The following is a 72089-nucleotide window of genomic DNA, read 5'->3' on the forward strand; positions in this document are numbered from 1 at the left end:
GGGTCTAGCTAAAAAATTATTGGTCGAACGGCTAGAAAAATTTGCATGAACATTTGTCATGATGCAATAATTGAAATTAATGCAACACTTTGTTTGAAGTAACTTGAATTTTTGCACACTTTTTGTTACAAGACATTGATTTTTTTGTCATGTCCTTTTTTCGTAACGTTACTAACCAGCCCTTTAAGTTGCTATAGCAATTCTAATATTTCTTGGATTGTGTTCATTCTTTTCTGTATCATAAACCTGGGAAGGATGAACATGTTTTTGACATAATTTTGACTTAAAATGAATAAATGGTAATTTAGTGGTAAAAACAAATATCTAAATTTGTTCAAATGTAACGTTACTAACCGCGGAATTGCCCTAATGCATTTTTCTTGAAAGTAACCTTTGTAATCTCTATGGAGGACTTGGCTGGTACGATTTACCGCCGACGATTATGATCTCATAATATATCAATGTGGCACTTTCACATGATAAGGATCCTACATGTACCATCTGCGATCTTACAGTGCATTCATCTCCACTTCAAAATACATCTTGAATGGAATGGAAAGCATATTTTCTTCACTCAGCTTTTACCAGAGGTCACATCACAGGTGAAAGCTTTGAAGAGCAATCAGTCCTCTGACTACTCCAAAGAGTCATATATCCTCCAATTTTGTAGTCACGTGGAATGCAAAAGCTCTGGTAACCTGTCAGCCTCTGATTGGAATGTAGAGCTCAAGCCTCATAAGGTCATCTGTGACGAGTATTCTCCTGCCACACCCTTGCCCCTGTATGATTCTTTCCACTGCAAGGCACTTTCACATGTTGGACCACCATGCAAGCAGGCCCAGCCCAGGTTCACTGATAGATCCCTACAAAGGAACATAAAGATAATGCATTTCATTACACAATCAGGCCACGTTTAACAACCTTAACCGAATAATAGTATCACAATTGTTTTTGTTTTTCCACAGAGGTGATTGTGGACAGCTCAATTGATTGATACACTGTGCAATACTGGGTGCCTTCCAGCCATTCCAAACATTAGGAAGATTAGAAAGTGAATCTGATAGGGGTTTCTTTTTTCTATTATTATTATTTTTTGGGGGGGAGGGGGGTTGTGTGTGGGGGGTTTTCTGTTTGTTTGTTCCCTACTAGGGCTTTATCCTTTTATGAGATGAATGACATTACAATCTAATTATGGGATTTCTTTTTATGGAAAAAAATAGAGACCCGGATGTCTTATGCTCACCTGAGCACCACTCTTTTGCCTTCATGGAACTCCACCTGAGCAAACAATTTCAAAACTCTTGCTGGCCCCTTGGGTATTAAACACCGCCCTAAGTCTACACAAACTATAATTTCCTCCCCATTGATGTGTCCTACCATGTGTGGTCAGAGTTAATCCACTTGGTTCAAGAAGAAGACAAATACGCCAAAAAATATGAAAATTTGCTAAATATGGGATGTTTGGGCCCGTCCCAGGAAACGCATGGGGCACCATCACCATTTGCACAAAAAATGATCCCCTTCCCCCTTCAATGATTCCTTTCAAGTTTGGTCGAAATCCAGCCAACAGTGTTCAAGAAGAAATTGAAAATGTGAAAATGTTCATGTACGACATGCAAAATGCACTTGACGGTAAATGATCACAACTTTAGCTCACCTGGGCTGAATTGCTCAAAATGTACTGGCCTTTTCCTCCTCATAGTGTCATAAGTGTAGGTATTCCTAACCAGTTTAATAAGATTTGCATGTATCATTATTTGAGGTGACAACTTACAGGATGAGCTACACCAACTTTTGAACATGGTCCCACTTCTTGAGCAGATTTGAACTTCTTTCATATTGCCATGACTGCACATACTATGGCAGCAGGCATCAAATAACCTATCAGCTGTAAACATCTACTCGGTTGCTATGGGAACTGCAAAGCATTCTCAGAGAGGATTCAAGACCACAGAACCTGCTCTTGGTCACAGGGTTGACTGGTTCCTCATTCAACCTCATTCTCTCATGGACTTCAGACAATAACTTCCAAAAACAACAAATCTTCACCTCAGTCAATCAATTACGTAACATAGTGGTGACTTTGACAATGACCCTCCCCAAAAGGCAGCAAAGCAACAATAGAGGATCTATTCATATGACATACTAACCACAAGGCTGTACGGGGATTTTTTGGTGTCACTCTCCTCAACAACGCCCCCCTCCAGGCCATCGTCAGGTCCAACGGGCGTGGTGTCGGTGAAGACCTCCTGGACAACACGGAAGCGAATCTGCTCGTTGACGTCCACGAACATGTCGTGGGTTCCCTCCTCAGACTCGTACTGCCAGACCCACAACTGCTCAGTGTCGTCACTGAAAATGATCCTCGTTAAGGGAAAAAATTAGAGACAAGCACAGCAAGCATTTTGGTGTGCAGCCACTATATATCATTACAATGATAAATGCAGCAACACTTCAGAGAGTCATACTTCTAATACTAGTAGCAAGAAAGATACAAAACAATGCATATAATAAATTTATAGCTAATGATTACAAGAACAATTCCCATGATCATGATAAAATTATCATTTTCATTATTCTCATCTTATTTGACATTATTGCTCTTCCTACAGTAATAGTCATCATAATGCAGACCTCCCGACCTCTCTGACTAGAAAATAGAAATGATTCGGCTCAAAAGTATGAAAGAAAATGCCATTCTCATAGGAGTGTGTAGTAGAATTATCAAGAAAAATAGGAAACTCCTATTGAAACACAAGCTGGAAATGGTCGCAATTTAGATTCTTCAGAATGGTTGGGAATTCTGATAATGATAAAATATGCATTATTCATAAAACCCACATCCCACAAGTGAACAAATGTAACCTTTCAATTTGCACATAATAATGTAGGATGACATAAAGAAAGACAAATATGGCTAATTATGAGATTTAAAGAATACTGATAAGAATGAAAAAAAAAAAAAAATCAGTAGTTTTTATCAAATACCAGAAAATGATTAATCTGTCCCCGGCCTCCTTAGACCTTACAAGGTCTGGGCACTTGTTCTAGATGTGGAAAACTTTCAGGCCCTGCCCCTTGGTCCCAATAAGGCTATCTGTGCTACATCCTGTATTTCATCAATTTTGTACATCGATTCCCCTGATAATGACTTAACGGCATGTTTTGGTCAAAATCTGACCACAGGCTATACTAATTACAGAAGAAGTTACAAACATGAACAACTCATGGAAAATGTTTGCCACATAAAAAACAACAACAATTGCAACTACAGTATGACTCACATGAGGCAATGGCTTAGGAAAGATAAAATATGTTACAAATCATAACTTTTCTGTTCATAACTGTCGGGACTAAGTTCAACGTTGTTGTTCTTATTGTTATCAGGCTCCTCTTCTCAGTTTTCTCACTGGTGTCTATTCTAATACCATGATTTTTTTTTCTTTTCTACACATGGACAACAAAGAAAGTACAAAACATCCTTATGGCATACCATGTCATAAGTACAAAAAAAAAGATCAAATTCACACAAACACACAGACATGGATTCACACAATTCTTAACAAATAATGAAGGGATTCAAAGATACTAATAAGTATACAAACAAATGACCCAAACTACTGTAATGAAATAAGCAACTAAAAGATTAAAAGTAGAGGTACAAATGTACTGTACACATATAAGGATACAACTTGCAAGGTTGCTGCAAGGCTTCTGGTGGAATCACAATATCATCAAAGAAGCCCAAGGACACTGCATGGGGGAAAAAGACGTATAACCATCATATGGCAACCTTTTTAAAAACATTACAGGTATAATGTCATTACTTTCTTTTATTTGGATATGGGTATTTAGATAGCCACTGCACAAGTGTTTTTATTGTAACACATTCATATACCATACTTACGTACATGTAATCATGGCCACTTATTGAATATAATTATAGTTTATATTTTTAGAGTACCTTTTTTATGGGGTACAAATTCAGATTCGAAACTTCACTTCTATCACTTTATCCCTTTCAACATTATAAATAATGACTCACATTAAACAATTTCATGGATGTCTTACACCAATTATGGACAAATTTTCTGGCTTGACTTTAGTATCTATTGTCACATAATGACACATTAAGCCCCAGTGAGGGTTACATATGATACAAAAGTACACAAGCACCGACTATAGGATTCTAGACATGAATGATAAATACAATGCCATTTTTTTCAAGCAGAGCAGCTTGGAGGCATCGCTCTTTACTTGAGACTCTGAAATCACTCAAATGAAATGAATTTTTGTGATTTAAAGTCCACATCTTTTTTTTTTTTTCCTATTTCAGAGGCTGGATTCTCTACTTGAACCTTATTCCAACATCAGAATTCCTTTGTTTGCTGTATATTCAACAACAAAAAAAAAAAATACCATAATGATATTATGGAGTGTCTCCCCTAACTATCTCTTTCTTGTTGAAGGTATCTATAAGCAAACTTTTTCTTTTTTTCACTTACCATGGACTCCATCACGACTGCAGCTCCTGATCCGGCCAACAAGGATCTCATCCATGAATGGGCGGAAGACAACAAATCTGAAGTGGACCTTGGTGTGTGAGGCCCCATCTCCCGGAAAGATGTGCGAGTCGTCCAGCTTGATGATGTCATGGAGTGCAATACACAAGCCAACATTTGGCACCACCTTCAACGAAAGATGAAACATTTTGTGTCTGGGATAGTGCATGTTGAAGCCAGTGGCAACAGGACATATCAAAACATATCAAAATTGTAAAGCAGAGCTGTCTTATTCTGCTGTACTGATAGCACATGTCATACATGCTTCAACATCATATGTCAAGTATGTTTTTGACTCTGATTTAAAGAGATTTGGATCTGAGCAACACCTTATTTGTACTGGTAATAATATATTCCACAGTTGAGGAGCTGCCAACACTCGGTGCTTGAATGTTGCATTTACTCTTCTGGTGGGATCTGCCATTGATATCATAACATTTGGGCTTCACTGATTACAAGCAGGTGACTGCAACTTATCAGTATAGCTGGGAAATAAAATCAAAAGTAGGAAAATGTAGTTTGTAGTATACATTGTATAAGTACCAGTACTCTTGTATTTGCTGCATTTTAATTCTTCAATTCCATTTATCAATTTTTTCCTTGTAAATCTTATGTCTATATTTTATCTTTCACAGGGAGGGAAATTTTACTTAAACTTAAAGATACTTCTCATGGATGTCAACATCTAGGCAGATACACTTGTACGATGAATGGATGAGTGATTTTCAATGCAGGAATTTTGCCGAGACAAAACAGAAAACTCAAGCCCAAGACAGAAAAAAAAAGGGGGGGGGGGGTTAAGAGCCTTGACTTTTCCAGAAGATTCACAGTTTTGAAAGCAAACAGAAGGGTCACAGATTGCAGCTCTCTGTAATTCAATAACTAAGACATTGAACTTGAAGTAACCTTGTTTGCCAGCTTTTTGTTGAGCTCTTCGGTTATTGCATCCATTGGTTTGACATTAAACAGCCATGGTTCAATGCGAACTGTGTCCACCATTTCTGCCAGAACAAACATTGTTTGTGGTCTTGAGATGTCCTGCTATGTATCACCAATAACACTGCAGCTGGGTCCTCTTCAAGTGACCTGCAGAGGAAGAATATATTTATTAAATATATTTTTCCTTAACTGTCTTTCTGACTTAACCTAAAGGACAAGTTCACCTTCATAGACATGTGGGTTGAGTGAATGCAGTAATATTAGTAGAACACATCAGTGAGAGTTTGAAGAAAATCGGACAATCCGTTCAAAAGTTATGAAGTTTTTAAGTTTCTGCTCAGTCACGGCTGGATGAGATATCTTGTGATGTCACATGTGTACGACATAAAGAAAGTATGAAGAAAATTCAACATATTTTCATTTTTCTCGCATAACAAAAGCACACTTGAATTCTCTCTTTCAGAAAGCAAGAGGTATATTACCTTTAACATACGTCAGTAACAAGTCAAAGAAATGTGCACTTTATTCAAAATGTAAAGTTTTGTGAAATTCTCTTTTTAATTTCCTTATATCATTGTACGCATGTGACATCACACACTGTAGTAGTCTTCTCATCCAGCAGTCATTGCACAGATACTTCAAAAATTCATATCTTTTGAACGGATAGTCGGGTTTTCCTCAAACTTTCACTGATGTGTTCTACTAAAAAATGTTGTTGCACTCACTCAATCCATGTGTATATAAAGGGGGACTTGTCCTTTAATTCAACTTTCTATATAACAACAAAAGGTACAACAAATGCAAAGCATAGGGCCTACAGTTAATAAATCATATTGTTAACAATATTTGTAAGAAAAACAAATCATAAAGTTTAATACAAAATGCATGATCTAATGAATAGAAACCATGCATAATTTATAATGGTGACAAAAAGTATATTATGATATACATGTACAAAAAGATCCATTTTTAAGTTACGTACTTCACAGCATGAATTTAACACAGTTCTAAGCAATATGTTTTGATATTTGATCTCCTGCAAAATGCCTGCATCTGTTGTAATGGATTTTTTCCTCTGTCATTGTGAAGGTCTCAAGACAATATTCTGAAAATGAGGTTTTCTCCTTGTTTTTGTTGAAATTGTGTAGAACCATGAATTTGCACACTTGTGAATCCTATCCCAAGGCTATTTGAAAGCACTCATGTTTTTTCTTCTTTGGCAGAATGCTGTCAAGAAAAGCTGAGTTTACGTCACATTCAAGAGAGGTATGCAAGAAAGAGATTATGCTTAGACGCAAAGTGTCCTTCTATCAACCTGTCGAATATGAGCTGATTTTTCTATAACACGCATTTCCCATTGAAACCTGCCTGAGTATACTCGGGACAAGTCTTCAACAGGCCAAAGGAAATGGGTCCACGTAGGGGTAGAGGAATTGAATCGTTTGGTTTGTCTCTATTGGCCTGATGAGGTGAACAAGTTGTTTGACTGGTTCACCTTCTAATTTGCATGAGGTGGTTGTTAGGCACTGCTATATAGTTCATCAATGACGATTTTAAAAGCTTTAGGTCTGTCATGTTGATCCAGAATGATGATAACACAGGTTTCTCTGGAGTAGATTTTTTTTTTGTTGTTGTTGTTTTGTTTCTTTGTGTGTGTGTGTGTGTGTGTGTGTGTGTGACAAGGGGCAGGTGGCAGAATTGCATTAGAATGATTCAACATCAGATGAGGTCCTCCTTTAGTATGGAGGTACCGTACAAAACACAACTGGCATGCTGTAAGATATGACAGACTACATGTAGATTCTAATGGTGCTGAAAGAAGCCATGGGTCTGGACGGAGGCCGGAGGAAAGGATTTATTGTACATCTTGCTCCTTCCCAGGAGATATTGTCAATGCACTTGCTCCATGATAGTGGGGTGGCAAACTCAACGGCAAAATCATGAAATCGACCCAACCGCAGTGCTCGTGCACCCGTGCGTTAGCAAGCAAGTTTAGGTTAGGGTTAGGGTTAGGTTTAGGTTAGGGTTGTATTTATGTTTAAATTGGCCGTAAATTAGTCGAGGGACATTAGGAAGTCCTTCCGAGAAAAACATGTTGAAGAAGAACAGAAAAAAATGGGAGAAAGGGAGGAGGAAAGATGCTATGCTGTGGAAATCGGCTCCGCTGCTGTATCAATCTCGCATGAACGCCGTTTGGTTGGGCCGCATTCACGAGTACTGTGGAAGAAAGCCCCACCGCCGTGCTTATCTACCGATGAATGCCACACAGTGGGGCTGAATTCATGAGTATGAACTATAGATCTAAACAGGTGAGCCGCCGTAGTAAAACAGTATTAGCACGGACACGCAGTGGTGGGGCCTATTCATATTTCACGAGTATGCTAACTCAACACCAAACAAAATGGTTAACTTGGCTGACTGCACCGATACTACTAACCACAACAGCGACCCCAACCCGACTGGTTAGACCTAGATTTCTAACAGTACAGCTGCGCCCCGCGCCGTGCAGAGACATGCATGTACCAAGGCAAGGGCATAGGCTAACTACACGCAGCCGCTGTCGCCAAGCGACAGTGGCTGCACCTCTATCCCTTCGCAGACGTTGTCATTTTTCAGTGTGGTTGTGCGACTCCTTCATGAATATCTTTATTAATCGTGGAAAACTAAAATACAAGGAATTATCGTAATCTATGATAATCTGTATGCGATTTCTTGTTTAATTACGTCAAAAACTCACCGAAATCTGTGGCTGAAATCAGATCTGTAAACGTCCTTATTGCTTCACTCCTCATCTGCGTGTTATAATTTGAATGGCATGCATTCACTCTCATGAGTCATATACTACAACGTACAACGTAGGTAGAGGCGCCCTCTAGCTCTCCGACTACCTACGTTGTACGTTGTAGTATACGAGAGTGAATGCCATTCAAATAAAACGCAGATGAGGAGTGAAGCAATAAGGACGTTTACAGACCTGATTTCAGCCACAGATTTCGGTGAGTTTTTGACGTAATTAAACAAAAAATCGCATACCGATTATTGAATGATTATCATAGATTACGATAATTCCTTGTATTTTAGTTTTCCACGATTAATAAAGATATTCATGAAGGAGTCGCACAACCACACTGAAAAATGACAACGTCTGCGAAGGAATAGAGGTGCAGGCGCTGTCTCTACAGCGGCTGCGTGTAGCTAGGGCATAGGCTAATGAATGTAAAATGTACAACTGTCGGTGAAACAGATTTTTGCAGTTTGATGAAAGTAAACAGAGGGTGTCGGATTTTTTCTGTGTGAAAGCTGATACATCATAGGCCTACATAATGTTTTCAGTTTCACTCCTAGCCCGCGCCCCCATGATCTGATGATAGCACATATTAACTCGATGACTTACACGAAGATTCACGTATGGGACTACGTTACGAAGCTCCGGTGGTCGGGTCTGATCGATTTTGCCATTGGCATTGCATGGTTCGAAGCTCCCAACCAGATACGATTCATACTGAATGTCAGACAAATAAAAGAAACAGGGGAACACGGTGGAAAATATGAGCACAGTCGAGTTTACACTTACAACTTCACCACGATTTACACATGTTGCGGTTTGTTTCCAGATCTGCTGAGCACTATTCGGAACCACGACCACCTTCACAGGACTGGTCCACAGGATGTACAGACGAGCAATGATCCAGAACGGTTTAACGCACGTGTGTTTATGGCCGTGGGGATAATAATATGGACGAGGAAGATCCACTGATCGAGATCAGTGGGAAGATCGCAGGATGCGGGAGGATAATGGCGCGTCAATCTGCTCAATATTCCAATAAACTGATTTCATCGCCGATAAAACGTTGTTCAGGGTCTTATCCAAAACTAGTTTTCACTTGGGCTAAATTTTCATATTGACACTTATATGTCATGTTATATTATCTATGAAAGCTGATAATCTGCAGTTTTCAGAAAAGTACAGGTCTTACAAGGGCGGATCCAGGTTTTTTTTTTTTTTTTTTTTTTTTTTTTTTAAAGGGGGAGGGGGAGTCCAAAGGGTGAGAAATATCATTCTGGCAAGCACAAGCGCCTGGGTTGGGGGGGGGGGGGGATATGCTAAGCGCCCTATATGGGGCATGCTCCCCCAAGAAAATTTTAAAATTTAGATGCTTTTTGGTGGCATTTGGTGGTACTTAAAAGTATTTTAAGATCATGAATTTTATACAATTTCTAAAGGAAAAACCAAACATATTTTACAATAGATATAAAGATTAAGATGTAAAGAAAAAGAATACTAGTATTTTAAAAATTAGGCTAGTGTGCCATCTAATGTTCCTTTTTTTTTTTTTTTTTGCTATTAGGTAGGGCCGTAGCGGTAGAGGGTGTAATCAATAAACACAGGGTCTCTAATGAAGTCATGTCTCTAATGATAGATGGAGAGTCCAGGGGCGGATCTAGCTTTTTCCAAAGGGAGGGTTTCTGGGACTGGGTATTGCGAGGGAGCGTAGCGACCGAGCCCGAGCGAGCGAACGGGGGGGGGGGGGGGGCATGGGAGGCCGGGGTATCCCCCCTCCCGTATCCGGGCAATTACCCCCGGAGGGCAATTACCCCCCGGCCAAATACTGGTTAGTGGTAAGGTTAGAGTAAAGATTAGGGTTAGGGATAGGTTTAGGGTTAGGAGTCTGGAATAGGGTTAGGGTTAGGTTCAGGATTAGGATTAGGATTAGGGCCAGGGAAAGGGTGCGGGGTAATTGCCCAGGGGGTAATTGCCCTACACCCCCCCCCCCCCCACTGTAAGGAGATTTTTCCTTTTTAGGAGTGACAGCTTGCAATTTTAAGCATACTGCATGCCCTATTTTTTCTTTCTTTTTTTGGCCCAAATAATGGTGGGGGCTGCAGCTGCAGCCCTCCACCAAATGCATTGGAACACTTCTGTTGTTTTTTGTTTGTTTGTTTTTTGTGTGTGTGGTTTTTTTTTTTTTTTTTTTTTTTTTTTAGGGGGATCTCGACGGGGGCACATTATTTTTTATGTGATGGTGGGTGTAAGATCCTCGGCGAGGGAGCGAAGCGACCGAGCCGGGGGGGGGGGGGGGACGTGTGGGACGGGGATACCCCCTCCCACGGTAGGGGCTTTTTGTAAAAACAAAGTACAAAAGTTGCGTCTATAGAGCATTTAAAAGTAAATTTCTAGTGAATTAAACAGTGGGAAAACCAATGCGAAGGCGAAGGAGTATGATTATAACATACGGGGTACGGTATTGTGATGGTGTGAGAAGATCGGCGAGGGAGCAAAGCGACCGAGCGGGGAAGGGTGTCGGATCGGAGGGGGGATACCCCTCCCACTGTATAGGGACTTTTTGTAAAAACAGAGTATAAAAGTCGCGTTTATAGAGCATTTTAAATCAAATTTCTAGGAAATTAAACATAGTAAAAATCACTGCGAAGGGCTATGATTATAACATATGGGGGTACGGGTCTAGGGCAATTAGCCCTGGGCAATTACCCCGGACCCTTCCTCTGGCCCTAATCCTAATCCTGATCCTAAACCTAAACCTAAACCTAACCCTAACCCTAACCCTAACCCAAACTCCTAACCCAAACTCCTAACCCTAAACCTAACCCTAACCCTAATCTTTACTCTAACCTTATACCACTAACCAGTATTTAGCCCAAGGGCCTCTGGGGGTTGCCCGGATACGCGGGGGTACATTGACGGTGTGAGATCCTCGGCCTCTTTCTTGCCATTAATTTCGAAGCCAACTCGTGTTACAAATCACTCCGCAACCCTCCTTGATAATATTTTTTCTAATACTGTGCAGATTTTAAATTCTGCTATAATTTTATCTGATATAACTGATCATTTCCCTATTATAACATGTTTTGATCTTAAACATTTGGTTAATAGGTTTCAGTTTTCTTCATTTAGACGTAGAGCTTCACCGGAAAATTTGGCTAGTCTTGGTGCTTGCGTAGATAGGGCTGACTGGTCCAGTGTTTATGATAATGATGATGTAAATGCATCATTTGAAAATTTTTCAGGGATTATGAATAAATATTTAGATGAATATATTCCTAAATTAAAAGATAAGTCAGTTAATTATAAAACGTCTCCTAAACTTCCATGGATTTCAAAATCTGTTCTTCGTGCAATAAATAGGAAAAATAGGTTATACTATAAATTCAAAATGAAAAAAACTGAGAAGTCAAAAAATAAATACACTTCGTATAAAAACATTTTAACGAAGATTATACGGTTGGAAAAGAGGAAATATTATATGATTCAGTTAGAAAAATATAAACATGATATAAAGAATACATGGAAGGTATTGAAGCAGGCTATGAATATATCAAAAAAGAAATTAAATATTACAAAGTTAAAACATGATAATAAAATTGTTGAAGATCCTAATGATATAGTTAATATTTTTAACTCTTATTTTTCAATAATTGTGGAAAATCTGGCAGAAAAAGTACCACAGTCAAATACGCATTTTTCTACATTCTTAGGTGAACCTAATTCTAGTTCTATTTTTTTTTGTTCCAACAACCAAATATGAAATAATAGATATTGTTACTGCAATGAATAATAAGCGAAGTGCTAGTTATGATGATATAAGTAATTTTATTTTAAAGGGAATTATATCATCAATTGCTGACCCACTTTCACATATTTTCAATAAATCTATACTAAGTGGTGTTTTTCCTGAATTTATGAAAATAGCTAAGGTTTTTCCTTTATTTAAAAAAGGAGATGAATTTGATGTACGTAATTATAGACCCATTTCATTGCTTTCATCCTTATCTAAAATTTTGGAAAAATTGGTGTTTGTAAGAACAATTAATTTTCTTAATTTTCATAATGTTTTTACAAATTCTCAATTTGGGTTTCGTCAGAAACACAGTACCATTCATGCCCTTTTGAAGTTTATTGACGACGCCGCGCATACTATTGATAATCATTCTCATCTTATTGGTATCTTCCTGGACTTCTCCAAGGCCTTCGATACGATAAATCATGAAATTTTATTATATAAATTGTCTCATTATGGAATACGGGGGAAGGCCTTGGAGTGGTTCAGGAGTTACCTACAAAATCGAAAACAATATGTATCTCTGAACGGGAATGACTCAAATCTAGAATTTATTAAATGTGGCGTCCCACAGGGTAGCTTATTAGGACCTTTACTTTTTATCATTTATATTAATGACTTTTGTAGATCATCTGATATACTCTCATTTATACTTTTTGCTGATGATTCCAACGTTTTCTTTTCTCACCGAAATCCAGATACTCTCGTACGCATTGTTAATTCCGAATTGAAAAAAGTTACTCAGTGGATAAGAGCTAATAAATTATCACTTAATCTCCAGAAAACTAAGTATATGCTTTTTAGCAATTCCGTATATAGAAGATTTGCGCACAAATATCATTTTTGATGACACTCTGCTAGAACGTGTATCTCATATAAAATTCCTTGGTATCACAGTGGACGATAAACTTTCATGGAGACCGCACATTATTAACATTAGTACCATAATTTCTCGTAATATTGGTATCATAAATAGACTCAAGTCTCATATTCCAATGTCCTCTTTGTTGACCTTGTATTTTTCTCTAATTTTACCGTATCTTAATTACGGACTCCTAGCATGGGGTAGTGCCCATCAAACTTTGCTAGATAAATTACTGTTACTGTAGAAAAAGGCACTTCGTATTATTTGTGGCGTCCCACCACGTTCCCATTCAGAGCCACTGTTTAATAAATATAAGATTTTGAAAATTAAAGATTTGTATTTTTTACAGCTTGGTCAGTTTATGTTTAATTACAATGCAAATGCACTTCCCAGTATTTTCAAGTCAATGTTTCCACGGAACCAGTTTTTTCATAATTATCCCACTAGGCAATCTAATGAGTTTCATTTGCCCCTCCTGAGAACTTTATTAGCCCAGAGTACATTTATATACACCGGTCCTAGATTTTGGAATTCATTAAGCTGTGAAATAAAAAATTCCCCTTCTTTGCATTCTTTTAAGCGCAAGTTGAAATCATTTCTCTTAAATCCTCTCTGATATATTCTTTATTAGTTAGATCTCATCAACCTCAGGGTTCATCATCCATCCACCAATCTTTCGATCACTGGCTTCATTATTGCGTAATAGATTACGTGTTTTATTATGTAATAGCCATCAAATCCTTGCACAGCTGCGTCCAGTACCAGCCCTCTGAAGCACATTTTCAATCACCCCCTGTTCCATTTCCCTAGTTCAGCGTGTAGGCATTCTCTCTTTTTTCTCTTCTTTTCTCTCTCTCCATTCTTTCCGTCTTTTTTGTCAAGTCGTGTCGTGTCTTTTGTATTTCTCCTGTCTTGTTCTGTTCTGTCGTAGTGTGATAAGTATTTGTAAATAAGTAATTCATAAGTTTGTTCATTTTTTGAGTCGTTCACAACATACAAGCTTGCTTTTTAGTGGACCTCTCAGTTCTTTCTTTTTTTTCTCAACTGAAGCATAACTTTGTACTTTTTTCCAGTATGTGTTCTTTCGTTTATCTGTATCATTTATCTTTTGCAAAGTCGAATGTTTATATTTATGATGTAATTCCAAATTTATTATGTGTTATGTTTTGTTGGAAAAAAGAAGAATGAAAAATAAATGAATTGAATTGAATTGAATTGACAATTATTTCACTTTCGTTACTTTACCAACCATTGTAATGTATCCTTATGTACTGCATGTAAGTTTTCAACTATTGTTTTCTTTGTATAAATTTGCATGCATCATTTTTGTCACAGAAGAAAGTGAGATTTATGTTTATATACTATTTCATAGTGAAAAAAAAAACAACGAAATACATTTGAACTGAAGTGAACTGAACTGAAGGGAGCGAAGCGACCGAGCGGGGGAGACGGTGTGGGAGGAGATACCCCATCCAATGGTAGGGACTTTTTGTAAAAACAGAGTATCAAAGTTGCGTTTATAGAGCATTTTAAATCAAATTTCTTGGGAATTAAGCATAGACAAAGAAAAATACTTAGAAAGGACTATGATCATAACTTATGAAAACTATTTATTATACAAGTACGGGTAGAGCAAGCCACAGTCTTTCACTTTGCCATTCGTCTGAAATGTCTTCATAAAAAGCTTAGACATGATCACAATGTTCGAGCAATACAAATTATTCTTATATTACTAAAAAGCATAGAGTAAGGACAAATGTGAGGTTTACTAAAGATATATTTCAAGGGGCACACTCAATGGCGCGAGGCTACCATCTATAATTTACTCATAAGTTATTATGATTTTCGCCCCGTTAGGGACGAACTAAGATTTACACTTGCTTTCTCCTGCCTATTTGTCCATGATGTGATTTACCAACTTATTGTAAGCAAGGCAATTTCTATTCAGACTTTAAAAAACGGGTCTAGGGCAATTACCCCCTGGGCAACTACCCCGCACCCTTCCCCTGGCCCTAATCCTAATCCTGATCCTGAACCTAACCCTAGCCCTAACCCAAACTCCTAACCCTAAACCTAACCCTAACCCTAATCTTTACTCTAACCTTACCACTAACCAGTATTTGGCCGGGGGGTAATTGCCCTCTGGGGGTAATTGCCCGGATACGTAAAAAAAAATGTAATAATATTGTTAATTACAAATACACAGTCTACTCAGGTATACGTATACTGCATTAGGGGTCTCTTGATTATGTGTTCTAACTGTGTTCTGTTTTTCTTAATTATTGAGATTGGTATTCATCACAATGCAGATTCTTACAATGTCTGAGAAATAGGGTAGAAAAGGTACCGCAAAAAAAAAAAAGAGAGAAAAGGGTGCAATATCAAGCATTCTTGGAAAATTGTCTGCATTTCAATATTGAAACATTGATTTGGACTATCCCCATATCGTAATGCACTTGGGAAATTGAAAATTCTAAATTCTTCATCTAAAAATGTGGTATTTCTTTCTTATGCCCTTCTTACATACACATTTAAAAGCACAATTCATCTAAAAAAGAAATATTCATATTACTGCAACCCAATGACGAGGTGAAGTTTTACAGGTGAAAAACTACAACATGGATTTCAAAAACTGTGATCTTAATATAATTATGATGCTCAAATTTTGGATGAATATTGACCCAAAAAAATTGTCCACAATTGCCAAGATTATTACAAAAAAAAAAAAAACTTCCACATAAGCGTTTTGCCACTATACTGTGTGGAGTTGTAGCAGCTGAAAATTTGTATAGACTTTATAGTACCGTTATTCATTCAAATTTTTTAGGCAGAATTCAAATCTTGGGACAAATGACATGCAATTTATGAGTGAGTCTCATTTTCACTCATAAAAACAATGTTCCTGGACAAAATAATCAAGGATTATAAGTGTAAGGATTCTTTTGTGATAATTTTGTTTTAGTATAATAGTGATAATTGTTGGTGAAATGTTTCATCATTGCTCAGTATTTTAAATCTTGATATGCTATTAAACTCTACATTAAAACGTTATAAAACTGTGTTTGCCAAAGGTTTGAACACACTTTGATGAAAGTAGGCGATTGTTTAAAAGTTCCCTTTCGTTTTGTACATCACTGTACATATAGTGCATATCGTTCCGCATTTTTTGATAAAATTGCTTTAAAAAATAGAATCTATCAGATGTATATGTTAGCTCTTTTATCAAAGCAATGTAGAGAATAGTAGCAAACAAACATCACATGGCATGGTAAGTCTGCTGTGGCTCATCAACTTTGATAAAATTTTCCTTTGAATCTTCCTGACAAAAAAAAACAGTGATTTTTTTCATTCCGTCCCATCCCACCAACAAAATCTTTTGTTGCCATGGAAAAACCCAAATGTCTGCCTTGTTAGTGTACTTTCATGCGTTCATACTTCATAAAAAAAAAATGCATAATGTATATAAGGGTATATGGCTGCTTCCATATTAATATTTATTTTGTAGGCGAAAAAAAAAAACTCTATCAAATTCCGTCCCGTCGCGGTCCCTTGATTTTTAGATCAGACCCTTTTTCAGTCGATAAACTCAGTTTTTTTCGGGAGCAACTTTGCAGATCGAATAAAAAACTAAGTTTGTCACGATAAACTTTTTTTTTCACTCGAAAAACAGAGTTTATCGATAAACTGAGTTTTCGCTCGATAAACAGAATTTCTTGATAAACCTTATAGTTGGTCGCTTGATAAACAGAATAATGGATTATTCGATAAACTAATTTCGCTCGATGAGCAGAGTTTATTAAAAAACTATGACTTGCGACTATATATGTACTTTGTCAGTTTATCGGCGATAAATTCAGTTTATGGAATTATTGGGCAAATAGCGTGCCATATGGAGAAGGGTTGGGGAAGGGAGATACAGTACAGCAGGTTGTGTCATTGGAGTGGGAGGGGTATTAAACTAAATTGGTCTCCCTCAGCCTCAATTCTCTCAGATACCTTCGACAACGAAGGTCAATACTTCTGATTGAAATATGCGCTTTTTCCTGCTATTCTCAAAGAGTTGTTCACCTCTTGATCCTACTGAATACATGTAATACCCTATTTACTATTTGGAAAAAATGGTTTACTGTTATGGATACTGTTATAATATCCTATACAGCGGGAATCGATGCATAGGCCTGAAGAGGGGTAAATAGAAATACGTGGCACTGGTTGAGGCCTACATTTTCAGTTTCCTTGTATTTGCGGTTCGCGTCAGGGCCTGGTTACTTTGTTATTGGCGGTGGTGGTGGTGGTGTTGATGGTGATGGTGGGTTCAGGGGAAATACCGCAACCTAATCAATAACTTGGAACCCTCCTTCTTTTTGTAGAGTCAGATATCAAAGTTTTTATTCATTTTGATGAGAAAATCACCCAAAAAAAATCACAAAATTAACTTTTTGTTCTGCTTTGTTTGTTTGGGTTCTTTTTGCAATTCAAAGGAATTAGAATACAGTATTGCTGGAAATGAGGATTGAGTTCTCAACTTTTTGCAAGATGCTGAGAAATTGATTGTTACAGAGCATACCAGAAGTGGAATTCAATGTTTATTTGAATAAAATCGGTTTTGAAATGGCTAAGATATCCAAAAACAAAGTAAAACAAAGCAATTCTAGGGGGTCTCACCTTTCAGTAGGATCGCTTAATGTCTTTTGGATATCCCAGCCATTTCACAATAAATTTTCATCAAAATAAACGTTGAATTCCTATTAGAAAAAACGTTTTATTTTGTATTTCATGAGAGGTTTCTCATTATCTCATAGCATAAGATGTTATAGAAACTGAAGCCAAGTCTCAACCAATCAAAAATTGTCAATTACATCATCTTTGGCCATTATTTCTACATATCTCACAGTTACATCAATACTTGGTTTCTCATTTTTCATTCAGCATTTTTAAAATGTTCGATCAATCCAAAGAGTTCATCATATTAGTCGCTGAATATCAATGAAAAAAAAAATGCAAAAGCTTCTTTGTATGTTTCCCCAATATTGACTAGGCCTATAATTTTTGCCGTCTCTCCCGCCCCAGCCCCCAGAAAAAAAAAAAAAAGAGAGAAAAAAATGGCCGTATGCATGGACCTGGTGATATATTAACAAATAAAATATTATACAGAGAACTCCGCAAAACGTGTGTGTGTGTGTGTGTGTGTGTGTGTGTGTGTCTGTGAAAAGCGCACATTCCTTCAACTTAGATAATGTGATTTCTGAAAAAGGCGAGTCATGCGCTCTTTGTAAAACCTAATACAATGAAAAAAGTTGTTGACAAACACATGAACCGGGGAAATGGAAGAGATCTCTCTTCCACCTCCCTGAGTGAACTACGTGTACACGTACTCAGTATGTAGTCCTACAGCATTGAAAATTCAGACAATCCCGAGAAAACCAAATACTTTCCGAGGGAGTAGGAATTGAAATATAGCATTGTCCCTCGATTCAACCTCGAGCATTACCCCCCTAAGCAACCCCATCGACGTTTAGCATAAAGAAACATATGGGGAGAGGGACGGTATAGATGGAGGAGAGGAAGAGATCGGGGTGGGAGAGAGATAATGAGAGAGGGTATAGAGGAGAGAGATCTAGAGGGGAGGAGTTGGGGTGAGGATGGGGTGGCCATGGGTGGGAGGTGCAGGGTGGGGATATCACCCCAGCCTTTTTGTATGATTACTTTTTTGCCAAGCAGGCAATTTATTAGTACACGACCCGTGTATCTAGGCAGACAGGCAGGCAGTCGGTCATATGGCAGTCAGTATATTCATATAATAATTTATGTCTAGCAATCGGCCATTCATGTAAGTCATCTCATCAATCTGTCAGTCTTACATTCAGGCAGTAATCCAGCCCGTCAGCCCCCCTCCCCCCCCCCCCCCCCCAGCGCCCCAGTCCATGGTAGTATCATTTTACATGGTCCATGGTACTATAAAGCCATGGTAGTATACAAGTCCATATTCAGCAGGGAGGTGGAAAGTAGGCCTATCCCCCTGATTTCAGTCAGTCAATGGGGTATGTTTACTAAGCGGAGGCGGATGTAATGTACTAGTACACAAGCCACGTGTGATGTGCCGGCCGTATAAGCAAGTAGATCATCTGATGGACTTTGATACCGTAGGATCCACACAGAGCTGTAGTGCAATCACGGAGAATCGTTGAGTGCACTCTAACAAGCTCATCACATCACACGCCCTGTCTGTCGATACAACTTTATCTCGGAGAATGTCCGCAGAAAAGAAGAAAACTCCAAATTATGCTGCCCTGATTTTGGCTAGGGGTGGTAGCAAGGGTATCAAGTTAAAGAACATCAAGACGCTGGCTGGTCAACCTCTCATCGCATGGGGATTGAGGGCTGCTATTGATTCAGAAGGTAACTGTACAACGCTATAATATGCAGCGACGCGAGCAGAGTGTGTGTGGTATCGGTTGCTGTTTTCCCCGACGCCAGCTGCAGCGATCGCGCATGCATTGCGGCTCGTAGGCGGGCACTGCCACGCCTGTGTGAGCCTCAAGGCCTCGTACACTCAGCATCCCTGGCCCGAAGCCGCTACCACAGTGTGCTGCCTATTTACAATCCTATATTGGTAGTCCTAGCGCGATCATGGACGTGGAGCCACAGGCTCGATGGTGCGATGAACTACAGTCAGGGCGGCGATGCGGGATGTGCAGAAGAAAATGATACTTATACAATGCGAAAGTCATCTGGAGGTCGTGTTTTCGTCTGCAGGCTAAAAAAGAGAATGCACGAACTGGTCACTGTCTTCTAATGCAATTATGTATGTGACCGTGCACCTCAAAACAAACAAAGTCGCACAAACTGATTTTGCGTGAGGACTGAAAATAAGTGCAATGGGTCAACCTAGCCGAAGTTGACTTTTTCATATTTTCTGAAAGAGCGGGTCTTCTTTTACATTATGCTAAAATTTGGTATTATAAAATGGGCAGGAAAGTGTGTTTTTCAGCAGTTTATATCGAACTTTTTTGGTAGAATAGTGTGATTAGGTGTGTCTTTAGAATCCCTTTTTCATTTCTTAAAAACCTTGTCCACACTCTTCACTTTCAACCCTAATAACTTTTGAAAGGATAGTGCTACTGCTTTGAAAGTTGGCATTAATTATGGGCAGAATGTGTTAATGAGGCATGCTCAATTTCAGTTTAATCTAATAATCTCTTCATTGTTGTTACTCTGGTGGTTTACATCCTGTTTTTGTCCCATTCATCGCACAGCCAGCATGGTTTGGTAAAGATTAAGCGCTTGAATAGACACTGTTTTTCAGAGCCTCTTTTCTCAGTTCACACTTTTCCTGAGTTTGTGCTTTCTTTCCAACATTTAGATAGGTTAGGAGAGGCCATTTGATTGTAGTTATTCATCATTTTAAAGCTGAAAGTCTGCTCTTTCAGAATATGGTCTTAACTAAAAATTCATATCTGGCGACTTTCTGTTTGTTTTGAGGTGCAGGGTCACATATTTTCATTTGCATCAACTTACAATTTAGTATCATATTATCTGAAACAGGCTGTATGCCATTATTAAATGTGTAGTAATTAAATTGTTTGTTTTTTCTCTCTTTCTACACATGACTGCAAAGACATTAGGATAGGAAATAATATAGACAGAGTTTTTCCATCTACTGATAAGATAATAACAAAAACTTGCTAGGCCTTCATGGTTGCTAAAATCAACATTAGATATTGGAGCATATACTATTGGTCTTGGAGCATATAATATAAATTCAAGAAGATGATGTTTGGGGACAGTGTGCCTGCATGGCTGCGAAAGAAGCAATACATCATTATTTGATACAGAACAATTAAGATCTAGCATAGCAGTCAGATGAAATAGGTTTCCTATTAGATTTTTTCTTTTTTTTTCTTTTTTTTTTGATAACTGCACATGATTTATCTCTCAGCAGTTTGAATATCAAGTACCAGTATCAAGTACATTGAATGCTCTTATTACAAAGCAATTGCTTGAGATCAATATTGATGACAAGATGTCTGATTTGAGATAAAGTCCTTAAAGCCTTATAATAAATTTTTAAAAACCCTCACATTTCCTTTCTTATGCTAATGAGATTAAACGATAAATACCAATTTTCAATCTGACAATTCAGGGTATCAAATCAATGCCTGAGTGCCACCACATACATGTATAATCATATAATTTTATGAAAATTGGCATCTGCTTTAAAAAAAAAAAAAAAAAAAAAATGGAGTATGAATACTTTCAGATAAAATAGTACGTAAATAGAGTGTGAACTGCAATATTGGTGACAGCGCTCAACTATACAAGAGCTCATGTAGTACACGGATTATATAGTAGGATGGAAGGCATTGCTTTATTAGTGACTTTGCTGGACAGTCTGTTTCGGCCAAAGCCTCATCAGCAATGGGGCTTCGGCAGAAACAGACTGTCTAGCTAATAAAAAGTAAATAAAATAATGCCTTCCATCCTATTATATATTGTGCTATATTTATATATACTAATATATAGAAGTATTGGAACAAGTTCACTTGGTTGACATCAGGTTCATCCGTATTTTATTGCTACTCGGAGTTTCATGCCACCTTCATTTAGGGGCAATCATCAGGCAATGATTAAATACATCCCAGAAATGCATTTGGATTGAATTAACGCATTTTAAGCGCGTGATACCAAAACAAAAACAAAACAAAACAAACTATACGCGCCTGGGCCATAGTGACCAGTGCGCACTTAATCATATCCATTATTACGTATATCAGGCAATGATTATACCGTTGGACAATGCATCGACACCATAAGCTTGTGCGCTATGACCGTAGTTACCAGCGCGTACTGGATCACATTCATTATTACGCAATAATAATAATTACAATTGTTCAATGCATCGGATAGACTTGACGCGCTTTATAGCGCGTGACACTATAACAAAGTAACAAAGTAACAATAGAAGCCAGTGCGTACTGAATCACATTCATAAATAGCATCTGGAAATTTGCATCTGGAAATTTGCATTGATGTAAAGAAAGCCCAGGTGTATACATGCATCAAATTAACCAAATATGCGATGAATTATTAAACAAAATTGTTAAGAGTTATTAAACAAATAAATTGCAATGAAGATAGTCCACACTTAGATGCAGAATACTGAAGGATGGATTATTGCAGAAATCCTTCAGTAAACAGGAGGACACGACGATTTCAATCTAAGACTTGAAATTACAGATGTAGAATTTATTTTCATGGCGGCACTTCGACACAAGTTCTGGTCTCTTGTTTAGTAGCGTTTGCTTACGGATGAACCTGATGTCAACCGAGTGAACTTGTTCCAATACTTCTGTCTAAAGCTCTTCCTTTGAGGATATCGAGCACTCTTCATAGAAGGATAGAACCACCAAGTGTATACTAATATATATGTATTTTTACTCAATGTAATAATGAGCACAAAAAAGCAATGTATGCCCTAACTGTGTAAGTTTTCTGATAAAAAAGGTAAAATCGTACGAGTTTAACTGTAAAAATTTGACTATAGCTAAATTCGGATGAAAAATAAGAAGTTATGACATTTGAAGTTTTGCTAATTTCTGCAAGCAGGTCTTGTACATTGGATATGAATATGCAAATGAGTGGGCTAACCATGTAATCTCACAATTTTCCATTTATCTTACTGTACACACAAAAAAAAGACAAATATTCATTGTTTCTGTCATTGAAATCTGAACATGATGCTATTCCTGGTTGAATAACTTCTGAATAGTGATCAGATATACCAGTTAAGCCTTAGGCATAATTGCATTTGAATGAAAAACTGGAAATTTCAAAAGATTTTGTACAAAATATATGGCAAGTTGTGAGGGGATGACATGCTCACTTTGCATTTGCATAAATTCATATTGACTGTTCAAAAACCGCATGTTTCCTGAAAAATTAGTGAAACTTTTAAATGACATAACTTCCTTATTTTTTTACCTGATTTTGATCGAAATTTTATTGTTGAACTCATGATGATATTTTACTTTTTCTTATTAGACTAACTTGTATTTCGACTGGATTTTCCCCTTGAAAACCACAAGAAAAGGTCCATACAGTCACATAGGCTACAGTATGGTAATGTGACACATTCTACAGGATACAACTACAGGGCCCCATTTCATAAAAAGTTGATATGATAGCAACTCTTGCTGGAATGGCAATTGTCATGGTAACGACAAGGATCTAGATTCCTGATTGGCTGTTGCAATGGGAAGTTGACATTCCAGCAAAAGTTGCTATCCTAACATCTTTTATGAAATGGGGCCCAGATGTGTGAAAATGTATACTTAATAAGATATTTGGGACATAAAGATCAATAAAAGGTCAAGAGTCCAACTCGATATTTGAATTTTTCTGGATTTATCTGTCAAAAAGCACAAACAAACAAAGAAGACCCTTTTAGCTCCATGAGAATTAGCTAGTTGGTATAATACTGTGCACAGTGGAAAATGCAGTCATCCTCCATCAAAGAATCAGAAATATAGTACCCTTGTACATTATGCATGAGGTGATTACAGATCAAACATGTTCAATTGTTATAGGTGCAAGTGGGGAATTTTCACAATATATTCACAGTCCTTTCTAGAATATTTGCTCGTCAAATATGCAGTTTCATTATTTACCATGGTGTGATTATTTCTGTAATGGAAATCCATTACATATTACCTGCCAAAGGCTCAAAGAAATTGTACAGTAAGATTGAAAAACTTGTGCATGGATTTTGTGTTTCGGCTTTTGCATTTTTTTTTTTTTTTTTTGGGGGGGGGGTGGTAGGAAAGAGTATAAACACTCAAATTCCCTGCTTCTTTTTGTATAAGGGCACAATTCAAAGTGGATACTTTCACAGTTTGTTTTTGTCATTTTTTAGGCTGAAAGATGTAGAATCACTATCAGGCATTTTGAATATGTTGAATATACAATTTATTAAGTTGTTTCCCATATACTTGTAGTATCCAACATTCATGTCATCATTCTTAAAAAGAACTGTCTGCAATATATTTTTGAAAGGTCTGTTATAAACACATCATAATGACAGTTGCTTTTATTAATCCATGCCATCAAAATTAGTATCATACATTTATTTTAATCAATTCATATACTGAAACAGTTTTACCCTCATACACCTATCATAACTAGTCTCATGTTGTCATATTGCTATCACACTTTTTTTCTTGGTCATTATACTACTTGCACCTCATCTGAAAATGTTTCCAACAGCATGCCATTCTTAGTTCATAAAATTAGTACAAATGTTTATTCCTATTGCTTCATCAGAGATGATTTCTTTGCTATTCATGCAGTCGTTGGTGATGCAATTTTGTTATGAAGATTGGGGGAAATAGGAAAGGTATTGTAGGTTACATGTATGTCAATAATCTGATGCTCAGTTTTAGCATTTATGGGGAGAAGAACAAGGCTAATTGCCAGTCTAGTGAATGAAGTGCATTGCAGATTCACTTAGGGAGATAGAGACCCAAAACAGAGACATTCAGAGAGATACATTCTATCTGTTGTCCTATTAGGAGAAAATACCCTCTTTTATATGTTTTTTTTTTAAATAAAAAAGTAACATTTCCCATGAGTCATATCAAACACATTATTTTCATTCATAATGGTTCGATTTGAATAACGTACTTGTGAAAGTGCTGAAACCTTCACCCTGGCATTATCTGTAAAAAAAAAATAATAATAAAAAATAGATAAATAAATAAATAACATTTCCTTTGGTTATGAGTCATATCGAAAGATTTTGCATTCGTAATGGTTAAAATGAATAACATACTGGTGAACGTGCCGAAACCTTCACCCTGGCATTATCTGTTCCATTAACTGCAGATATAATCGAGCTTTGGTATTTAACTTTATTATGAGAACTACCTTGTAATGATAGTATATGCTCTTATTGCCTTTGTAGCAACATTGATTTAAACTATTTTTCACAAATTAATAGCCTGTAAACACATTAGATATTCTTCTCTCTATCATTTTTGTTGTGTTCTTTTGGTCGATACTGTTAATTTCCTTAAGTTATTGTCATTATATTTATTATATTGATAAGATTATCATTATTGCAGGTTATTGAAGTAGTATCATGATTATCATTATTTTCATTATCAATATTGTAATTGACATCATAATCAAAATTATTATAAAACTACGAACATCTATTCTAAGTAGCCATTTTTTTGTGACCAAGTAAATGGTTGATCTAACATACTCATTTTGCTGCTGACTACTTAGAACTTTGATACTACTCTATAGTAGATATGCATGTATGTGATATACAGCGGTGGATCCAGAGGGGGGCGCAACCGGCGCATGCCCCCCCCCCTTTATTTTTCGTGAAAAACAAAAGAAATAAAAAGAAAAAAATGAAATGAAACCCGGAAGTGGCACCAGAATTATTAGCTGCACCCCCCCCCCCTTTACAGAATTCCTTGATCTGCCCCTGATGATATATATTGCAAGAGTAGTTGCTATTTTTGTTCATTGTACAGGAATGAAAGGTTGTTATTGTTGACTTACATCATTGTCAATAATTAGCATGCATAAGCCCCCACAAGTACCTCACTATGGTTATGATAATGCAAAAGTTCCAGCCAAGTTTAAGGGGCTCATGTCTTTAGCTCACAAGGTCTATAGATCTCAGATCTAAGCTTGGCATGATTGATACCAAGCTAGTGGGAATGGGCAGCTGTTCTGAGAGGGCTCAATATGATGTAATTTGTCCCTGAAATTTAAAGTGAAAGGACAGCAAGTAACACAGGATGTTGATGTTGAAACTGATCCCCAAAATAGATTAAAAAAAACAACAACAGTGAATTACACTAGAATTGCTATGATATAAAAATAATCCATTTGAATTGACCCAGAAATGACAGTGATTGATACTGAATAATGGTAGTGAGATACATGTACTGAAATAACAATGAAATCTACACATGTGCGATAGGCCTATGTAATCAAAATTGACAATGAATTTTAATAAAAGCAGACATGCAAAAATTTTAATAGATTCAAACAAAGCTGCCTGCTGTTGTGGTAATATTGCAGAGGAAAATCATACACAGAACACACACAGAACTAATTAATGCATGATGCCAGAAATGAGTCTGAAGAATATGAAATTCCACTGCCTATTTTTGTCTGTACATTACCCTCTATATACTGTATAATTATTATCTTTATTTATACATATTTTTTTTTAAATTTACCAGAAATACTAATAAGCCGTCTATGCTGTAATCTGAGATGTTACCCTCCGCCCAAGTTTTCCACAGTCAAATATAAATGATTTGACAAATATACTGATAAGTAATATATTTTCTAAATTTCCTCACCTCTTGATGTGCCCCTTCGCTTCATAAGATGATTAACTTTTGCCATCTATCCCACAGTCCTTCATTTTCAGGCTTATATATAACCTTTATATAGTATACTATTTGTGACCCTGCATTGCAAAGTTGTCCAATTCTGAAGGAAGAGATTCCTAGTTTAAAAATGGAGTATTACTCATCAAACTCACCAATATAGACAATGACCAAGCAAATAGATGCTGGAATGCTTCTTTTGGGGGAAAAAGAGGCTTTAAAGTTGAGGGTCTATTCAAGTATTCTTAGTCATCCTGTAATGTGTGGGACTTTGGGGACAAAAGTGGGCTTCAAAACTCCATGGCAACCACTGTGAAGGATTATCGGATGTTAACATAGTGCTTGTTACCCTCATTTTTTTTCCTCTGGATAATGCCTAAACAAGTATCAAAGCTATTTACTAGTACCACTGACTGTAGCGTCTTACATAGGCCCTACATGTAAACACTCCTTGTGTACATTTAAAAAAAAAAAAGAGCAAAAATAAACAAAACAAAAGGAAACTCATTTTCAAGACAGAAAATGAAAAAGTTTGTCAAAATCTGATTTTGGAAAGTGCCACTTTTACCTAATGTGCAATGTTCCCAAACTAAATCATTAGTGACCAAGGTTAATCTTTGTCAGAGAGTCTTTGAGGAAACACCCAAGCACAAAATGAGCCACATTGACCCAAAATACAAGTATGCAGACCTGCTTGGGGAAAAAAAAAAAATAAATTTGTGCTGCTTTTTGGGCATACGGATGCTGTGAAGTGGGGTTTCATTTGATTGCAAGGAAACCAATGTTCTGAGGCCAAAGTGGTCGTGCTTGGCAATTCCTGGTACCACAAAGTGACAGAGGTTGATGCTGAAATCCTTCCTCCTACTCACTTCCCCAGTCTGATAGTCTATGCACGTGCCAATCCGTCTCACAACCGGTATTTAAAATAACCTTCTCAATACTCTGTGGGACCAGATGAAGTGGTACAGCATTATCCATGTATCTGCCAACCACGTACCAGTAAATCTGTTTGAGCATGATTTTTTTAGGTGATACGCTATCAGCGTATCACCTATTGTGATTGTCAAAATCTCTCTTTATTTTTTTTTATTCTTCTTTCTTTCTGGACAATTTTGTGTCGTCAATATCTCAACAATGGCATTACGGAATGACATGAAATTTTCAGTCAACATGTCTCATAACAATATCTAGCCACAATAAGGTTTTCATGACAGTAACATATCTATGACGTCATTTAGGCGCCTTTTGTGATTTTCGGACCTTGTCACATGATCGATCATAACTTCATAACTAGATGTAATTTCTGCGTCATTTTCGGTGGACATAAAGTTCAGGTCACGCTCTATCTTACTTTTTAACGCTAGTTACCCAGGTCTTCATTACGCGCGCGTTCGCGCGCGTCAAAATTTTAAAAGGCTCAAAACGACTTCCCAATGGGAAATCTCGAAGTTTCAGACAATTTTAAGCGTTTCAAACATTTTCTCGCGTGCGCGTCCGTCCGCGCAATTTCGCGCGCAGAGGGCATAACCAACATGAAAATGCAATTTTTTTGACTGATTTGGATTCCTGATACTTTGAGTAACAATATCCACTGATTTCCGATCGATGTTGACCTATAACAAAGGAATGCGCTGGCGTCAAAGTTGAAATTTCGTGTGCGCGTCTATGTGGAAATATAGCGAAAAACATGTCTTTGTTTATTTCGCAATATTAGCTCTTTAAAAAGTCCGTTGACCCTATGTTTTTATTGCATATTACAAAAGCATATGAATTGGAAATAACGTTTCAAGTATCAATATTTCCCGAAATACATTATGACGTCGTCATATCATCATCTGAAATCAAAAAAGTGGAATTAATTTTTTTGAGGTACTGTTTCTAACATTCATTTGCTCGTATCTCTGTTGTTTAAGCTCAATATTATCCCAAATTCACATATGTTGTACTTTTAACATTTGCCTTTCAAGTCCATGTCATGGTTTTGAAATTTGATGACGTTATCATACTTTAAATTGTGATTAAAAGTAAAGATGCAAAATCGGACAAGTTTACGTGTTATGTCTATGGGAAGTGATTTTTTTTAAAACCATCCATTGACTTGACAACGTTTAAGCACCTTTATCTCAGCTGATTTTGCTTCATTTCCTCTGAAATTTAAGTATGTTGTAGCTGAGACAATAAGCTGCAGTAATCATGCATTTTGTTCTTTGAAATCTTCTCATGAGGTTGACAATTTTGCAGTTTAAAACTGAAAATGAGAATGGAATGTGGACGAATCGATTCGTGATTCATCTTTCACATACATAAGTTTACGTTCCTCATATTTTCTCGTCGAGACGTATGGCCGAGTGGTTAAAGGCGCCGTCTCAGAGACGTGAGGTTGCACTCGTGCGGATTCGAACCCCACAAGATCACGAAACAAAATACCTAGCTATTTTACTTTTTTTTTCTTCAATGGTGTATTACACATTCGTCCATGTAGAAATTACGTTCGTATATAAACGCACCTATACACACACACACACACACACACAATATCCCTCTGTTTTGTGTTGGAGACCACATTGCTTCGACTGCTGCAGAATGTTGCATCCTGACTCTGTCAAATAGTATGTAATGACGACAACGGAGGTGTTGTACTTTGAGCAATTGTCTTTCAAGTCCATGTCATTGTTTTGTACTTTGATGACGTCATCACACTGAAAATTGTGATTAAAGGCAAGGTATCAAAATCAGCCGATTATAGGTTTTATGTCTGCGGGACGTATTTTTCCGAAATTGCCAGAAATGGCACAGCGACCTCAGTCGTTACAAGGCCGCATTTCCTTCTAGCAATGCAATACATGTTCACGCGGCCACAATTGTTGAGTGGGCATTGACTTTTTCCCCCTGTAATATCTATACATTTTTTTTTTCGGCCTTACCGTTTCCGTGGATGTCCCGTGGCCGAGTGGTTAGAGAAACCGTTTTGCATGCACGCTCAATATAACTTCAAGGTGCCTATATCACATTCTTTTCTTTGTCGATCACAGATGACCGACATCTGATGACCCCAGGCGTATCACCTAACTCGTCAGTGTGACGAGTTTCATGTCTCGTTTTTTTTTAGTTTTATTTTTGTGTGTAAAAAAATGTTATTTATCTTAGGGTGCTATGTGATACAGTGTAGCCTTGTCAGTAGGCCTACAGCTTTCAGCCAGTTTATATCATCAGTGGAAATGGTTGCAGCATGGACCCTGTAGGGTCCATGGTCACAGCAAGCAGGCCACATGATTATATAGCCTATCTCGTATTGCACTCACAGCCACCTATCTTGCAGTTGGGCCAATTATGTAACCCGAGCTGGAGTACAAAAGCCATTATTTGTTTTAGTTTCCTGGTGCAGGGAAAATCCTTCCAGTCTTACATAACAAAATGCTCACAAGTGGCTGTTGTTTGTAGCCTTTTGATGAGTGTTTCATGGAACAACAATTCAAGGAACATTGCTCTGCATGGACCATTAAAATGAATTTTATCCAGTTTGTATATGACGGATCATAATAAAGGCCGCAGAAAGGTCACATAAAACTACAAAAAAAAAAGATATGGTCTTTGGGCACAAGATACATGATGCAATGTAATGTTATTTAGTGTGTGTTCTGTGCGTCTGTGTCTGTGTCTGTGTCTGTGTCTGTGTCAGTGTCTGTGTCTGTGTGTGTGTGTGCACAGGGTGTTGGGATTGGGTTAACCGCATTCAAAAATTGAAAAGTATTGCAAAGTTTGCATATCATTGCTTTATCACTTCTAAAGAGATGTGTACATCATTGAAGATGAATGCTAGTTAATTGTCATGTAAAATTTTGATTTCTATTTTTCTTTGCTTATAGTAATCATGGGAATGGTTATTTCATCCCCGTGTAAATTATGCAATTTGATTGTTAAGTATGACCAGTACATACATGTGTTGAAATTTTATCTATGATACCATTAATTTATGTAATACAATATTTCTGAACATTCATAGGTAGGCCTACTCATTAATGTTTAAAAAAATTTAAAAAAATGTTTTTTAGCCCACCAATGGCAGAAAATACATGCTTCAATTGATAAACATTTACCATATATCGTGCAGTATAGCAAAGTCCATAATATGACAAACTCAGAGCATAGAAATTGAATTAAAGGTAATTAGATCCAGTTTGTTTGCTTATTTTTGTTTAGAGATTTATTTTTTAGGGCCTAAATATTGCAGATTATATGATTTATAATGTTATAATCTGTATGTATTTACTTAAATATTAAATAAGCATTTTATTTTACGCGATTTAATTTTTTATTCATGCAATACAGAATTTCATTGATATAATAATTCATCTTTACAATCATGTGTAGCTCTGTGATGAACAATAGAGCAAGTCAGTAAAATGTGTATGATATATTTGCAATAGTTTAGAGAGAGACATAGATAAATCCAGAACAGAATTGTCCACAACTTTTGTTAAAATTTTGATATGTTACCAGGTCTGTATAACTGTACAGTGGCCATCTGCTCCTAGTAAATAATAATTCTGAATGATATGGTGCAAAATGAACAATGCTTGTAGAGAGCAAATAAAATGGTCTGGGGACAAACTGAGCAGGGTGAAATGTTTGCACAGTTGGGTCATATTTTCTTTTCACTGAACCATTTCTTTTACAAAAATCATTGTCGATAATTGTACAAGCTGAGGAGGTTAGACTGTTTGAACGTGAAGAATGTCAGGATGTTTTTTCCTTGCCTATTATTCTTCCTATACATGGTTATTTACACATTGCATGCATATTGAATACTGTAAAAGTGGATATTTTCGTGTGACTGACTTTTGGAGCTCGGCGGGGTAAGAAGAGTTTCGCATGTTTTTAATTCCGTGGAATCAAGCCATCAAGTACAGGATCATAATATGGCAAGCAAAAATATTTGTGTGCTTTTATTTTTGTGCTAGTTTCTGGTTGTGCGAATTGCGCGAAAATTTCAACACCGCGAAAATGTCCACTTTTACAGTATATCACTATTATTTTGTTCATTAGAATTCTGTGCTGCATTCGAAATACCTGTTTTGTTTTTTTCTCAATTGCAGAGTTCACCGATGTCTGGGTGTCAACAGATCATGATGAGATTGCAAAGATAGCCAAGGAGTGGGGAGCAAAGATTCATCGTAGGAGTCCCCACTCGTCGCGTGATGAAGCCTCCTCCATCGAGGCCGTGCACGAGTTCCTGAATGAAAACCAAGGCTAGTAGTAGATTTGGCATGCGCAGTAGATTTTTGTTCCTGTAGATATAATGTACGGTATTTCATTTCTTTTCCATGTCTTGCTTCTCAGATGTCCTTATCTTGAGGCACCAACTGTGCAGTGTAACAAACAGTAATTGCTACAGATAGATCTGTTTGAGTTTGATCATTAAAGAGAATTGTCTGTTCTAATGAGGCTGCAAAAGCACATTTACATTTAATGTGCAGTTGGATCTAAAAAAAAAAAAAAAAAAAATGTTTTGTCATATCAAAGATCACATTTCTGTCATGCATGTGGGAGTATTGTTTGAAAATCTGTTGTAAAGTTACAATTATATTATATTGTTTTGTATCTATTGACAACATGGTACACACACAGAAAACTATAAAGCAGAGAAGAGCTAGTATCTATTATGCAGTGACGCACAATGAAACTGCAAGGCAGGGTATGACAGACTACTGTAGGATGTCATGTACAAATGGGAAGTCAGTATAATGCTGTTGAGTGTGCAATCGTTCTGTGTTGTCACCATTGAATATGGTGGCACTGCAATGTTTGCACACTTTTGCAGAAATTCACTGTGAGACGCTTGAGAGCACCTGCAGTATTAAAGAGGGTGTTGTAGGGCAAGGGTGTGGCAAATTTATCATTTGTCATAGGGAACAGAAATCAGAGGGCAGAGGTGCAGTAGAGGTAAAAATACAAAACAAAAAGAGGTGGGAGGGTGCCATTTAAATCTTTCAATGTATATTTTCCACTTCATTTCAGCTTTTAAGTACCACAATATATTGCCATAATATGCACACGTGTACTGTATCACACTCTACAGTACACTTAGTACAGGGCATTTTTATTCTTAGTAGGCCTATATGCATGTATATCACACATTGGATCCCAAAAGTGAGTTAGTTACGTAATCCACCAAATCTTAAAGATATTTTACTTCAGAAATTATCATTTTGTTCTCATTACATTAGAAATTCTGAGCTTTACTGCATATCCTGTATTTGGAAAAGATCAGATAAAAATTGTTAAATTCATAAAGCATATCCTGTATTTGGAAAAGATCAGATGAAAATTGTTAAATTCATAAAATCTGCATAGATAATATATGGAATAACAAAATTGGCCCATTCCAGATAGAAAGAGAAACATAAACATGGTCTTCTAAAATGTGTTGTAAAAAAGCAAAGCAAAACAAAACAAAACCTAGCCCTTAAGGGGTAGTTCTGACAATTAGGGAAAACGTAAAAATATCCCCCCAAAAAACAGGATGTGGTTATGTATGCAAATTCCAGTTGGTACATGTGTATAGCTTTTGTATACAACAAGTTGAAATGGAGTATACTAGCTGGCATCATAGTACAGCATTGTACAAATTCCCTTGAGTGTGCAGGGAGGTGGGAAGAGACCAACCTCCCATATATCTCTGCTTTTGTGTTTATAACACACATCATCAATTTGGGGCTTTATGTATATATTGTACATAATATTTTAGTTGTTAGTACTGTTATTCAACTTGTTTGCTGTCTGTTCATGTTAAGTGCACATTTCCTGCACGGTCAATAGGACAGTGATTTTGCACTGCTATTTTTAAGAACCAGGATTTGTCATTGATTGAGGAAATGTGCAATGGTTGATTAAATGTTTGTGCAGCTGTGCAGTTTATTGGATGCATGATGCTGATGTTAGGAACCAAAGGGTTTTACCAATGGGGCTGTATTTGCATTGATATCGACATAAATTGCAAATAGATCTATATTCTCCTTGAGAGTTGAGTATTCAGGACTCATATTTGACTTTTCAGTGTAAAATTAATAGCGAGTTCTAACATGACTTTTACCCAATGGGCCTCAACCTGTAGCCTGTGAGATATGGCAGTCCCCCACCCACAGATTTACTAGTCCATCACATATTGTAAAGCCAGAAATTTTTGCATACATGAAACCTTGACAAATTTCATATATCTAGAGCCAACATTAGCATAAAAAGTGAAAGTGTTTGTCTACACAATGCATTGAATGCCAGAGGCAATTTATGAATTTCCTGCCACCAAATAGGCAGTCTGGCAGACTATGCAAACTTTTTATGTGACTGTCTGTGGTTTTACAGTAATTGGTTTTTAGCCAATGAGGTGAGTAGTACAATGTTGATTGTCAGTGTTGCACAAAAGTATAGTGCTCTGGCACTGGTCACAAGGATAGCTAGTGAATCAATGCAAGGAAATCTCTTTCAATTTTTATGTCACATAATTGTATTGAGAGAACCATCTCAATGTTTTGTTCCAAGTAGTGTATCGGCTGCACATATATTCTTGGTTCCTTTCATCTTTGTTTGCGGCCCAATGCATAATTTCAGTGAAGTGATCAGAGTCATTTGTGACATCAAAGGTTAACTTGAAAGCAAGCTTGTTGGACTATATGGTTTCTCTTACCATTTCAAAATTTTGGGGCTGTGAACATCATTAGGCAGAGTAGGTTCCACTGAAGAATACTGTATAAGGGACTACATCAACCCTCCTGGCATCCCACCTCAAAATGCTTTTACCAACAAGATGCAGATTTTGTCCGTTGAACCGATAGGATTTCCAAAATAACGCTGCAATCATGTGTGTGTTCTCGTTTTTTGATTCAGATGTTGATGCAGTAGCCCTTGTCCAGTGCACATCGCCATGCCTACACCCGTTCCACCTGCAGAGGGCAAGTCACATGATGAAGAATCTCAACTATGATTCGGTCTTCTCTGTCACCCGCAGGCATCTCTTCCGATGGAAAGAAGTAGACATGAGTAAGACATTTTTGTCAGTTAACCTTTTCTGTGTCAGGGACTTTGGACAGTGTGTTCAAACATGGGGTTATTCTGTGCCAGTTGGCTCTCTATATAACCAAACAAAGACTTAAAGGACAAGTTTACCTTCATAAACATGTGGATTCTGAGAATACAGCAATATTAGTAGGACACATTAGTGAAAGTTTGAGTAAAATTGGACAATCCATTCAAAAGTTATGATTTTTTCTAATAAGTTTCAGTTCCACAATGGCTGGATGTGAAGACTACAGTGTACCAGCAGGGAGGTGGGAAGTTGATGTCATTATGTGTAGAACGACATAAAGAAAATAGAAAGTGAAAATTTGACATATTTTCACTTTTCTCTCATAACAAAAGAGCACATGACTTGTCTCCTTCAGAAGGCAGGGGGAGTGATATTATCCTTATCATATATGTCAGTTACAAGTTGAGAGGATGTGGGCAAAAATGGAATTTTGTAGAATTCTCTTTATATTTTCCTTATATTGTTCTACGCATATGACATCATCAACTATAGTAGTCTTCCTATCCAGCAGTGACTGCACAGAAACTTTAAAAATTCATAACTTGTGAACAAATTGTCCGATTTTCCCCAAACTTTCACTAATGTATTATACTTTAATACATTGCTGCATTATCTCAATCCACATGTATATTGTAGTTGTTTGGGACAGGTTGACTATTTTGCTGATGTGGGTCAGCATCATGCAAAAGGAACGCTGTCCCAATTGTCTCTACAATGGCAACTGAATCAAGGCAAAAACAGAATGTTGTGCTAACCTAACATCTTCTGAGAGAATCATTAAAATACCTTCATTCAGAAATGTTGAGATTTTTTATATGCTCAAGGACATCACTCCTGTTCACTACAGACAAGTACCCATCCACTCAAACATAAAGTGGCAACCTCAAAATGCATCTCCAGAAAAACTTGATTGCCCATCACATCATAAGTAATTGTGTAGAGAAGCTTTAATACAGATCACCACTCTAAACAATTACAGGATTTTCATCTCCTATTGATAAATGAGCTGTAGGGAGCCATTCTGAAATTTCTTGTGACAATGATTATTGCTGCCGGTTGCAGTACATTGATTTTTTTTTCTTCTTTCTCTCTCTTGTATTCAGTTATAGGTGAAGGGAAGTGTGATCTTTTAAAGGTTGCTCTCAGTGTAAGATGACATCATGGTGTCGGAGATGTATAATGTAAACAGCCACCTTCCATTTTTGCTTTCCTGTTTTTACGTTTCCAACATGTCACATTCCTACCTGCTGTCCCTCAGGTTGATATTGACTATGACTGGAATTCCTGACAATATATACACTCGTGAGTGAAACTAAATTAAAAACTCAGAAAAAAAAACAACACTGACACTATGATTGGCAGAACAATCCCCAATTGCCTTGAATATTGTGATGCATAAGGTCATACACTTGAGCCTCATCTAGGTCAAACTGTATTTTTGTCATTTTCATCATTTGCTGCTGTTGCAAAAGGGGTATGAGGACCATGGAAGAGGTTTGGCAATGTGACAAAGTTTTTAAAGTGACACCATGCAGATCTTGTTTCCATAGTGATGGTTGCTATTATCCAGTGTATCTAGATATGCTGTATGTTTGGTAAGTGCAAACATATGGCAAAGATATAATCTTGTGCAGAAAGCTGTGTGTATTGAATACAAAAAAAAAAAGAGTACCAAGTTTCAAGCTTATGGTAACTTTTCCATCTTTGAATGGCCAGTGACAAAATATTTTATCATGAAAGTGTTTTAAAGGGAAAAGAATTATAAATTCACAAAACGAGACAATAAAGTGACTATGATGAAATAGAATCATACTGTTATTATAACATCATCAGTGTTAAGTTGAATAAATTTCCCCAAAGAATAATTGATCAGTCCTCTGGATTGGAAGCAGAAAGTGCTTACTCCTCAGCAAATCAATTGATGGTAGACTGTGTTTTATTAAAACTGAAAATATTTACACAGGAAATTCAGTTTCCATGATATGCATTTTTTTATACCCCCGCCAAACGAAGTTTGAAGGGGGTATATAGGAATCAGCGGACGGTCGGGCGGTCGGTCGGTTGGTCCATTGCAAATCTTGCGTCGCGAACTACTTCCTCAGTTTTCAACCGATTCCCATAAAACTTGGCACAGATGTGTGCCTTGGGTTGTAGATGTGCAAGACGTATTTTTTGACAGTACCCAAAAGTACGTTGCCATGGTAACGGCATATTATGGGCAAAAATGGGTACAAATCTTGCGTCGCGAACTCCTCCCACAGTTTTTGATCAATTTTTATGAAATTAGGTACAGATGTTCATCTGAATATGTTAATGTGCAAGACACATATTTCCGCAGTGGCAAAAAGTGCGTTGCCATGGTAACGGCATGTTATTGGTAAAATATAGGGCAAAATGCTTCATGGCAAAACTGCTTCATCAGTGTTCTTCCAATTCTCATGGAATTCATATTGAATGTTTGTCTTAGGATATAGGTCAGCATGACACATTTCTTGACAGTGACAAAAAGTATGTTGCCATGGTAACAGCTCACATATTATGAGCCAAAATGATGGAAAATTTTGTGTTGCAAACTACTTCCTCAGTTTTTGCCCAATTTCCATAAACTTGGTACAGATGTGTGCCTTTGGTTGTATATGTGCAAGACGCATTTTTTGACAGTACCCGAAAGTACGTTGCCATGGTAACGGCATATTAATGGCAGAAGATCAAGGAAAGATCTTGCGGATTTAACTACTCCTCAGTTTTTTGACCAAAGCTTATGAAATGTGGCACACACCTTGATCTTGGTGGGAAGATGTGGAAGACATATTTTTCGGACGTGTCAGAAGCTGCGTTGCCATGGTAACGGCATATAAATGGCAGAAGATCAAGGAAAGATCTTGCAGATTGAACTACTTCCTCTGTATTCGACTGAAGCTCATGAAATGTGGCACACACATTGGTCTTGGTGGGAAGATGTGCAAGAAATATTTTTTGGACATGTCGGAAGCTGCGTTGCCATGGTAACGGCATATTAATGGTGGAAGATCAAGGAAAGATCTTGTGGATTGAACTACTTCCTCAGTTTTTGACAAAAGCTTATGAAATGTGGCACACACAATAGTCTTGGTGGGAAGATGTGCAAGACATATTTTTCGGACGTGTCGGAAGCTGCGTTGCCATGGTAACGGCATTTAAATGGCAGAAGATCAAGGAAAGATCATTCCTTGGGTAAGACTGTCGTCACGGGGCGGGGTTATTAATCACCTTAAGTGATATTTCTTTTCTTCAGTTGTCTAGCTTTCAATGTCAACCATGACCGCAGAAGGTCACCATGTGGGTAAATGAGGTCATTCACTGCAGTGAGAAACACGCCAGCCTATGCCTAATGAAATAGTAATTATCAATAGGCCCTGCTTTTAGGATGGGCTGATTTTGTTACATATAGCATGCATTTCCCATACATACCTGAATGAGTATACTGGGGACTAGTCTCCAGCGGGTTTAAGGGTAAGAGTAGTTCCAAGTTTGTTAGTACTGTAGAAGATTTTGGCAGTTATATAGGCTGAGGGTGGGAGGGTGCGGGATACAGCTCTCTCATCTTTCTCTTAAACACACTTTGGCAAGCACTATCATTGGGGTGATAGAATGATTATATGTGACTCTGCATTACAATACCACCAAAAAGTTGCGAGGCAAAGATTTTGAGTTAAGGGTAGGCCTAGATTGTGAAAGAGGAGACTTTAAGCTTTAAAATTATATATAACTTGATACAAATTGACTTCCCTAACCAATCTAAATAACGGACAGAAAACACACACTTTAGAAAGTGTGTACTGAGAAAAGAGGCTTCAAGTTTAGGGTGTTTTCAAGTGCTTAATGTCACTAAGCTGTGCTCTGTGCAATGAATGACACATTAAAAAAAACAAAAAAACAAAACAAAACAGAATATAAACTTAATAGCAGCCGGAATGAAGGGATTATTGAATTTAAGTTGAAATTTTGCACATTCTAGACTAATACTTTGAATAAGTTGAAATTGTACACATTCTAGACTAATACTACATGTAATTTTCTAAAGCAGTTACTGAAGTGACCTGCTATGAGCACAATCAAATAGAGAACGATCGGCACACTCGGAGTTAAGAGAGAGATTGACTTTATTGGAAGAGCTGCATTCAGCCAACGCTCGAGACAGACTGACCAAAACACTGAGACTGCCTGGTCATAAATACATCGGTACATTGCTACTACCAGTATGGTGGTCCACCATGATGTGAGGACACCTGTCCCTTTAATCCCTCCGATATACCAGTGATGTGATATTAAGCCCTCTGGCCGACAGAGCTCAGACACCCTGTCTGGTCCGAGTCTAGCCTGCTTACATAATATACTAATATACTACATTCCTCCCCCCTTAGATTACAACCTCCATTAAAGTGATAACTTGTAACGGCATCAAAATAGAACGAGTTTTCAGGAGCTAGCAAAACTTGGAAAATGTCAGTCTTCAACAGTTATATCATTAACACTGCATTCACCTAGCCAAATAACCTGAATGAAGTACTGGATGGAAACACACACACAAAAAAAAAAACCCCTCAAAATTTTATCATTATATAGTTATTACTTATCATTCGACCAGGTAAAGAATATGGGGTACATATCCGAAACATTACAAACATGAAACAAAAACAAAAATAAACAAAAGAAAAAATCAGAACATATTAACAGATAGTCCATGAACAAAGTTTCCTAGGACAACATTCTACATGAGCAGTCATGCAGGGACTATTCGCTTATAGGTTGTAAACGGCCTTATTGTTGTTGTGAATAAGAGCATGACAACACAGGAAATAAACAAACATTTGACTACGCTTGTTACTAACACTTACATAATGTACAATGGAGTTAGCGTCCTTTGAGACACATGTTCACTTAATAGCTATACTCTTCAACGATGGTGACCATCGCAATACTCACACACACAGAAAGTTTGGTCAGCGTACCCCTGGAATTAACATACATGTATTATGCAAAATATGGTCACCCTTTATAACTGACCAGGAGTTAACAATGCCAAAATTAATATACGGAAGAAAGTCAAAACAAAAAATTTGTCAGACATTTGCCCAAACAAACCAAATAAGGATGTCATCACATAACAACTGTGTGAATGAACAAAACATACCCAAATAATAATAATAATCATAGCATCTGAAGAGATGATGAGGGAGAGAATATAACTTCCAAACCATCACACTCACGACATGTATACACACAACGAAACTAAAACCCCAAACTGTGTACAAAAACGTAGTTGCCAATTAAGTACACCTTTACAATAAACTCGCCCAGAACGAAGGGGTGGGGTGAAGGCATTGTTATAATGTTTAAATGTTCATGACTATGCACAAATAAGTTAAAACAAACATGAACTTGACATGAAATGCCGATTTTCAAGTAAATTTTTCAACATACTCGCTGCATTTGGGATTATACTACCCGGAACTTACAGTATAAATGAAGGCATGCCTAGATATTACTCTTCGTTTCTGTGTAGGAATGCAGACAACAAAAAGCACATAAGGAAAGGAAAAAAAACAACAACAACAACTCAACTGATATAACACAGTGTCACCTAAAGTTTGTCGGCATTATGGAAATCCATATCGGTCAGGTGGATTCCGCTGCCTGGTTGGGTAGGTTTTACGGTTCGGCGCTAACTGGTCTTGCCGTTGGAGCTCGCTGTCGTTCTGCGACATGACCGGGGGTGGTAGCTCCGCTGGTGGGTCGGTCGTCGCGGTCGCGTCTACACTTCCTTGCATATCTAGTCCCTCATCGTTGGTGATGTCGCGTGCGGTATCCGCCAGTCGAGATGTACCGCCACTCGAGGGCGATATCGCAGAATTGTAACGCTTGCGAATGTGGTCCGCGTGACGTTTAATTGCCCGACCGCTGTTGTCGGCGATAGCGATTTCGAATGAAACCGGCCCATTCTGCGAAACGATTTCTCCCCTCCACCATTTGGGAGATTTCGAGGTGAAGTTTTTGGCATACACTTTGTCTCCCACAGCAAAGGTACGCGACTTCGAGCTGCTGTCATGCGTGAGCTTTTGCTGTTCCTGACGATCACGCACGCGTGACGCGATATCGGGTCTCAAACGATCGAGTGCGGTCGTCAGACGACGGCCCATTAGCATTTCGGAGGGCGAGATTCCTGTGGTCGAGTGTGGAGTTGTGCGATATTGCAGAAGAAATCTCGCGATATTTGTTTCCAACGAACTATCTCCCGTGCGCTTCATCGCGTCTTTGAACGTGCGAACAGCACGTTCTGCTAGGCCGTTAGACGCTGGGTGATATGGTGCCGACTTCGAGTGTGCGATTCCATTTTTCTTCAAGAAGATGCTGAACTCCGCGCTAGCGAAGGCGGGACCATTGTCGGAGACTACTTTATCTGGCAATCCGTGCGTTGCGAAAAGTAGCCGTAACTTCGCGATTGTTGACGTTGTCGTCGTCGAAGCAACTGGGATCACTTCAAGCCATTTGGAGTACGCATCGACCACGATGAGGAAATATTTCCCCATGAACGGCCCAGCGTGGTCAATGTGCAGGCGTGACCATGGATGATTTGGCCACTGCCATGGATGAAGCGGTGTAGGTGCCGGCATCGGCTGATTTTCCTGGCACTTGCTGCACGATTTCGATGTACTTTCGATGTCGTGATCCATTTTAGGCCACCACACAAACGCTCTCGCGAAACTTTTCATCCGAGACACGCCTGGATGTCCCGCATGGAGCGTCTCCAACACTTGCTTCCTCCCCTGCCTAGGAACTATCACACGATTTCCCCAGAGCACACACTCATCTAGCATTGATAGCTCGTCGCGGCGCACATGATACGGCTTCATGTCGACATCGACTTCCTCTCGCTGCTCAGGCCAACCGCGCTCTACGTAGGTTAACACGCGAGACAAGACCGGGTCACGGCGCGTCCACTTCCGAATGTCGGCTGTCATGATGGGGGATGATGCAAGCGTATCGAGGAGGAGCACCGTTTCCGCCGGCAACGGCACCGTGGGCGGCACATCGGCGAGTGGTAGACGACTGAGAGCATCGGCATTAGCGTGTAGTCCTGTCGGCTTGAAACGGAGTGTATACTCATAGCTCGCGAGAGTGAGGGCCCAACGCTGAATGCGAGCTGATGCCTGAGCAGGGATAGGGCGGTCCTCGTTGAACAGGCCGAGGAGGGGCTTGTGATCGGTGACGAGCGTGAAGTGGCGCCCATGCAGGTAAGAATGAAAGCGTGTTACACCAAACACACAAGCTAAACCTTCCTTCTCGATTTGCGAATATTTCTTCTCGGCTTCCGCAAGCGTTCGCGAGGCGAACGCAATCGGCTTTTCTGACCCGTCTTCCATGCGATGCGCGATCACCGCGCCGATGCCGTATTGCGAGGCATCACAGGACACGACCAGCTCTCGGCTTGGATCATAATGTACCAAAACTTGTGACGATAACAGCAGCTTCTTGGACGAGTCGAATGCCGTTTGCTGAGCTGAGCTCCATTTCCACGGTGTCCCCTTCTTGAGGAGGGCGTACACAGGTGCTAACGTGGTTGACAAATTCGGGAGAAATTTGCCGTAGTATGTGAGCAGCCCCAAATAGGCTCGCAGTTCAGTGACGTTGCGGGGTGCAGGGGCATTCGTGATCGCTGTAACTTTACCCGAAGTCGGATGCAGGCCTTGCTCGTCGATGGTGTGACCCAAATACTCAACCGACGGCTGCATGAACTTGCACTTGCTTCGCTTCAAGCGCAGCCCAGAGTCCTCCAGCCGCCCGAGCACCGTGTCGATTGTCGAAAGATGGTCGTGGTCATTGACTCCGGTGATGAGGATGTCATCGAGGTATACCGTGACGTGGGGAATATCGCGTAGCAAATTCTCCATTACCCGTTGAAATATGGCTGGGGCGGACGACACCCCAAACGGGAGCCTGTTGTAGCGATATAGCCCCTTGTGTGTGTTGATCACTACGTATTGGCGAGAGTCATCGTCGAGCTCGATCTGCTGATACGCTTGGGACAAATCCAGCTTCGAGAACTTTTGTCCCCCTGCAAGTGATGCGAACAGGTCCTCAATTCTCGGGAGTGGGTACTTGTCTAACTTCGCTACGCGATTGACTGTCATTTTAAAGTCGCCACAGATCCGAACCGACTGCTTATCAGCTTTCATCACGGGCACTATGGGTGCGGCCCATTCCGAAAACTGGACTGGTTCGATTACCCCGTCGTGCTGCAACTTCTCCAACTCCTTCTCCACCAGGTCCCGCATCGCATACGGCACCACCCGTGCTTTGCAAAAGCGGGGCGCTGCATCCTTGGTTCACGTGAATCGTGGCTTGCAGACTTGTGAACTTGCCCAATTCCTCACGAAATACTGCGTCGTGACGTTGCAGGATGTCGTTGACGTCGGTTGTGGCTGCGGCGTTCATGTTATGCACACTTGCCCAATCCAGCCTGAGCTCATGCAGCCAACTTCTACCAAGGAGGCTGGGACCATCTTCTTTGACCACGATGAGCGGGAGCGTTTTCACCTGGCCATTGTGAGCGACGTGCACCTCGACCACGCCCACGACGTCCAATTCGTGGTTGGTATAAGTCCGCAGCTTCATAGTTGTTGCGCTTAGTCGTCGTTTAGGCCAATATGTCCGGAACGTCGTCTCCGACATGAGCGAAATAGATGCACCGGTGTCGATTTCCATTCCGACCTCTTGGCTGTCGATATTGATGTTTACTTTCAGTGGGGGCACATTTGACTTGCCGTCCACTCGATACAGCCTGAGATTGCGGTACTCCGCTGGTGGTGAAGCCAAACTCTCGTCCGCCGATTCCGTGCCGGCGTCATCGTCGTCGGCTTTTAACGCTTTTACCTGGCCACTGCTCTTGGGCGGTATTCCGCGTCTTTTGCTTAGACACACGCTGCTAATGTGTCCCCTTTTTTGGCAATGATGACAATTGCTGTCCTTGAACCTGCACTTGTCAGGTGTGTGTCCGCCCTTTCCACACCGGAAGCACGTTCTGGCCCTGGCTTGCTTCGGCTGAGGCGAGGAAGCCATTTGGTGTACTTCCTCCCTTGGAGCTTGCGCTGTCTGGAGGTCCCGAACATTATTGGCAGCCATTTCGATGCTGGTGGCGATTTCCACCGCCTTCCCGAGATTTAAGCTCTTCTCCGCAAGAAGCCGACGTTGGATGCGGTCATCCCGCACGCCGCAAACCAGGCGATCACGTAGCATAACATCCAGCGACGTCCCAAAATTGCAAAACTCTGCCAGAGAACGAAGTGACGCCATGTAGCCCGCTATCGTTTCATTATCCATGCGAAACCGGCTGTTGAATTTACATCTTTGCACTATTTCGCTTGGAATCGGGCAATGATGTGCGTTCATCGCTGCTACGAGATCGTCATACTTCATGGCAGAGGGCTTGGTTGGGGCCACCAGGTTCCGTAGCAATTTGTATGACGAAGGCCCAATGACTGTGAGCAATGTCGCCTGCTTTTTTCCCTCAGATGTAATGTCATTGGCTTTAAAATAGAGGTCCAGCCGTTCGACGTACTGCGACCATTCCTCTCTCCCCTCCAGAAACTCCTCAATTTTCCCGATGAGAGCCATCCTATACAGTACAGATATAGGTGCATTCGAAAAAATATCCTCGTCGCCAGTGAAGTGACCTGCTATGAGCACAATCAAATAGAGAACGATCGGCACACTCGGAGTTAAGAGAGAGATTGACTTTATTGGAAGAGCTGCATTCAGCCAACGCTCGAGACAGACTGACCAAAACACTGAGACTGCCTGGTCATAAATACATCGGTACATTGCTACTACCAGTATGGTGGTCCACCATGATGTGAGGACACCTGTCCCTTTAATCCCTCCGATATACCAGTGATGTGATATTAAGCCCTCTGGCCGACAGAGCTCAGACACCCTGTCTGGTCCGAGTCTAGCCTGCTTACATAATATACTAATATACTACAGTTACATATCTATTTCTCGTAGCTGCTTCCCTTTGCTGGATAATGCTATTGAATAATGACATTCACCTCTCATTTATCTTTCCTTTTTTCTTCACTGGTAGTGTTTTGATATTGACCAAACATTTAGCTGTGATATATCAACCTTGTTCAGAGGCTAAAATGATAAATAAATAAAATGCAAAAAGCATTATCAGCCTTTTACCTTGACGGTGTAAATAGCTAGCAGCCATCATGTTTAAAGGTCATCCACCCCCTTAATAGGAAAATGATGAATCCTGCAGATAAAAATCACCTAAAGGACTTTGGGTTGTGTGCTTGGGTTACTGAACGTTGGTAGATAATTCCTGAAGTGTAGTTTGTCTTTGCTTCAAGACTGCTGGAACATACACATTGCCCATTAATCACAATAGTATAGGTATAGGCCATGTGGTTCAATGTGATTGTTAGGAAAGAAGGGCAAACAATTTCTTCAGTATTTTTCAGTGACAGTGAGTAGTCGTTGTTATGCTTTTGACTAGCAGAGTCGTGATATAATGTACAGCCATATTCTAGTTGTTTTTGCACAATGAGTGACTTATTAGTGAGCCCAAAATATGTAAATTTGTTGTCCTATACTGTTGAAACTGACAAAATGATAGACTGGATGATATGTAGTTGTGGAGCTATATTGAATATATTGTGTGAACCTCTCTCAACCAATCCATATGTCACAGGTTTTTTTACATATCATGCACATGGCTTAATTTACCAGGGACAGAAAGCCCATTTAGCATTTCCCAGCACATGGAGGCTTGCCAAGGTTATAAATTCTGGCATACTTGCCAAGTGTATGATCATGTACTTGCAGTCAGCTAAAACAAAAAAAAAACAAAAAATATATATATATATAACCCATGTTTGTTTGTGTGGGTGGGTACACACGCATGTAATCAATGCATACAAGGCATATCAAGTTTTAATGTATTCTGGCAACACTGCATGCAGTCATTGGCTTGGCTGTTTTTATGAGTGGGTACTCACTCACAGTCAGCACACGTACTATAAAGGCATGCCAAGTGTATTATATTCTGGTATAATAAACCAGCACATAGACGTAGCATAAGCTGTCTATTTGGGTGCAGTGTTCTATTGAACGTATGAAGGGATTTGTTTGATGTGGTACAACTGTAGTTCCCCCAATATCCAAGTTTTACTTGATTGCCTGTTTGTTGTGATTTTTTTTTTTTTCTGGAGTCAGCCACACCTATTTGTTTTCAAACCCTCTTCCTACATGAAAATCCACAATTGCAATAGCTGGACTTCGTACAGGAGATGACTGATTCCCATATAGAAATGGATGAATGTGCTAATGTGATATTCTGGTAATGAAGAAATGCTGTATGCACTGCATGATTGATAATGAACCCTTTTTGTTCTTGAAAAATGAAAGATCATGTTGATAAAGACAGCTAGTGAATACAAAAAAAAATATAATGAAATGCAATTGTTAAAAGAAAAAATGATTTGTCCTCTTGCTTGGGGGTCTCTGTCCATATTCAAAGCCTAACAATTTGTAAGCATACAATAGTTCAAGTTTAGTTCAAGTTTCAAGTTTATTCAAAGTTTCCACAATACAAAAATTTACATAAAAACAATAATATGCAACAAGGAATACATTCAAATTCATGAAATTCTTCCGTCGAGATGTTTTCATTGCAACTGATTGATTATTTACGTCGATGTAGGGCAATTTGTCAATCAGTTGCAAGGAATACATTGTTGAATATATGCGATTAAAACAATTTGTAGAATATTTGAATATAAATTGACAATGCATGTAGATGCATTATAGATGTAAAGTGGAGGGGTCTTAGAAAAGCAAGCTTGTATAATAAGACCCCTGAAAGGCAAGTTAAGACATGTAATATAACAACTCACTAATATATACAAACATATTAAAGCCACAGAATAATTTTAGTGGAATCCCTCAAGAAGCGCAGCAACCACACCGCAGAGACCAAAAAACAAAAAAAAATTGACACCAAATTTATTTTTTTATTTTTTTATTTTATTTTTAAGTCTGTGGTATGGTCTCAGAACCCTCACTTCTTTGCATTATCAAGCTGTAGACAGGCTAATCAAAGATAAGTAACAATTTGTCATTTTGATTGTCAACATTTCTTCCTGTTTATTTCATAAGAATAATCTCAGAGCTGGAGGAGAATGAATTAAGGCAAAATTGAATATAGATTTCTATCTCACTGTTATAAAAACAGTTTGTGCCTAACTGCTTTGAATGATAATCATTTCATTTCTTCAGATGAATCAACAACGTCTGATAATCTGAATCCAGCAAAGCGCCCTCGCAGGCAAGACTGGTCAGGCGAGCTCTATGAGAATGGGTCATTCTACTTCACCAGGAGGGATATCCTACTGAAGGGCCTGTTTCAGGGTGGAAAGTATGATTTCCAGATGATTTAGATTAAGCAGTATAAAATTTATGCATGGTATATACCGTATGTCCCCCCCCCCCCCAAAAAAAAAAAAAAAAAAAAATTTAAAAAAAAATACAACAGGACCCTCCACAATGATAACTTTAAAAATAGTGAATCAATCCAAATACAATTTTAGAGTATGAAACTATAACTCATTACCCACATCTCGCAGAAAGCCCCATGTGATTTGCTTCAGTGGTCAGAGAGAAATGAATGATGATTTTTGTAGAGCATGTCAGGAATCCCTTCCCTCCAAGTTCCGTCCATTGTGTTCACGCATTAAAGGGGCATAGTCCCGGTAGTGTAGAGGGCGCTGTTGATGATACTGCCGATAACCGTTAGCATTGATACGAAGATTACCGAAGTTGAGCTGTCATCAAGAGTAAAGTGCGTAGGTGTTGCTAAGTAACGTTGCCTTTGTTGTCTTCTCTGCGCATCGCGCCATCTGTAGTAATGCCAGGGTGCGTGCATATGTGCTTGTTATTATGACATCACAAAAGAAGTTTGCTAAAGCTGTGATCCCCCTCAGCCGAATCATGAGCCGAACTGTGATCCGACCACTGCTACAGTGAATCGGACTTCTTTGGACTCGGGAAAGTGGGCCAAAGCATAAGCGCTAAAGAGGAGTCAATAGTGTAGGTCTCTATAGGAAACTTGCGCCGTGCGCCCGCGTACGCATTTGACTAAAACACCGGGACCATGCACCTTTAATATGCAGATCTTACCAAGAGCATTCAAGTGCTAAATTTGGAAGAATCACATTCGCAACATGCTTCACAGTGATTCACATTTCTCTGTGACCACTCAACCAAACTGAATGGGGTTTCCTGTTAAATATAGGTAAGATGTTATATCTTTAGACCATGAAGTAGTATTCAGATAGTTTACTCATATTGGAAGTTATCGATGCAAAAATCTGATTGTAATTTTAGGGGGGACGCACTGTATTAGAGCTCTTTATTAAAGCTCTTGTCACAGAAGAATTGACATCATCATGCCCAAAGGTTTTGTGTGGCAGTACAAAATAAAAAAAGTCGGCATGAAGAGTATGACTATGCTGTTGAACAATTTATATGTCCCAGTGCTCAAGTTAACTTGCATTTTAGTGGTCCACAATCCAAACTTGACCTAGTTGTAGATTGGGGTATGGCAATAAATGTGCCTCAGTCCACTAGGAAGGCCATGGTCACATGATACGGATTAGGGGGATTAGATAATCTCCATTCATTAACAGTTATCTTCCAGACATCTCTGCCAATATTGACAAAGAAAGCACTGTAAGGGTTTAGGAAAGCACTGCAATTTAATGATTTTTAAGTGTAATGAAATTTAATGATCTTTAGATTTCCAATGATAGAAATTTACAATGTGGACATTTAAAGATGTTGTCTAATTTATCTAAGATAATATGGCTTCTTCAGTGTTAAACTCAGATTTTCCTGAGGGCCCAGGCTTTATTACACTGTACTTTGCTGGACCATTTTCAGGTGAAATTTACTGCAGAAACCCTCATCCTGTCATTAGATTAGCCCCTCTGATTTCAGTGAGTGTCTCTAATGGGAGAAAAATTTTTTATGAGACCGGCCAGGGTCATTAGATATCCACTAAATCCAACTTGAAATTTACAAAAGAAAAATGCCAATGTGAAACAGAAACAGGAACTATAATCGTTAGCAGTGTCTTGCTTATAAATCTCAAATAATCTATTAAATTAGCAAATGAGAGGTCTTTGAAATTCTGCATGTGAAACAGACTTTTAAATATGAGCGATAAATGGCTTGTGTGATAAACAAAAAGAAATATTTTGACAGAAACTAATGGAAATCTCTCTGAATACAACCTACCATATTTTAAGTTTGTAGTTTCATATTTTATTGTGTGCACATGATATCTTCTAGTCCATCTCTTTTCTTTAATCACATTTTCTGTATGGTATGGAGATGGTTGATATAATGTACTGTGCATTCTGTATTTCATTCTGTATTGTTTAACTAATAGCTATGATATATCGTCGGCGGTCATCCACATTGTTGTATTAATATGCATTTTTCACATAAGAATGATATTTTGGGATAATTATGTTTAAAGTTTACCAATTTTCAATCATGATTACCACAATTTTATGTCCGTTAATTTCTGTCAAATTTTTGTAATATTTCAGGCCTTAATTCTTCCTTTAAACATGTGATGTTTTCATCAAATTTTCTTGTTAGGAAATGTGCGAGAAATCACAAGAGAGCTACAACAAGTATGTTTTTTAGTCCGCGAAGACCATTGTCATTGAACATTGATTGTGTGTCTCCCTGGTAAAACAGTTTCGTTGACCATGCGCACAGTACCTGCGGTCACAGAACCATAACAAATCACTCATATTACTCTCAAAGTCAATGCACCCAAAATATGACGGTTTGGTTGACAGCATGCACTATGTTTGCAGTCATCTGAAACGTCATATATAGGAGAGGCCAGCATATACTGTAAAAGTGGATATTTTTGCGTGACTTATATTTCGCACTCAGCCGGGTAAGAAGAGTTTCTTGTGTTTTTGATTCTGCGGAATCAAGTCATCAACTACTGAAACATAATACACTAATTATGGCAAGCAAAAATATTTGCGTGCTTTTATTTTCGCCCTAGTCTCTGGTTGCGCGAAATGCACATAGATTTCAACACCGCAAAAATTTCAACTTTTACAGTAGCTGTTTTTGAACATGAGCGCCTATATGGGGGAAAGTAATTACTGTATACGCCATATATTTCGCGAGTCTAAATTTTTGCGAATCGGGAATTCCCAGGGATTTCGCGAGTGGTTAGATTCGCGATCGTGGATTCCTGTACTAAACGGAGAAGTGTACACGCGTATGTCACATTCACATCGAGATCATAGTCAATATTTTCGCGTGTCTTTAATTTTGCGAATAGCACCCGACTCGCAAAATTCGCAAAAATAAAAACCTCGCGAAATATTTGGCGTATGCAGTACATGTATTAGAACAAAATGAAATGACAATTAGACTCAAGTAAGTGATAATTAAACAAAAATTACACCAAATTGGAAGCTGAGAATTTCACAATATGTATAACAGAGTGTCCACTCTGGAAATGACCGAAAATCTCACAATTGAAAAATTTGACCAAAAATCGAGATATAGGCCTGTGACAGTTTGGACGACCGTTGATGATATGTCTCAAGTATGATCGTGAAATGACCAGGGGGGCATTTCATGAAGGAACTTGTCGGATAAAATATCTGACAAGTCAATTATATCCGACAAGTTCAGAGAAATCAGCCAATCAGACTAAAGAATTTCTCAAAACTTGTCGGATATAATTGACTTGTCGGATATTTTATCCGACAAGTTCCTTCATGAAATGCCCCCTAAGACTTGTTACTTATGTCTGTATTTGGATTGATAGGACCACGTCTGTAATCATTATCTTTCCTTGTCTGTGTCAGGATTGGATATTGTGAAATGCAGCCAGAGTACAGTGTGGACATTGATACAGACATCGACTGGCCGATAGCCGAGCAGCGTGTCATCAGGTTTGGCTACTTTGGCAAGACCAAACCACAGGGGGTCAAGCTTGTGGTCTTTGCAGCTGATGGAGTTCTGATGGACAATCAGATTAACTTTATCGCTGAGGGTGAGTTCAGGAGCTTTCGACTGATTTATTATTTTGCCTAACTTCTGGAAACCTACGACAGCAATTATATAGTTAGAGAAAACAAGCCACTATAAGTAAACACAGTAAGGTATGAACAATATACAAAGGCTTTATTTATTATTCATTTATTCATTTGCTTATTTGCTTATTTTTTCTTGTTTATTTATCTAGTTAGTAAGTTAGTTAGTTATTCAGTTATTTAATTATTTATTCATTTATTTATTTATTTATTTATTTATTCATTTATTCATTTATTTATTTATTCATTCATTTATTTATTCTGTGTTGTTTATACAGGGTAGTCTCTTAAGTTCATAAAACTGCTTTACAAGAGAGCCCTGTATTACATAAAGAAATAGATTCAGTTTACTATATTTAAAGGTATGGTAGGCCTATAGTATTGGTGGAGATGAGAATTGGGCTTTTAACTTTTTGCGAGATACCAAGAAAACACTTATGATATAGTACAGAGCATACCATTTTAAGAGGAATTCAAAGTTTATTTGATGAAAATCGGGTTTGGAATGACTGAAACATCCAAAAACAAAGTAAAACAAAGCGATTGTAATAAAGTGTGGGTCCCACACTTTATTAGAATTACTCTTTTTTGGATATCTCAGCCATTTCAAAACCAATTTTCATCAAATAAACATTGAATTCCTCATAGAATTACATGCTCTTTCATATTTCATAAGAGGTTTCTCATTATTTCACCAAAAAATGTTAGAAACCTGAAATCTTGGGGATGTTTCATCAACGTTAGTCAGCGCTGACTAACGTTGATGAACCCCCCCTTCCCCCCCCCCCCCCCCGTCTTCACCAACACTGTACGATCCCTTTAAAACAACTTTTGAATATTGCAATGTTACACTCCTTAACGTTGCAATACAATACAAAATATGAATAAGTTAAAACAGTAATCAAAGTATAAATTTGAATATGATATTAGATACAAATAAATAGATCAAGATGAGATGCAGTAAAGTGAGAATGGTAGGCATTGATACACAATAGGTTGGCCGAAGATAGAAATATAAGCCACCTCAGAGAAAATGATAGATAACTTGATGTATGAACAAATGAATGAATGTATGAGTGAATAGATAGATTAATACAAGGGTAAATGCATAAATATATTTAGATACACATATGAACAAAAAGAAATGAAGAGGATGATAGGTTAACTGTATGAGTAAATGAATTCAATCCCATTCAATTCAGTTCTATGTATTATATTCATTTTCTTCTTCCACAGAACATACGGGGGAAAAAAAAAGATCACAAATGATCTTAATGAGTACATACGAGTGGACTGTACTTTAAAAATTTGAAGTAATTACGAAGTAAAAGCATGTCTTGACATATACTACATAGGTACAATTCAACCTTGTCACATGTTCAAGAACATTGCTTAAGAATAGCTGTGACATTGTGATGATAAAATAGCAAAATAGAATGACAACCCAAGCATACTGAGCTGATGAAATATATTGGTACTTACAGCAATGAGCTTTTGATAGGTTTGAACAAAATTTCCATGTGTAGGAGATTTCACTAGTAATGTTCATGGGACTGCAATCAGGCTGTGTCTATGAGAATTGTGTTATCATTATAATTTACTCAAGCTGAGATTTCATTTCATTTCATTTATTGGCAAAATATAAAACAATATACAATTTACAAATCATTACGAAGAAACAAATACATGCCAGGACTCCTAAGAAACAGTTATGTGCTTGTAGCTGGAGCCCTCAAACAAACAAAAATTTACTATTGTACAGATATGTTTGTAATTGAAATACAATAGTTCCTATAGTTCCTCTACTGACAGGAAGTTATTTCGTTAGAACTAAAAATATCCAAGAAAAAAAAAATCCATGGCTAGAATAATTTACCATAGTGGCAAGCTTGCAGGCATTCTTAAATCACATATTTCTTCAGTAATTGAAACAAGCATGTGACCAATAATCAGCAAGATCCTGTGATTCTTGAGGAATAACCAAATTGCACAAGTTCAGTGCCCAGCTCAAGCAAGAGTACATGGTGAAGCTAAAATAAAGCTACTTCTTTCCGACAGAGATATGATGAGATAACCATTAAGGAGAAAGACTAGGTCCTCTGGCTGATTTCAGTATTGGCTGGTCGATAAAATTAACTTTATATGTTTGCTAAAGGCAGGATAGAAATTACACAAACTGCACATGGAGGAACTGTCTACAATTGTAAAGATGGTGACCAAAAAGAAAAACTGAAAAAAAGAATTGAGACTATCCAAGCCCTCTGCTTGTTCCTTCCATAGATTTGTAACCAGGAATAAAAGGAAGGCTTACCCTTACTGTGAACAAACTTCACACTGTCTTCTATTGAATGTCAATTCACTATGAGAAAAAAATGTCAGTGTGAAATGGGTAACCTGAGATCAAGAAAGAAAATGATTCAAGGAAATAGACCATAGAAGGAGATAGTGAAATTGATTAGAAGCACTTAACATCAAATGTTCTGTCATAGACTGCAAGAATTGCTAAGAAAGCTATAGCAGCAGTCTTAATTAAGTTCATTTTTCATTGTCATAGTGCTGGCTTACATTTTGTCCGGTGAGACAATCAGTTTTTTTTTTTTTTAATCATATGACAAGTTTCATTGCAAAACAAGCTAATTCTAATCCTGTTGAGTTAAGATATTTGTGACTGAAGCTGCTAAAAGACAAAGAAAATAATAAGAAAATGCAAGATATTTTTAATCATAACTTCTAGAATATTCCTTGTTATGTCACAAGTGAGGTATCACTGGAAAGGTTTTATTTTGCTATATCTGATGATGGACTTACTTTGAAATGTTTAAAAATGGCACTTAACTCATTTTGCAATAAAAACTCTTCATATGTCATTGAATAGAATTCAGCTTCCCATAAACACTGTTTTTCCATGACCTGTTCTGATAGGCGAAGAGTTCCGGTCGTTCAACCTTAGCGACTCCATTGGCATCAACATGCTGAAGGACAGGGGAGTCGAAGTCAGAATAATGACAGGTATGAGAACGCCCTCTACAGTTGAGTTGTTGTCACCAAGTCTTACCACAGATCTTACAAAATTTGAAGGGAATGATAGGATTGCCAGAAGTATTGACACAAGTATTCATATTCCATGTAGGTACAGTTGTTGTCATTTTTTTTTTTTTTGTTAAGCAATGAATTGTCTATGCAGCTAGTAGTTAACTCTTTATTTTTTAGGAGAGATTGTATATTTTGACTTTTGTTGTTGCTGAATTGACATGGCATTGCATTTCCCCTGTTCCAGTGTGCATTGGAATGAATATTATATATGCACTTATTTTGTTATGTCAGATGGTGCATACAGTTGAACCTCTCGTATCCGGACAAGTCGGGACCGGGGCTCGTCCGGATAAGGGATTTGGCCGGATACGGGAGACTCAATGCTTTATACATGTACATATACATACACATGTACAGTGTACTGATGTAGCCCATTGTAGTACCACATGTAGTAATGTGTATACTGCAACCTTTTCATTGTTACACTCAGTAACAGACCCCAAAATAGAGGTTCGTGTTTCAAGAATGAAATCATTTTCTTTTATAAATTCTTGGGATGATTTACCTAAATAATTATTAAGAAATGTATCAAGTATATGTAATTCATGTGCGTTTGTGTAGGAGTTCTCAAGGAGTTGGGAATCCCCCTTTCCTCCCGTAATTATTAAAAAAGATAAAAAAATCACGGCGAGATTGCGTGCGGATAATAGAGAGATCCGGATAAAGGGAGGCCGGATAATAGAGGTTCAACTGTACTTTGTCATGTACTCTTAGAGACAATCTGTACTGCTAAATTTAAATGTAGCATTAAAGATCTGTGAAGTAAAACTTTAAGTGTGCTTTGTGTGTCATTGGTTGTGCATTAAATCTAGTATGTATTCAAGATCATGCATGCACTGATGATAGAAACAAAACTAAAAAGTTTTTTTTTTTTAGATACTTGATTCTTACTTGTGTTTTTTATTGTTAAAAATATCTCTCATAGCAGCTATAGGAGAGGTACAGTTAATGTAAACATTCTTTAATTGTGCTTCTGAAAATGTATTATCATCTATATGTCTACAATAAGTATGCTGAGCCCCAAACATCTCAAATTTGTGCATGTGCATTGTATATCTTGTCTTTTTTTTTTGTCTTTTTTTTTGGGACCCATCTTTGTCTCTGGTGTCTTAATATTTTACTTGTTTGCTTTTGAAAATTGCTGCTGCAGAGGAGGAGAGTGTATGTCATACAAAGCTTGCCACGCGCCTGGGTGTGACCATAGCAGTGGAGCCAAACAGCAAGCTTAACTTGCTGAACACATGGAGAAAGGATCTGGGTCTGGACTGGAGCCAAGTGGCTTACATGGGTAAAGTTTTATGGCCTTGTAGTCATCGTCAGACACGCTGAAAGTGCATACATATTATGTAGTACAATGCTTAACATAGTTGATTTCAAAAGAAAACAGAATTCTGTGTTCAAGTTGACTCTATACTGAAGAGTAAAATCAATCACTCAATTTACAACATTTAATGCAGTTAAGAACCCTATTTTAACCCGTTGAGGACAAGTCCCTAGTATACTCGGGCAGGTGTCTATGGGAAGTGCGTGTTGTAGCAAAATCAAACCGTCCTCAATGGGTTAACTGGGCTATTTGAGACCAAGTTTTTACAGGGGGGAGGGTCAATTTGACCCCCCCCCCCTTCAGATCTTGGCCGCCGATCACGCGATCGCCGCAAAATTTTGCCTGAAGGTAGAGCCGGATGTCAACTACAAGATTACATGGTCATACAATAGAAAAATATTGGCTTTCTATTTTTAATAAATTAATTATGCAAATTTATGCATGGAATCATATTTTCACCTATAACTCCATTAACCCGTTGAGGACGAGTCCCGAGTATACTCGGGCAGGCATCTCTGTGCAATGCGTGTTATAGCAAAATCAGTCCGTCCTCAACGGGTTAAAAAGACTGAAGGGTTGCTAAATTTTTGTGTCAGAGTTCCTCACGACACATCAAACAACTTTGTTGTGAAAAAATAGCACAATCAAAATCAATTTCTTTTGTTTTTTATTGTTTTGTTAATTTCTTAATATGTATTTTATTGTTTTTTCGACCTTTTTTTTTTCTATGGTTTTTTTGCCAAAATTTGTTGCAGGCGCTTTTTCAAGCTTATCTACATTAGAATAGATTAATTTCAGTGTTTAAAAGTTGAAATAATCTAATTTATATCAATTAAACCAAAAAACACAATTTGCATTGGATTTGCACACGATATGAATTTGAGCTGTTTTCGGGTTGACATGAATATGCAAAACATTGCGTAACTTCAGAACGGTGTGCCCGGACGTTGCAAATTTGGTCTCAAAATATGCGGGAGACTTCAATGAAAAAATTCATGAAACGACGCAGCAAAATCTTTGCGCGTTGCGGAATCATGGCGTAAAATAGGGTTCAGAGGGATGACAGCATTAATTCATCTTTTTATACAAGTTTGTTTTTACGTGGTGTTTTGATATGTAAGTTGACTTTGGTGTATAGGTTGATGGTCCTCGTACAGTCTTAAATCATTATGCTTACAAATGTCCATGTCGTTCCTCCAACATTACCGCTAGCTTTCTGAAGAATGTCTTACCAAGAGTAGTTACATTTATTAATTAGGATATTGCTGTCTTCACACAATTCCTTCCATTTAAAGTAAATAATGACCGTCGTCCTGCATTCAAACCATAATCCTGATATTCAAAATCTTTCTGGTGCATGGTTCATAGTCTGTATTCATATTTGTCACTGCTATAGATAATGCATTGAAGGGTCATCTGCATACATCACTATATTACAGTGTTTGACTGCAGTATGCAAGTTACTTGCTTAATGGGAAAATAGTTGTGTTTGGAGTATCAAGAACTGTAGAATTCCTCATTGTGTCTCAGGGATTGATAAGAGCAAGGAGGTTTAAGAGTTGGAGTTCCAACTGGCTGTAATTATTCAAACAGTTGTCAGATTTCTATTGACGTACAAAAGAATTTCACAGGTGCACTTAATTGTGCCTTTAATGATCGATGTTCGAAGCCGCTGTCTTGCTGAGCAATCTGAAGATTCATTTTGAACGTTAACATAATATTGGCCATATTTTGCTTATTTATTTATTAAAATTTATTTGAAATTTCACTTAATGATAAAGCATGTAAAACAAAAATCAATCCTGTGCAGAAATTTGTGCAAAAGTGTAAATCAGAGCTGTATCAAGTGAAAATGTTTAAAACTGTACCATCCTGGAAAGCTGGTTTTATCACTTTTCCGCTTAATTCCGACAAATAAAACTGACCTGGAATAATCTTCAAATATAATTTTTTATTGATAGATATATCAGATTAGTGCCCGGGTATGCCCAGTTGAGTAATTTTCATCTTTATTTCAGCATTTTTTGCACAATTTCTGTTCGCACATCCTCGTGTCTGTACCCCCTACCTTGTATAAGAAGGGATAGCGAAAAGTAATTACCATCACAAAGACATATCTTCCGTAGAAAGTGGCTGGTGATTATGCAATGAGACACGGGTCAATTGTCTTCCTATCTGTGTGGCAGATCCTGTTTGGCACATGCTTCAAATATTTCTGAGCGGCGGCATCGAACATCTAGCAAAGGAAATAAGACAGTTGTAACTCCATTCTCTTGAACCTCCTTGATAAGAGTATACAATACAATTCAAGATATGTCTCTTTTGAGTGCCATCTTTGTCACACTTGCTAGTACTTTTTGTTGAGCCCACCAGAGGTGCGCGGAGACGAAGGGATCGCCTGTGGCGTCTGTCCGCCCGCCGTCCGTCCGTCATCCGTCCGTCCGTCGTCTGTCCATAATGCTACAAAAACTTGAATAACTCTCTACTGAGGACTTTAATTTCAATCAAACTTTGAGGGAAGAGTGGTTATACAAAGTTACACTATTTACCTAACATGAAGGTCACATCAAGGTCAAAGGTCACAGGCAGGGGTCAATGAATGTTTTTACGGCACGTTTCAATTAATGGCTTGTAATTTTTTATCCCTATCTCCGTTTGTGACCAAACGTGGATGGTAGATGTCCCTTGGGAAGTTGAAGGTCATCACAAGGTCAAAGGTCACATACAGGGGTCAATGAACTTTTAGGACTCAATGTTAAGATTTTTACGGCACGTTTTGATTATGGCTCAAAACTTTTGATCCATACGTCTGTTTGTGACCAAACTTGGATGGTAGATGTCCCTTGGGGTGTTGAAGGACACCACAAGGTCAAAGGTCAATGGTGGGGTCAATGAACTTTCGGGATTTAGAAAAACATTAATTTATTCTACGCGAATGGGCGAGACCCATTTTGGTACTTGCCTTGTTTGAACTTGTCAGCAAAGGAATTCCCTTTTTTTTTCTTCTTCTTTCCGTGAAACTTCCTCCTCAATGCAAGGAAATTACTTTCAACATACCTAGAAAAAGGAACAGGTGGGACTGGAACCTGTCAACTTGGACTACTTAACATAGCAATATCGGAATTTCAGAGCTTGGGTATTTGTTCCAAGTTCATCATGTCACTGCCAGCAACCAGGGATAGCCTGGTGGTAGTGTCGCTGCCCGGAAAGCAGTAGATGACAGGTTTGAGTCCCACTGGTTCCTTTTTTCCGACATCTTTGTTAATTTATAGATCAGCAGTTGCGAGCTTAAAAAATTTCATGTGTAGAGGGAGACAAATTGAAGAAACTCACATCTGAAGCTTCGCCTCTCTGAAGAGTATCTTGCTTTGTATTATGGTATGTGTTCTTTACAAGTTGGAGGGGCACACCACTCTATGATGACACCGTTCTTGGCAAATGTCACATACAACACACAAAGGATTGTTTGATTCAGCACATGGGGGTTTTATTGATACCCATTACCAAGGAATTTACAATTTTGTTTCGTTTCTCCCATCAACTCATTAGGGCGTGACATCCCAGACATGGAATGTATGAAGGTGGTTGGTATAGGGGGTGCCCCGGCCGACGCCCAGCATTTCATCATTACCACATCCAAGTTTGTCGCCAAGGAGGCAGGAGGGCGGGGAGCTGCCAGGGAGTTCTGCGACCACCTGCTGGTCGTAATTGACAAGGCTCAGTCAGCCATGGAAATCAGGACGTAGCTTGTACTGTTTGTGGCGTCTTCTGTTGGTGCAGGCCTCTACAATTATTCTTTATTAAGTGTAGATCTCTTTTCCCTCAATCTCTCAAAATTTGTCGGCAGTGTTCTCACAACATTAGGAAGCTGCCAAATACATGTAGTATGTGCCACAGAATTATCTGAATAACTCATGCTCTGCAAGTCAGAGTTTGCCATCAACTCAGTTAACCGTTGAGGATGAGTCCCAAGTATATTCAGGCAGGTGTTTATTGGAAATGCGTGTTGTAGCAAATCAGTCCGTCCTCAACGGGATCTTTTCACCTGTGATCTGCAAATTTTGAGAAGTGACTTTACAAGTATACAGATATTTTAAAGATTTTAGAGGGCTACATGCCCCCGCTCTGTGTGTATAGGTGTGTGTGTGTTTAATGTGACATGGCTGTCACCAAAATGTGAGATTTCTTCCATTTTGCAGGAAGTTTTATAGATGTTAAATACTGATGTGTAGTAACTACAGATTAAAAGATAGACTTTCCAAAGAAGATAGCGTGGTGTGTTTTGAAAGTTTAGGGGACTGTGTGTGTCCCTTATTCCGATCTGGAGATGATGAATCATGTTGCTTGAAGTGGCAAGAAAGTTATTTATTCTCCAAACAACTCTGTAATGATGTAAAAGTGAGATTTTTAAAATGAAAACGATGGCTGCAAATGAATGACTTTTGAGCATTTTGTGTCAATGAATAGTACTTTCAAATTTATGTATAATTATATGTAGATTACATAGTTTATACTGTCAACAGTTTTACCTTATAGGGGTTGTAGTTAACACCTCATAGGTTTAAGAAAAAAGAATGCCTACGTTCAAGTCGAAGGATTTTTTTTTTTAAAGTCCATTTTGACTCGACTTAAGAGATATGTGCATATATATCATCCATTTTCCTGTATGGGGTCCCATTTGTTGTCCTGGAATATATATGTTTTTTTCTTCATACTGAAGATGGTGTGTCACAATAATGGACCAAAGTACAGGAAATTATTCTGTTGTACTTACTTCCCATGTGTATTCATGTATTTATTTGCAAATGTTACCCTACTACACTATACTTGCCGACTAATTTAGGGAGAAATTATAGGAGTTGGATGACAAGCAAAATACATCATGTCTGAAGGAAACAAACTGATACTAGAAGCCTGTATGCAGAATTAGCATAGATATCCCATTATATCATGGACAATCAAATACTGTAAATGATATGTAATCATAAGTTCATTGTCAAGATGCACACTTCAAAGTGGTAGGATATTTGAAAATTGAAAGAAACATATTACGTATTTTTGACAATCGTTGTGAGGTACTGTATATATATATATATATATATATATATATATATATATGATAGGACTCTCTTCATTCTTCTAGGTGGTCATTACCCCACAAAGCAGTGTATTAGAGGTCATGGCAGGGAATTTACAGTATCCATCATGTGAATATCCCCTGCAAATGAATGAAAGACATTTAAGCATGGCATGCCTACTTCTCATAGAATGTGAACACTTTGTTTTGGTATGTTTGTGTATATTTGATCGCCCACTAATTGTCGTGCAAGGGTCTCCGCAAGATGCTTTGCATTTTCAAGTTTTGCCTTTTTCAAGTTTGGCAAGTTGCTGTTAACTAGCATGTGTATCATCTTCTCAGAAATCAGAACATTCTGTTGTGTGTGTGAAACTTTGAGAAACAGTAGATAATGTATAATATATATGTACATATCTGGCTCGACATTCACAGTGACCGGGTGGACTGGGACCTCAATATTGTCAGGCCATCAAATTTATTCAAGATTGTCTTTTTTTTTCAACCCGATCAGGCAACTACGATTCAAAAATGAATCGTTATATGCTTACTCTTATTTTGGGCCAATACATTTACTTTTCACGTCACCAAAATTTGAAATTTAAAGATATAAGTGACCAAAATACGTCGCGAGAGTAAAAAAAAAAAAAAAAAAAAAAAAAGGTTAGTGTCGAGCCTTGATATGTACATATATACTTTTTAAAACTTTGGACTGAGGTAACATTTTACAGCAAAAGATCTTTCATGTCAGTCTTTCCTCTTTTTACTTCTGTATAAAGTATGTTATTCTAAATGCATACCAACGTACTAGTATCAAAATCTGTGAGGTATTAATTGTATGTATCTTTTATCTTTAAGCTCAAAATCTGTATGGAAGTAATCTTAATATTGACAATATTATTTCTGTATAAGGTGGAAATATTAGGCTGCAGGCATCCATACTGATTAACTTTGCATGAACAAGTTTACACAATGTACTGCTTGTTTGTCAATGACAGTTCACAGAAATGTCAGTCACCATATGAAAGAAATAGTTTGCAAACATTGACAGGTTGTATCAGGGAAATGAGCAGAATCAGACAGCAGCGCGTTTTGATCATCTAGTCATCAGTATACAAGATATTGCCTTTCAAGAACCCCTTTGAAAATCAGCCCTAACTTTGGCTGACTAACTTTGGCTGAAAGGATAATCCTACCCATGAGTGGAGAATGAATAGATAAAAATAAACAAAATAAAAAAAGTCATCAGAATGATTGGCAGCTAGGACTTGATGCTTTGGAGTGTGGTTTGATATTTCTTGTCAGCTGTGTCTTATGTATTTTTAAAGATTTTTTTTTTCAGTGAGAACAATTCCTTCATAAGCACCATGATACCAAGATAGGTTGTGGACTGTTTTTTGTTTTGTTTTTTCCACACATCTTCATAAAGGATGTAAGACATTCCTTCGACTGAATACAAAGACCATCCTCATGGCTTATTTTGTTCTGTTAAAGAAGCTGCACTACATTGACAATTATGATTATTAAATATATATATATATATATATGCATTTATTAGGACTCTACATAAAATGATGTGATGACTTTCTTAAAGACTGTCATGAATTGAAATTCTTTGTCCGATTTTGCTCTAATACTCCTCTGTTTTACTTTGTATTTACATCAGTGCAGTTGATAAGAGAAGGCTTGTTGTCAGTCTCCTTTGGAGGCCTGAAGTGTGTTGTCTCCTTTTTCTGCTAATCGCTGGTGCATGTATGCAACTGAGGTACCGCACCAAGCACGCATTGCATGCTGGGATATTAAATTTTTTACTTCAGGGCTGCAGTCAAGTACTAAAAGGTATTTGCGAAATGCACTGAAGTAGGTTAGCAATAATACCATGTGTGTAAAGCAGTAGGATACAGCTGTACTTATAGGTGCTTTTCAATTTAGATATGCTTGGATAGAATTCAGGGTATGAAAACACATTCAGGCGCGCCTTTATCGATTTTACAATTCATCTTGTTTTAATTTTAGAAATGATAATAGCTTGTGCTGTAGGTAGAATTATATGTTTTTGTTGTTGTTGTGTTGTGGGTTTTTTTTTTTGCATGCGTAAGCACCTTAAATACACTTTCATTATTTTCTTTTCATCTTGGCATTGTAGAGACCAATAAGGATCTTATTTTACTATCATGTTGCGCATTTGATAAATTATTGATATTATGTGGTGGGTTTCTTGTGACATCCATTCTTTTGGGATGAAATATACCTTGCAGCCTTCTTGTATAGTAAAGCTGTTTTTCAGATGCCACAAAGTCATGGAATATAGAATAATAATAAGCTACTTAAATAAGCACTGAATTGATCAGTGTTTTAGTACGTAGTAGCCATGATAAAAAATCATGGGCGTACATACTTTTTATCATGGCTGCTACTACTAAAACACTGATCAATTCAGTGCTTATTTACGTCGATGTGGGGCATTTTGTCAATCAGTTGCAATGAAAACATCTCGACAGAAGAATTTCATGAATTTGAATAATAAGCTATATCAGATGTGACGGAATTGGGTCCCCAAGATGACTCAAGAATATTCAAATATATTTTGAAGAGCTTTTGTGTCTGCATGTGGAATCATTATTTCCTCATGCAGTGCTTATGTTCTCACCTATTTCCATAAAATGAATAAGGCATGCTACAGCACTGTACGAAATCTTGGTGTTATAATGTACAGTGTATACTGCCAAAATGTATGTACACATTATGTATGTATTTGTGTGTATATATGCATACATACATAAGTGTACATAATCATATCATGTACATCTATTTAACAGCAGCAGGAGATATAGTCATCAGTGGATAAAGCTACATTTTACTACTCAGACATGCAAGTTTAGATCGCCCAATTTGAATAAATGCATGTCAGTGCAGCACTCACCAGTTTAATGCAGTTTTGTTTATGATTGGCTATCATGGATCTATTAATTCTTTCTTTTTTTGGGGGGGGGGGGGGGAGGTGGAATGCTCTTTGAGCAATTATTGCGATTACATCTCCAACCATGATATAACTGTAAGAACTTTGGCAAGTTACATTGTAAAATTCATATTTTCAAGGGAAAAATATTGTTATGCCATGATTTTTATTTTCTGATCTAGGCTACATTATCAAAGTAAAATGTATTTATTAGAATATGAGAGCATATGAATATGTCTATGAAATATATATCAACGTTTCTTTTCTGCTACACTAGATGTCAAGCTTGTGGTATATCTAATGCATACTAAGATTACGACGTTGCTGTAAGAGAGGAAGAGAGGTAGCATAGTATGAATGATATGGGCAATGTGGTGCATTTCTATACTCGAGTTCATTTTGTGTGAATATGATTTTGTGGTATGGGCAGTATTACAGAGGAGGAAAGAAAGAAAACAGTCAAAGAAAGAGACAGAAATTTGATGATTCCAGTGGATATTTGATGACGACTGAATCTTCATTTTATTAAAGAAAAAGAAGTAAATATGAATAGCTGTATAGATAGATAGACAGATAGATAGGTAGGTAGATAGGTATATAGATTGGTAGGTAGGTAGATAGATAGATAGATAGATAGATAGGTAGATAGATAGGTAGATAGATAGATAGGTAGATAGATAGATAGGTAGATAGATAGATAGGTAGATAGATTGACAGATAGATCTCAGGGCTCAACACTAACTCTTTTCTCTGGTGGCCACTAAACTATAAAATTTGAATTTAATATTGGTGGCCCCTAAAAGAAATGTGATGACCCCAAACAATCATAAACATCAGAAACCGATCGGGCCACCAAAAGCCTTCATGGAAATTTGGTAGCCCGACTTAAAGTCTTCCACGGGCCCTACACTCTCTATAGTATGTACATGTTTATATATACATATATATAATATGCATATATATATATATATATATATATATATATATATATATACATATATACAATAATATGTAGATAATTGTACTGCATAGACAGAAAGATAGAAAGAGAGAGGAAGTATTATATATATATATATATATATATATATATATATATATATATATATATATATATATATATATATATATATATATATATATATATATATATATATGTCTTGTAGCCATACGAGTGAGTCATTTTTGTATCGTTACAGCCCTGATGAAGGTCCTAACGGGACCGAAAGCTCGGCAATAAACACGCACGTTGACCCTAGCTACGTCCACGATTGCTCTTCTTTTCACACTGAATATAAATAATGAAGGAGCTACACTGGTGCTGTAATGGTCGAGACCCCTTCTCGCAGTCTAGAAATATATATGTCTATATTATGTAGGCCCTATACGTACACAGTATGTAGGGCCTAATTATTTTATTCTTTATCATGCATTTTTTCATCGTCTTATTTCTCGGTTGTGTTTGTATGCATGCATATGATCTTTACATTCATCCTTATCAAAGTACACATTCGATTCTTTCTCTCAATTTCAAGGTCCTATGCATAATGATACCACTAATACGCATACTTGTGTGTAATGCGTGCGTGCTAAGGGAAGGTGTAGAGAAGGATGATGCCGATTAATTACCACGTCTGCTTGTACGCAAATTGTCCAGATGGTGTTGGTCAAAATAACTTCTTTCTCTAATATTGATTATCGAAATATTTTCATAATGCGACTCCACAAGCACCTGAAAAAACCTGAAAGTCGTGTTTTTTTTTTTAATCTATCCTTATCTGCTTATTTCTTGCATCTTTTAAGCAAGATTTAACTATAGCAGTCAAACAGACGGCAGTTGGACTCAAGGATCTATACGAAATCATCTGCCAAGCAATATGACATGCACAATGTGAATACACATTGGAAGTCTTGTTATCCTGCCAGTATTGGAATGCTAAACATGCATGACGAGAAGCAATTGTGTAAGTGTTCCCCCCCCCCTCTCTCTCTCTCTCTCTCCCTCCCTCTCTCGTTCCCTCTCTCTCTCTCTCCCTCTCTCCCTCTCAGGCAAGTTCAGTTCATACGTACAAAAACGTACTACATGTATTAGCTGCCTTTCGGTAGGTGTTTTTAGATCCAACCGACTTTTCAAGTGAAATGTTCCTAGGCAACAGAAAGCATGGAAACGCCAAATCGACAACAAAGCAAATCACATATACACACACAAAAGCAAAGTTGAATTGATCGATATAGATGTTGTGATTGTAAACTTTCACCTTTAATAGAAGCTCTGTACTACGACGCGAATCCGCAAGGAAACTTTTACTTTTTATAACATCTACACTTCGGCTGCGCTTACCAAGCTCAAGCTCAGCCTAGACCAAAAGCAACACCAGTAACAAAAAGCAATGTCTCGTATCCTTGATGGTCAACAATGCGGAACACGCAATTTCAGCTGCTTATGATTCAAGATTTAGAATTTGTTTATCCTCGTTATAATTTGAAATGCTTATCATTTCCCCCTATCTTTGTAAAGGTATATCATAGAAGGAGTCATTTACAACTATGATCGCCATTATTTTGATTTAATAATGCTGTATTGATTAAAATTATGTCCCGAGACTCGACTTGAAATTGTGAAACAATACAGTGGTATAGGCCCTACTTCTTATTTAGCAATGCGAGGGTAAACCCCTCTCTGAAAGACAATGATAGGCACAGTCACTAGTAACGAAATATTAAAAACAAAACAAACCAAATCTAATCTATCAAAACTTTCGATACACATGCACAAATACGCAATGAATAAAACAAGATCCAAAAACCGCGCTGGTAAATCACAACAATTTAAAGAGGAATCATTTCAGTCCTGTTATAAGTTAGTCTGATAAGAAAGACTGATATCTATAACAGTGAAAACATGATCAAGATCGGATAAAAACTAGGGAAGTTACGAAATTGTGAAGTTTCGCCAATTTCTGCAGAATAGTTCTGATACAGTTGATATGAATTTGCAAATGAAGGCATATGATCTTTACATTCATCCTTATCAAAGTACACATTCGATTCTTTCTCTCAATTTCAAGGTCCTATGCATAATGATACCACTAATACGCATACTTGTGTGTAATGCGTGCGTGCTAAGGGAAGGTGTAGAGAAGGATGATGCCGATTAATTACCACGTCTGCTTGTACGCAAATTGTCCAGATGGTGTTGGTCAAAATAACTTCTTTCTCTAATATTGATTATCGAAATATTTTCATAATGCGACTCCACAAGCACCTGAAAAAAACCTGAAAGTCGTGTTTTTTTTTAAATCTATCCTTATCTGCTTATTTCTTGCATCTTTTAAGCAAGATTTAACTATAGCAGTCAAACAGACGGCAGTTGGACTCAAGGATCTATACGAAATCATCTGCCAAGCAATATGACATGCACAATGTGAATACACATTGGAAGTCTTGTTATCCTGCCAGTATTGGAATGCTAAACATGCATGACGAGAAGCAATTGTGTAAGTGTCCCCCCCCCCCCCCTCTCTCTCTCTCTCTCTCCCTCTCTCGTTCCCTCTCTCTCTCTCTCTCTCTCTCTCTCCCTCTCTCCCTCTCAGGCAAGTTCAGTTCATACGTACAAAAACGTACTATTAGCTGCCTTTCGGTAGGTGTTTTTAGATCCAACCGACTTTTCAAGTGAAATGTATAACATCTGTATAACATCTACACTTCGGCTGCGCTTACCAAGGTCATTTGTTTAAGTCCAGCCTAGACCAAAAGCAACACCAGTAACAAAAAGCAATGTCTCGTATCCTTGATGGTCAACAATGCGGAACACGTAATTTCAGCTGCTTATGATTCAAGATTTAGAATTTGTTTATCCTCGTTATAGTTTGAAATGCTTATCATTTCCCCTATCTTTGTAAAGGTATATTATAGAAGGAGTCATTTACAACTGTGATCGCCATTATTTTGATTTAATAATGCTGTATTGATTAAAATTATGTCCCGAGACTCGACTTGAAATAGTGAAACAATACAGTGGTATAGGCCCTACTTCTTATTCAGCAATATGAGGGTAAACCCCTCTCTGAAAGACTTGGTATATGATAGGCACAGTCACTTGTAACGAAATATTAAAAACAAAACAAACCAAATCTAATCTATCAAAACTTTCGACACACATGCACAAATACACAATGAATAAAACAAGACCCAAAAACCGCGCTGGTAAATCACAACAATTTAAAGAGGAATCATTTCAGTCCTGTTATAAGTTAGTCTGATAAGAAAGACTGATATCTATAAGAGTGAAAACATGATCAAGATCGGATAAAAACTAGGGAAGTTACGAAATTGTGAAATTTCGCCAATTTCTGCAGAATAGTTCTGATACAGTTGATATGAATTTGCAAATGAAGGAGCTGATGATGTCATCACCTTACAGTTTTCCATTGATCGTATAAATAAAAAAGAAAATTCAATGTTCCAGATATCAAAGTGTAAAACTCTATGTTATTCCTGGTTGGAAAAGATATGATAATTAAGAACTATCGAGTTCAATGGTCAAACATCTAACTGTTTTGACTGAATAAACATTGTATTGTTTCTTTCAATACAGTAAACTACAGTTCGCTGTAGTTAGATATCAGATAAATAGTGAAGGCGACCTTAAAATAATAAAAGAGGAACAAGAAAAACTCCTATACCCTGCAGAAAGGATACTATCCCGAAAAGCAAACAATCCCGAGATCCACCTGTCTTAGCGGCAACAACAAACAGTAACGAAAACATAAAAAACCTGTTTTATTTTGAAATTGAAGCTAACCTCTTCAAAGCCTCCATAATGACGTGAGTGTTTCAGCGTCCGGGCATCTCTCTTCAAATACTGTCATCCGAGTATAGCAACATGTTCCGTAAAATCTATTTCGAATCCCTTCAGTGACCATGCATGAGTCACATTTACTCTCCTAGATTCAAAGTCGAGTTTTCGGAGAAAGTTGAGGGAACAATGGGGTATAATTCATTATGAAGTTGTGGTATCCAGCAATGCAAAATGTGATGTGTCGATTATAATGTCAGCGGTCCATCAAATACTGCAGTTTTCTGTGTTCATACCTCTATCCTGATATGGAGCTTTCTCTGCTTTGAGTAAAGGTCTGAAAGTGCCTTGATGAAATTCTGCTGGACTTGAAGATTTGCTGCTGCATGAGACTGATAAGAATATTTGGGAGGAAGATGCAATTTGGTGGATTAAGTTTAATGAAGACGAGATTAGATTTGCTTTTAAATTATATAATATGCAATTAACTTTTGAGTGACTGAAATTCTTTATTAGAACCCCTTCACAGTGAAGGTATCCTTTTAATGCGAGATGCGATGTTTAAATTGCATTCTCCCAGTTGGCCTTAAGAGCCTTAACAATAAAAGAAAAATTGATGCTGAATAGCGATTACAACCATTCCAAACTTGATCATTTTGAGCCTCATCCTATATTCATTCAGATTCCATGTGACAAGCTAATTAATACTTTGGCGCCTTAATTTTCTCTGTTCCTCTGTTGAACAGTAATCTAGCGTCCACAAAACTATCATATCACTAAGTGACTAAATTGAGCTACATGACAATCCCATCTAAAAACAAAACAGGAACAAACAAAAAACAGACAAAATGGTACAGTTAGGTTCTGAGTTGCAACGGTTTGGGTTTTTGTTGTTGATGATGTTTTTGTTCCCTAACTTCTTCTTTTTATTTGGTGGTGGTAGTCTGAAGGCTGAAGAATATAAGAGAGCCCGTTCACTCTAGATCTTCCTCAAGAATAGTCTCGTCATCCGCTAGGTCTCGTCGAGCGCGCCTCCCGAGAATTCTCTTCTTCAAGAGCTGGGGCTGGATTCCGCTGGGTTCTGCAACCTTGGCCTGAGTATTCTCTTTCAAGATGATGGTTCCCCGTGGGATGTTCCCGCGTGCTACGATACTCTTCCCCATCTGAATACAAAAGCAAACAAGACGAATAAAACGAAAAATGACGAGTGTCATTGTTATACTGTTTCAATTCATAAATGGGCAACAATCCCCGTCTTTGATAGGGACTATTCATTTTGGTTAGATCAAGTCGCCGGAAGATGGTTGCTCTCCCACAAACTATATCACATATACTCTGCGCACTGGTTAAGTTAATTGAATCATGGAGCTACAACATCGAATGGAGCTGGACATTGGTTACTATGTCCACTGCTTGCTTCTACAAAGCTCTCACCTTCTTCAACAAGGCTGATTCGCTATCTCGCATTTTCTTACTCCGTGTGCCTAACGCCGTCTCCACTTCGCGAATGGCTTTTACCAAAGCCGTGAGCTCAGCAGGATCTTCATCAAATGAAAGAAATCAAGAGAGAAACGGAAAGATAATGACGACCTGTTTGCGTTAGGGGAGAACCGCATCGATTTGTGACAATTTTACTTCTTCTCCTTCGTCTTCTTCTTCTTATTATTATTATTATAATCACTATTTTCATAATGTTAATAATTATGATCGTTATATAATCGATAGCAGAATTATCATTGTTATTATTTTTATCATTACTATAAACATCATTATTATTATTATTATTATCATTACTACTACTACTACTACTACTACTACTACTACTACTACTACTACTACTACTACCTACTACTACTATCATTGTTTCTATTGTTTTTATTATCATCATGTTTCATAGCGATGTCATCAAAGAGGACCGCGTAACAATCGGCCGAGCTAGATTTAGAGCATATCCAATGTGGATCCAGCTACTCAACACTGAACCTTTGACAGCATTTTTCCCCTGTTGCTGGACCTATAGAAATACTACATAACTGAGTGAAAAAAAAAAAAAAAAAATCACTTCTGACTTACAATGGAGCACAACTATTTCTTTCCTCTGCTTGTTAGTGGTAATATCAGTATAGTGGGAAAAAGAAGACTTGAATTATGGCTTCTTTTCAAGTCGGCGTATGATTAATACACCCGCTTCCATTCTGATTCCATTACAACCCCCCCCCCCCCTCTTCGCGAAGAAAGACGGGGTCATCAGCCTTAATCGCCAGAGAAGTGAAGTATTTATACAACAGCAAGTCAAACACATGGCTTGGGTGTTCATGGAGCGTTTCTCTGTTACCATGGTTACCCGATTGGAGTCGAGAATATCTCTCCTCCCACTTCTTGCTGTTACCAAGATGTGTGTGTGTGTGTGTGTGTGTGCGCGCGCGCGCACGTGTGTGTGGGTCTGGTTTGGTGCTTGTGTACTGGTGTGGAGGTGAATGTGGTGGGTTTTTCTTCCTTTTTATTTTTCTTTTTTTTTTTTGTCTCTCCCTGACTTGATTTTTTTTAATGGCTTGTGTACAACCATTTGATTCTCGGGTACGCTTTTTGGATTTGTATAATTTTGTGTTTTTGTTTCCCCTTTGCTACCATGTCTGCATGTTTGCATTTTTTACTCAAATTGTATTTTGTATGTGTTGCAGGGTCCTTGGGTACAGCAGTTCCGAGCGACCCTGAAAGGGACTCTCTGCTAAAAGAAAACGGAATAAATATAATGAAAAATAAATAAATAAGGCAAGGAGATTAAAATACAATCACATCGCCTGTTGAATAGCCAATGATGTCGATTCTAGCAGCGTTTCGCTTGATCAACTAACTCCAGTAATAATATTAGAAATAAGAACGTTATGGAAGAAGGTTGAAATTATGACTGTCATTGTCAATGTTGCTACTGTTATCGTTTTCGAATAAATATACTGGCAACAATAAAGCTGATAATGACTAACATAATCGGTTTTTTTTTATTGAGTCATTACCTTTTGAAAAATCAAAATATTCGCTTTGTAGAGGATATATAAAATTCCACTTGTATGCCTATAATGTATTTTTGTGACCTCAGAATCATGATTATTGGCTCCACATTTCCTCTTTTTTAACATTTCTTTTGATCCATGTCATCCCGAGAGGGATTGGAATTCAGATTTATCGCATAATTAGTCAAGCAGAAAATAATCTAATTGCAGGAAAGTCCTCTTTGAATGTATGTACATGTATGTATGTATGTATGTATGTATGTATGTATGTATGTATCCTCACTGTTGGGTATCAAAAAAAAAAGAAGTAATGAAATAGAATGATGGAACTGAAGTAGGCCTACATGTACATCATGAAGTCAGTGTCGTAATGGTTCCATGACATTTGCTCCTGCGACAATTGTTCACTTGAAAATTCTGCATGCTAAGCCAAACATAAATTCTACAAAGAAACATTACTCTAACCCTACTCCTCACATCAAGCGTATAGATGATAACCTACCTGTCACAACCCTATCACAACTCTAACCTTGACCCCAAGTCCTTGGAGAAAATAATACCAGAGCAATATTGTTACGGGGTCACAGGAACAAATGTTGAGTTACCATTATAACACACTGTAAAATGTGTTGGAATTAAATTCACATTTTAGGAATGCATACTATTTACTGATGATGAAGAGTGATGACTCTAAAATGATGTTTTTGTCACATATTTTTTTAATCCATACCTGTACAGCACTACTTGAGACTTTTATTTTTATTAAATATATCAAATTTGTGTACATTGTACATCAGTGTAGATATGCATACACTAGTTGTTCTGTGTAAATATGTATTCAGAAAAAAAAATACTGGTGTGTAATTCACAAGAAGTATGCAGTGTTTCAAATGAAATCTGATTTGACATTTGACAAACACATTCAGTTCCATCACGCATAAGAAAAGAGTGGGTTGATGGAAGAGAGAAGGAGAGAGGGGGAACGGAAGCAGAAATATTGGCAGTAGGCGATCTACAGAGCCAGACAATGAAGAATCATAACAAAATACAAAACTTTACAATTCAGTTGTGGAAAGAAAGTTTTGTACACAGGTGATACTTGGTAATGTGATAATTGAAAATGAAAGTATTATTTCAAGTCATATAAGAATGTTCTGTTATTCAAGAAAAAATGGAGAGAAAATAGTAGATGATAAATCACAAAAAAAAA

The 72089-nt window shown here is 37.8% G+C and overlaps 3 protein-coding genes across 3 annotated transcripts in view; 1 reads left to right on the forward strand and 2 right to left on the reverse strand.

The window, feature by feature from the left end:
- Window positions 1-9157, reverse strand: part of LOC140231614 (DNA-directed RNA polymerase III subunit RPC8-like) — a 10616-nt gene extending 1459 nt beyond the window's left edge. Inside the window, exons 1-6 of the mRNA XM_072311765.1 lie at window positions 9076-9157; window positions 5469-5648; window positions 4506-4689; window positions 3690-3753; window positions 2151-2352; window positions 1-863 (exon numbers count right to left, since the gene is read on the reverse strand). The exon at window positions 1-863 is cut by the window's left edge and continues 1459 nt beyond it. Coding sequence (XP_072167866.1) covers window positions 810-863; window positions 2151-2352; window positions 3690-3753; window positions 4506-4689; window positions 5469-5579 — 615 coding nt within the window. The 5' untranslated portion in view covers window positions 5580-5648; window positions 9076-9157 and the 3' untranslated portion in view covers window positions 1-809. The remainder of the gene's footprint in view (window positions 864-2150; window positions 2353-3689; window positions 3754-4505; window positions 4690-5468; window positions 5649-9075) is intronic.
- A 10038-nt stretch (window positions 9158-19195) lies between these two features.
- LOC140231814 (N-acylneuraminate cytidylyltransferase-like) lies at window positions 19196-59026 on the forward strand. Its single transcript, XM_072311966.1, has 8 exons — window positions 19196-19343; window positions 31456-31608; window positions 34244-34396; window positions 46764-46902; window positions 50396-50583; window positions 53546-53632; window positions 54867-55004; window positions 58590-59026. Exons 1-8 carry the CDS (start codon window positions 19196-19198, stop codon window positions 58784-58786), a joined length of 1203 nt encoding a protein of 400 aa, XP_072168067.1. The 3' UTR covers window positions 58787-59026.
- Window positions 59027-68842: 9816 nt separating this feature from the next.
- Window positions 68843-72089, reverse strand: part of LOC140231815 (N-acetylneuraminate-9-phosphate synthase-like) — a 13479-nt gene continuing 10232 nt past the window's right edge. Inside the window, exons 6-7 of the mRNA XM_072311968.1 lie at window positions 69303-69409; window positions 68843-69031 (exon numbers count right to left, since the gene is read on the reverse strand). Of these exons, the coding sequence (XP_072168069.1) occupies window positions 68843-69031; window positions 69303-69409 (296 nt within the window). The remainder of the gene's footprint in view (window positions 69032-69302; window positions 69410-72089) is intronic.

This window comes from Diadema setosum, chromosome 8 (assembly GCF_964275005.1).
Source record: "Diadema setosum chromosome 8, eeDiaSeto1, whole genome shotgun sequence".
In the NCBI taxonomy this organism is placed as follows: Eukaryota; Metazoa; Echinodermata; class Echinoidea; order Diadematoida; family Diadematidae; genus Diadema; species Diadema setosum.

What these genes read in the sequence shown, in the direction of transcription:
- LOC140231814 (XM_072311966.1), top strand. Translation starts at nt 19,196, where the DNA reads ATGTCCGCAGAAAAGAAGAAAACTCCAAATTATGCTGCCCTGATTTTG. An exon ending in GGCTGCTATTGATTCAGAAG is followed by an intron (nt 19,344 to 31,455) that starts GTAACTGTACAA and finishes TCTCAATTGCAG; the next exon opens with AGTTCACCGATGTCTGGGTG. An exon ending in GAGCCAAGTGGCTTACATGG is followed by an intron (nt 55,005 to 58,589) that starts GTAAAGTTTTAT and finishes TCAACTCATTAG; the next exon opens with GGCGTGACATCCCAGACATG.